At 35.4% G+C, this 72,089-nt stretch overlaps 1 protein-coding gene, 1 long non-coding RNA gene and 2 pseudogenes across 3 annotated transcripts; 2 read left to right on the top strand and 2 right to left on the bottom strand.

Moving 5' to 3' along the window:
- Positions 1-1,014, bottom strand: part of LOC149138732 (actin-3 pseudogene) — a 1,195-nt pseudogene extending 181 nt beyond the window's left edge.
- Positions 1,015-2,678: 1,664 nt separating this feature from the next.
- On the bottom strand, positions 2,679-30,507 carry LOC149138733 (actin-3 pseudogene; annotated as a pseudogene).
- On the top strand, positions 18,219-18,847 carry LOC149138734 (uncharacterized). The gene is made up of 3 exons (XR_016264409.1): positions 18,219-18,315; positions 18,420-18,495; positions 18,596-18,847. It is a non-coding gene; the product is annotated as an uncharacterized LOC149138734 (long non-coding RNA).
- A 9,643-nt stretch (positions 30,508-40,150) lies between the features above and the next one.
- On the top strand, positions 40,151-42,440 carry LOC149138735 (uncharacterized). Of its 2 annotated transcripts, none has more exons than XR_016264278.1 (3): positions 40,151-40,456; positions 40,536-40,696; positions 40,815-42,440. XR_016264278.1 is itself a non-coding variant. In XM_089447711.1 (3 exons), the coding sequence occupies exon 3, from the start codon at positions 41,761-41,763 to the stop codon at positions 42,112-42,114; it is 354 nt and encodes a 117-aa protein (XP_089303837.1). In that variant the 5' UTR covers positions 40,177-40,456; positions 40,536-40,724; positions 40,815-41,760; the 3' UTR covers positions 42,115-42,440. The 2 variants fall into 2 exon arrangements, 1 of the variants encoding a protein (XP_089303837.1); XM_089447711.1 differs by having other exon boundaries at positions 40,177-40,456; positions 40,536-40,724.
- Positions 42,441-72,089: the final 29,649 nt, after the last annotated feature.

Here is a 72,089-nt window from a genome sequence, read left to right on the forward strand (position 1 = left end):
CCCCCACTCAAAACTATGTTTCCACACAAGTCTTTTTGGATATTCTCATCACATTTCATAATAGAGATGTAGGTAGTTTCATGTATCCCTGGAGCTTCTATTCCAATGTGAGCAAGCTGGAACAAAAACTCTGGACACCTAAATATTTTAGAACAAATCGTAATCACTTCCCCATCTGGAAGCTCATAATTATTTTCCAATGCAGTAGACGTCTTTTCCAGTTCCATATCCTTCTCATAATCCATTGCAACGTATCCCGATTTTCCCTTTATGTCTTGAACAATTTCTTGTTCTGCTATTGTGGTGAAAGAGTAGCCTTTCTCTGTTAGCATCTTGCATAGTGCATTAGTTATGTCTCTACCTGCAAGGTCTACTCTATTGATTGCATTCGAGAGGGCATTGCCTTCATAGATGGGAACAACATAAGTGACACCATCTCCAGAATCGAGAACAATACCTGAACAAAATTTGGGATTTGAAAATATAAATATATTGTTTAAAATATGTATGAAGCATAAGATCTTGTTGAGCTCATATCAATCTCGTAGCATTCACCAATACAACTATTTGTAAAGTTAGTTTGGGAAATTTTTATGTTTTTAAATGATTGAAATGTGAAGATTTCAAAGAAGTTTATTACAGAGCTACTTTAATATTCAAGGAATTAGGAGGAAATAGTATTAGAGGCTGCAAACCTGTAGTTCTTCCACTGGCATAAAGAGAAAGCACAACTTCAATAGAAATATACATAGCAAGTGTGTTAAAGCCTTCAAACATGATTTGAGTCATCCTCTTTCTTTTTTACTTGGGATTCATAAGATACTATGTAATCAAAATTGGATGATCCTTACGAGCAACATGGAGCTCGTTGCTAAACATGTGCTGCCAGATTTTCTCCCTGGCATCCCAGTTGTTAATGATTTCGTGCTCAAGTGGATAATTCAAAGTCAAAATATCGCTCTTGGACAGTGCTTCATCTCCAACATATGCATCCTTATGTCCCATACCAACCATGACACTGGTGTGCCTTAGAAGACCCACCGAACTAGGGGAAATTTCTCTAAGAGTATCATCCCCTACAAATTCGGCCTTCAAAAACCAAATCTTTACCAACTTAGTAACACCAAAATAGATTTTTTTTAATTTCTTAAGAGAAGTGGAAGATACTATCAATACAGAAAAATGAATCCATATCGCTTTCAAGTATGTTTCTTTGACAAAATTTAATATACATAAAATAATAAATCATATAATCATTCCTTTGATAGATTTTTCAATAACTAATGCACATAAAAGAATACATCATATAATTATACTAACTGATTCTTTAGTAAAATTGGATTCAACACCCTAGAAAAGTTGAGTAGATTGATAGTTTAAACTGCGCTGTTTAAACATCTAATTTTAAACATATATTTATTAGATTCCACATCAAATTGATTAAATAATATATATATATATATATATATATATATATATATATATATATATATATATATATATATATATATATATATATATATGGGAAAATAACAATAGGTATTTGAATGGGCTTTTTCTTCACATGAAGTATATTAACAAAAACTCATTCACCATCAATCCAACATCCTTACTAACAACCAAATAATATACTGAGAAGAAAACCAAAACTTAAAAAAATAAACTAAGAAAAACATAACAAGCATATTCACTTCTTCCATGTTATCATCATCATATTGTTGGTGACAAATATCCTTGCTTATATGCTTGGTTTATCAATCAAACTAAATTGAAATGGAAAATTGTCACATGTCAACCAAATCACATTATGTCTACGTAGTCTTTCAACAAAAGTGTACATATAATGATAAGAAACATGTGAACACTACCAACTTGGCTTTCTAAATCTAAGCCAAGGATTGGTAGTGAAATTAGATGTTTTGAAGACAAACCAAATTTGGAGAAGTAAAGGACCCTTGACTATGCAGAACTTTGAAATATACTATAAGGGGTTACTTGTAACTTGTATATCCTATGAGAAGAAGCACCACCTGGTGACTGAAAATTGCATATCATCAAGCTCTCAGAGAAAGGATTAAGCCAATTCTTACTCTCAATAAGATTTATAGGCTTTTCCTTAAGTTACAAGTTAATGGGGTGGAAGCTTATAAGACCTTATCAAGGGTAACTACTGGGAATGTGAATGTGTTCATAGATACTTATGAGGATGATATGCTTGGGGATGTTCAAGTTTATCTAGTGAAAGAGGCAGTTGCATTCTCAGTTGGGCCTTACATAAGACATTTTAGGACATTTCTTTTGGCAAAGTGAATTTTACCTTTCCAAAAGTCAGGGAAGACCTTTCAGGAGTTTACCAAAAAGGAGTTTTCTTCTTTTAAGGAATTTCAAAGAGATGAGGTATAGTGAAAATTATGGATTTAGGAAGAATAACTACAAGTTAGACAGTAAAGGAATTATGTGCTTTGTGATCAACCCATCAGGTATGTCTCTTGAATAGTCAAAAAATTGTGATCAGCCTATCAACTATATTTCTTGAAACATTACCTGGAAGGTATATATAAGGACAATAACATACTTCATTATAAGCATGAAGCATGCTAATGAAAACCATGAGAAATTAAATAAAGCCCATTTGCTTGAGTTTCATGATGGAAGATTCCAATCATTTAAACCCTAGGTTATATTTTAAGTGTTGAATTAGGCAAGATGGTGAGAGAAGCCAAAGTGGAGCCTCCAATCCAGACACTATATTTTCTCTATGGAGGAGCAACCACCTTGATTTTATGCCATTTGAAACAAGAGCTGAGATCTCTTTGTTCATCCGATGAACAATGCATGGAAACATAGTGGACCCCCCACTCAAAACTATGTTTCCACACAATTCCTTTTGGATATTCTCATCACATTTCATAATAGAGCTGTAAGTAGTTTCATGTATCCCTGGAGCTTCTATTCCAATGTGGGAAGGCTAGAACAAAACCTCTAGACACCTAAATATTTCAGTGATCTAGAGGATCAATTTAGTGCACAAAATTAAAAGTGTGTGAAAGAGATCAAAACCTAAACAAATGGATAGAACTTGGCGATATAAATCCAACGCAATGTGTTTCACTCAAAATCGATATCATATGCTCCTGATATCACGTTCTGACTAAATTGGCAAACAACTAAAATTTTTGGAATTTGGGTTGTAGGAACACCTAGTCAGCAGTCTGTACACTGACTGGGCATATGACTAGGGATGACTATGTTTTTGTGGGGCTATGGTTGATTGGAACTTGTCTCATTTTGATTGGTTGTGAATGGTGTTTTGTTATTGGCTCATGGGTTCGTTTATATGGACCAATTAGAGAGAGCCACTTGGGCCAATCAGTGGCTGCCACATAACCTCTAGATAATGCATCAAAATTTTGGGTGAGGGCCGAAGCACCCCACTGGAATCAAACCTATGACCTACCACCAAGAAAACATAGGCCTTAACCAATGCGCCAAGCTTGTTCCTTAATAACATATGTCGTTGATTTTTATTTAAAGTGTAACAAAGGTGAGTTTGGGGGAAGGGCAAGGCTAAGCCTTAGCCCTTGGCCACACCCCACACCAGACCATGGCAGAGGGGGTCTGGGGCTAGGGCTTAGCCCGAACCATAGTCACAACACCCAGCACAAGAACCTGTTGGAGCCAAGCTCACGATCGGAGGTAGAGTTACATGGGGGCCAACCCCAAGGGACCAACCTGTTGATTTTGGGTAGCATCAGATGTGAGCTAGCCATGAAATTTGGTGGAGAGGCTAAGTCACATGAGATCTCCAAGACCCAAAAATCGTTTGGATAAATTCCACCTGAATGAAGAGTTATTAAAATAATTAATATTTTTAATGAGTTCCTAAGTCTAAACTTAGGAAAATAAAAATATTAATGTGTATATGGGTGAGAAATTTCTAAGTGACGAGGATCAAGCCAGTTCTAATCATAGTCGTTAATTAGGGACTTAATCTCGGCCGTTGAATCGTCAACATGAAAAGTATAAGAGGAGGCTTGAGGGTCAGTTGGAGGTACACCAAGAGAGATTAGTCAGTTTGATTTTCTAGGGCGAGGTTTGCTGAGGAAATTGAGCAAGTGATCAATTACAGTGAGGGGCAGTTCAGCAGGAGCCCAAAGAATACATAGCAGAGAGGGATTACAATGTTGGGAGAGACAATGCAGGCCCTAGAAGGGCTGACGCAGAGGCTAACAGAGGGTCGTAGAGGCTGACGAAGAGGCCGACAGAGGGTCATAGAGGCTGACGTAGAAGTCATAGAGGGCTTCAGAGGCAGGGTTGAGGAGACTCAGAGCAAATCAGCAGATTCTGAGCCGGGATAGGGTGACGCAGCTCTTGGAGGAGTGACGCAGTTCCTTAGCAGTGCTCGGAGTAGCTTTCACTGTCCAGCATAGGGAACAGTTGGACTCAATGTGGGGTTTGATCATTTGGTTGTTGATTTGCCGGAATATCTGTCTCTAGATAGAGGTACTACTGTCGAGGATATTCTTTGTTGGGTGAGCCATTTCTAGCACCCTAGTTGTATTCATGAAATTTGATTAATAATACAAACCCTCTATATGTTGCACCGGTTTTCCTGAATTGGATTTTCCTGGGGCGATTGTCCAAAAATAATGGTGTCCCTTGTGTTATTATTTTTGTTTATTTCAGTGCATGATCTGTATATCTGTGAAGGCTGCAATAATGTTTACTTCGATGTTCATGCAATTAAATAACTTGTTAATGTAAATAATAAGTAGGAGATAATAAACCAACAATAGCAGTAGGGGTTTCTGATGTGTTAGATTCACGAATTTTCACATGGTATTGGAGTGATTGCAGATCATAGGCGACTGAAGACACTAGCCAAGAAATCTGGAGAATTTGCAGCAGAAAAGAAATTGTCCTGGGTGATAGCATTTTTCCAGAGCCAAAGACGCAAAAGGAGGAGTAACGCAGTGTAGAGAAGGTGATGCAGAGGCTCACACAGTGCCTACATCAGCACTCGAAGTTAGGTGAAGGTGACGCTGTAGCTGGTAGGAGCCCACGCAGTAGATGGGTTAGTTTTCCAGGCCATCACAAAGGTAGAGGGAGGCAGATCAGACTTACGTAGTTCCAATTCATCTTTCTGAGCCAGGAAGGATTGACGCAATGGCCAGAAGGAGTTAAACTAGCTCTCACTGTGGTTGCGCAGAGCTAGAAGGACTCAGATTCTTCAATTCTCAGGGCTAAGGGAGCTGAGTAGATTTCGATTTGAGGAGATGGTGGGATGTTGTTTCTATCAGTGTAAAACAATTTCAAGGAGACTGTACCAAGGTAGAGGGAAACGCTACCTCGATAGATTTCTAGCCAAGAAATCTAGATCTGGGTTGCAGTGGCAAAGGAGGATTGGAGAGGAGTGATTTGACAGTTGGCTAGAGGATTTCCGAGATGGAAATCAAGACTCAGAGGGAGTCTAGAGAGGAGGAGCAAAGATGGTAGTGAACGGAAAGAGGGATCAGGACAGATTTGACGGGGCTTCCAATTTTTTCATCTGAAAGGCCATGATCCTGGCAATCCTGGATAAACATCGCATCAAGGACTATGCCTTAAGAACAGTAGTTATCCCACTTGATCCTAATGCAAATGAGAAGTATGAGGAGGCCTGTGCGAAGGCAAAAAGCATGATCCTAGGTGGGGTCAAGGATCATGTAATACAACATATTGTTGAGAAGAACACAACAAGGGAGATGTGGCAGACGCTGACCACCTTATACCAGGGCTCTTCCGTGCAGCAGAATATGGTATTGGAGAATCAGATGAGGTCATATCAGATGCATAAAGGAGAGGATATAGATCCATTCCTTCTTAGGTTGCAACGAATTCACGACCAACTTACTTCTATGGGGTCTACACCGGATCCAGAGTTCATGGTCAGGACTGCCCTGAATGTAGTCTCCAAGGAGTGGGAGACATTTGTCCAAAGAATTTTGGGCAGAGCAACTCTACCTAGTTGGGAGGAGATGTGGGCAGCTCTTCAATAGGAAGAGCTCAAGAGATTGACCAAGGCGGGGAGTAGCTGTAAGGGAATTTGAATCAAGAAGGAGGAGGAGGAGGATGCAGCTTTCACATCAACGGGACAACAAGGAGTACAGAAGAGGAAGAAGAAAGACATCTCCAAGGTCAAGTGCTTCAACTGTGGGGAGCTAGGACATTATGCCTCTCAGTGCCCCAGGAAGAAAGCTAAGGGAGAAGCTTTCGATTCAAAGGCTACTCCAGCAAAGGTGGAGAAGGATGTCGAGGCTGATGACGATTGTGCCATGAGTGCTCATGTACCTCTAGAGAAGAGGTGGGGAGACATAGAGTTGTAGTCGAGAGGACTACATGCAGGGGCAGGATCCTTGAGGTACCCAAAGTCTTGGATCACATCCGGCTACGGGAGCCCTTAAAGACTGTAGCATGATGATAGGTGGCAGGTGGAGCAAGGTGTGATGGAGCGACAAAGCAATGCTAGAGTGCAGAAGTCTGTAGCAGTGTAGTGGAGGTTGCAGTAGTGTGAGAGGCACATAAGAGGTTGCAACAGCGCAATGGCAACAGAGGGAGAACAGGATAGCAACAAAGGTAGATTCAACATCATGAGGCTTCCAGACTGACCAGGATGTTAGTGTTTGGGTGAAGTCAATTACTTAATTATCAGTAACTGAGTTGTAGTGCAACAGTTAGTAGTGGCACTACTATGGGTAGCATGAGGCAACATTTTGAGAGGGAGCTTTAGTACAGATGTAGCAGTGGTAATGGTAGTGTCATGGGAAGCAGTATAGGAAGCAACAGTGCAATAGATGTGGGGCAGCAGGCCAAGCATCAACATAGAGGACCGATGCGAAGGATCAGTGTGATGCTTCTATGGCGAGGCATTACTAGAGCACATTCCTCTCTAAGAGGGAGTGTTTATTTTCGATAGCATCGAATGTGCTCTAGCCATGAAATTTGGTGGAGAGGTTAAGGCACATGAGATCTCTAAGACCCAAAAATCGTTTGGAGAAATTCCACCCGGATGAAGAGTTATTAAAATAACTAATATTTTTAATGAGTTCCTAAGTCTAAACTTACGAAAATAAAAATATTAATGTGTATTAATAAAATATGGGTGAGAAAGTTCTAAGTGGCGATGCTCAAGCCAGTTCTAATCTTAGCCATTGATTAGGGACTTAATCTCGATCGTTGAACCATCAACAGGAAAAGTATAAGAGGAGGCTTGAGGGTCAGTTGGAGGTACACCAAGATAGATCAGTTAGTTTGATTTTATGGGGTGAGGTTTGTTGAGGAAATTGAGCAGGTGATCAGTTGCAGTGAGGGGATGTTCAGCAGGAGGCCGAAGAATACATAGTAGAGAGGTAGTACAATGCTGGGAGAGATAGCGCAAGCCCTATAAGGGCTGACGCATAGGTTGATAGAGGGATGTAGAGGCTGACATAGAAGCCATAGAGGCTGACGTAGAAGCCGTAAAGGTTGACACAAAAGTTGTAGAGGGCTTTAGAGGAAACACTGGAGAAATTTTGTGGGGAAGACTGGGAGCATACCAACATATTCTGAGCCAAGAAAGGGTGGTGCAGCTCCTAGAGGAGTGACACATTTCCTGAGCAGTGCTTGGAGTAGCTTTCGTTGTCCAGCATAGGGAACAACCGGAGTCGTTGTGGGGTTTGATCATCTAGTTGCTGATTTACCAAAATATCTGTCTCTGGATAGAGGTACTACTACCGAGGATATTCTCTGTTGGGTGAGCCATTTTTGACACCCTAGTTGTATTCACAAAATCTGCTTAATAATACAAACCCTTTATATGTTGCACGAGTTTTCCTGAATTGGGTTTTTCCAGGGACGATTGTCCAAAAATAATGGTGTCCCTTGTGTTATTTTTTATGTTTATTTCAGTGCATGATTTGTATATTTGTGAAGGTTGCAATAGTGTTTACTTTGATGTTTATGAAATTAAATAACTTGTTAATCTAAAGAAAATGTAGGAGATAGTAAACCAGTAATTGTAGTAGGGATTTCTGATGTCTTAGATTCAGGAATTTTCACATAGCCCCAGGTCACGTGACCCATCACAGAACCAAGAGCGCAGCTTGGAAGGGGGCTAGCCCGTAAGTGCCTATAGCGGGGGCCATCCCCGGGCCATATGGCCACCACAAGACCTTATGCCAACAAATGGAGCACACTGAAATTTAAAGCCTTTAACACAAATGTTAAGCACCAAACACAGGTTTTATGGGGCCAAAATTCCACATCTACCAGAAAATGAGCTCGCCCAAATGACCACATGCCATTCGTTAGGGGCCTGACCGGCAGGGACGGGCAGTTAGCACTGACCCCTGGGCATGTGACCCCCATGTGACCCTAGTTTTTCAGAACTGAGCATTAGAGGACAGTTTAACAGTCCTACAATTTTTCCTATCGGGTGAGATTGTATGCTAGATGTGCAGGCCAATTCTGGGTTTGGGGTGCTCAAGCCGGGTTTGGGCCGAATTGGAGGATGATTAACTATTGAATTGGGTGAAAACTTGTAACAGGCATAACTTTCTCAATTTTTGGCCAAATGAGGTGCAGAAAGAACCCAAATGGGGATTTTTGATAGTTATGGATCTATTGGAGACATCATTTCTACTGTTTGAGAATTGTAAATCCATGTAAACACACTTTTGAGCACTTAATGAAAGAGGCCCTGCATTGGAAGATGGACTAGGAGATGTAGCGTGGGAGAAGGGTGAACTCCTTTATCATGTTTTCTGTTATGTGTTTTAGATATGGTTATTTCTCTATGTTTGGCTATTAAACTTGTTTAAAAATCACTTGTTAATGTGTTTAGTAACTTGATCCATTACCCAAAACACATATAAAAATTCACTTGTAATTTGTATATCACCTTCAATTTTCAATTACAAATCATTTTGGTATCATAGCATCAGGTTATTGTGAAGGTTTGATTTGTTTGCAAGTGTTTTTTCTGATGCTTACAAGGTTGAAGCTTAAAAGAGGAGAAGGAGAACTTGTGGAGCCAAGATCTCAAATTGTTTCAAGGAGAATAAACACACCTCAAGTTTCAATAGTCATGGCACATGAAGAAGGTCCTGAAGGGACGTTTGAAGATGAAATAACTTTTAGAAAAGCATTCTTTGAGATGTCTAAATTGGAAAAGGTTCTTTATGAAGAGAGAAATGCAAGTTTGTATGGATAGAGCTCAAAACCTCCAAAAGGAGATGGAATAAAAGGAGACAAGCCTCCAAAAGGGAATGGAGGGAATGGTGACAAACCACAACCTTCACCTCCTTCATCCTCAACCTCATCTTCATCCTCATTTTCTATTTCTTCTACCCTTTCACAAACACCTCCAAATTCTCCAAAGGGACATGGTAAAACTCCTTTGCTTAAGCTTGATATTAAGTTTGAATTGCCTATGTACAATGGAGAGGTATATGCTGAGAAATTAGATAATTGGATTCATCATATTGAAGTGTATTGCAAGATACAAAGAATCAAAGATGATGAGACCAAAATTCAACTTGCTTCTCTTAGATTGGAAGGTGCAACACTTATTTGGTGGGAAGCCAAAACTCAAGAGGACATGAAGAAACATGGTAAGGTTTTATCCTTTTGGAATGATTTTGTTGTTGCAATAAGAAGGCAATTTTATCCATTAGCATACATGCAAAAAACTATCATGGATTGGCAAAACTTTAGGCAAGCTAAAGGGAAAATTGTGCAATCTTATACTCAAGAATTTAGGAAAAAAGCTTTGATTTTGGGTATAGATTTGTCCTCTCAAGATACTTTTCTCAAATACATTGGAGGATTGCATAGTTACTTGAATCATACCAATCTCATGTTTAACCCTACAAAACTAGATGAAGATTGTGTACAAACAACTCATTTAGAGGCAAGAGGGAAAAATGTTTCTGAATAAACTAATGAGAAGTCATTCAAGTATGGAGAAAAGGGTAAAGGGAAATTTAAAGGCAAGGATAAGAAAATTGTTGTAGTCAAGAAAGAAGTAGAAAAGATCACATGTAAACACTATTCTAAAGAAGGCCATGATGAAGACCATTGTTGGAAACTTCATCCTGAGATGAGACCCAAAATTTTTAATAACAAGGAGAAAGAAAAGACTCCTGCAACTACACAAGAAGACCTAGGATCTGATTTCGGAGATGAAACACAAATCATAGCCATGGGATTGAAAGGTAAGGATTCAATTGCAAGCACTAGGTCTTCTAGCAAACCCATTAAAACTCAAAATGAAAGAGAAATAATAGAGTTGTTCCATATTAGAATCATCACAAAACATAACAAGGTAGATACTTTGTTTGATAGTGGTTCACAAGAAAACCTCATTTCAGAAGACATTGTCAAGAAATTAAATTTAGAAACCATTCCTCATCCTAAACCGTATCCTTTAGGTTGGGTATGTGAGAATGCAAAATTGCAGGTGACAAGGAAATGCATACTTAGATTTGCAATCACTGCAAACTTTCTTGATGAGGTTGAACTTGATGTAGTTCTGCTTGACATTTGTGGGATTGTTTTGGGAAGTCCATATCTTTATGATAGGAGATCTGTTTTTCATCACCATGAGAACAAATATCATTTGTTCAAGAATGGGATTGAGTACATTGTTAGAGTGCATAAAAGAAAATAATTTTATCTCTTGTAAATGTTGGACAAATGAAGAGGATTGTTAATGCTAGTTAGGATTTTGCATTATTAATGTTCAAGCACAAAGATGTTAAGGAACCTAAAGCCTTTCAAGGATATGAATCAAGTTTGAAATATGATTTCATTGAGGTTTGTAATTCACATGATAATATGTTTCAGGAGTCTAACAAGTTGCCTCCTAAAAGAGGTAAACAAAATGAAGTTCATTTGCAGCAAGATACATCATTGTTGAACATTGGTATCAACAAGAAGCCAGTGTTAAAGAATGCAAGGGTCAAAAAGAAAATGCAAAAACTATTTGACAAAGAGTACACTGGTTCTAAATTATCTTCTTGTGGGTTTCATAATGTATTGGCTTTGAAGAGGGATAATGCATGGCGAAGGTGATCACATTTGGTGAAGAGTCAAACCAAAAGCAAGGCTAGACATGCTAAGCATCATTATGACTACAATGTTAAAGGTGAAGTGAATTTGAAATTCAATAAGTTTCCTTTGATTGAATACCAAGGAGGGAATGTTCAGATTCCTTCAAGGGCAGTTTTCTTTTCTGAAAATCTTGGGAAATTGCAACAAGATGTCATCTTTAACAACAAGACAAGGACTCCAAAATCAGGGAAAGTGATGTACTTTCATGAAAAGCTCAAAGCAACAAATCCAAGAAAAGTTAAGTGGATTAAGACTGGAAGGGTGAGGGAACTGTACCCTCATCTAATTGTTGACTAAAAATGAGCTTTTGGAGGTACAAAATATTCCAATCAGGATGAGTGATCCAGGGGATCGATTTAGTGCTCAAAATTCAAAGTGTGTGACAGAGCTCGAAACCTAAATGATTAGATAGATCTCAGCGATCTGAATCCAACATTATTCATTTCACTCAAAACTGATAGCGATGCTCCCGATATCATGTTCTGACTGAATTGGCAAACCACTAAAATTTTTGGAATTTGGGTTGCAGGTACACCCAGTCAGCAGTCCGTACGCTGACTAGGCATGAATTTATTTTGTGTACCTATGGATGATTGACACTTGTATCATTATGATTGGTTGTGAATGGTGTGTTGTTATAGGCTCATGGGTTCGTTTATATGGACCAATTAGAGAGATCCACATGGGCCAATCAGTGGGAGCCACGTGGCCTCTAGATAATGCATCAAAATTTTGGGTGAGGGCCAAAGCAGCCCACCGAAATAGAACCTACGACCTACCACCAAGGAAACACAGGCTTTAACCAATGCACCAAGCCTGTTCCTTAATAACATATGTTGGCGATTTTTATTTAAAGTGTAACAAAGTCGAGTTTGGGGGAAGGGTTAGGTTAAGCCTTAGCCCTTGGCCACACCCCACACCCATGGGACCATGGAGGAGGGGGCCTAGGGCTAGGCCTTAGCCCGGCCCATAGTCACGACATCCAGCACAAGAACATGTCAGAGCCAAGCCCATGACCAGAGGCAGAGTTACATGGGGGCCAATCGTAAGGAACTAGCCCCAGGTCACGTGACCCATCACAAAACCAAGAGCGCAGCTTGGAAGGGGGCCAAACCGTAAGCACCTGTAGCGAGGGAAAACCTTGGGCCATATGGCCACCACAAGACCTTACACCGACATATGGAGCATGTTTAAATTTAAATCCCTTAACGTGGATGTTAAGCACTAGGCCAAGATTTTATGGGACCAATATGACCACATCCACCAGCAAAGGAGCTTGCCCGAAACTTGGCACCCAATGTGAAATTTTAGGTGCTAAACATGGTTCTATGCACATCCAAATGACCATGCGACAGTCGTTGGGGGACCGACTAGCAGGGGTGGACGATTAGCTCCGACCCCTAATCATGTGGCCCCCATGTGATCCTAATTTTTCAGAACTGGGTGTTAGAGAATAGTTTAACTGTCCTACAATTTCGCCCGTCGGGCAGGATTGTAGGCCATATTTGCACACCCGTTTCGGGTTTGGGGTGCCCAAGACAGGTTTGGGCCAAATTGGAGGATGATTAGCCATGGAATTGGGTAAAAACTTGTAACAGGCATAACTTTCTCAATTTTTGGCCAAATGAGGTGTAGAAAGAACCCATATGGGGGTTTTTGATAGTATTGGATCCATTGGAGACACCAGTTCTATTGTTTAAGCATTATAAAGCCATGTAAACACACTTTTGAGCACTTAATGAAAGAGGCCCTACATTGGAAGTTGGACTAGGAGATGTAGCCCAAGAGAGGGGTGAATTTCTTTATCATGTTTTGTGTTATGTGTTTCAGATATGGTTATTTGTCTATGTTTGGCTGTTAAACTTATTTAAAAATAACTTATTAATATGGAAGCTCATAATTATTCAAAGCGAATTGTAATCACTTGCCCATTTGGAAGCTCATAATTATTTTCTAATGTAGTAGAGGCCTTTTCCAGTTCCATATCCTTCTCATAATCCATTAGAACATATCACAATTTTTCCTTTATGTCTCGAACAATTTCTCGTTCTGTTGTTGTAGTGAAAGAGTACCCCCTCTTTGTTAGCATCTCGAATAATGCATTAGTTATGTCTGTACCTACAAGGTATATTCTATCAATTACAAAGGAGAGGGCATTGTCTTCATAGATGGGAACAACACAAGTGACACCATCTAAAGAATCGAGAACAATACCTGAACAGAATTGGGGATTTGAAAATATAAAATTACTGTTTAAAATGTGTATCAAGCATAATATCTTGTTGAGCTCATATCAATCTCATAGCATTCACCAATACAACTATTTGAAAAAATTGCGAAGGAGAAAGTGAGACCAGCAGCGAGGTAGAAAAACTATTGTTGTGGCAAGGATTTACCTGTCAAGGTAAGCAATATGATGATTTAAGCAAACATATTAGATGATGATACTCATAGTGCATGAAACAATAAATGAAAGTAGCACTTGAAACAATAAATGAAAGAGATTTGATTCATTAATAGTTGTATTGCTCGTAGCACATGCAACATTGAGCGGATTGATCCTGCGCATCGATGGCAAGGTCGCAAATGTACCGGAGTTGATTGTTGATGGAAATAAGGCAGTTGGTAAATGTAAACGGAGAGAGTGACGGACTACAGAGTGTTTCCTCGTAGGCATGGATGAGCCCTTGCTGCCTGCAATTGATGACGCGAAGTCGAAATCGTTCGGGAGGAATGGAAGTTCTGCGTGTAAAGGGGTTAGGGTTTAATAACCCTTCATTCCAAACTACCTTCACATTATCGAAGAACTAAACATTTTCCAATCGTCTGACATATAATCTAACGGCTCACGGTGATGACAAGTGGACAAGAGGGAAGTTATTCTAAGAGGGGAACACCTTAAGACATAATAATAGAAAAAAGAGAAAAAAATGATAAATAAAAAGAAATAAAGCTAAAAACAAAAAAATAGTAATTAATAGAAATTAAAATCAATAAACAAACAGTGCATAATAAAACATCAACCAATTACCTTACAAATAAATAAATGTAAATAAGATATATATATATATATATATATATATATATATATATATATATATATATATATATATATATATATATATATATATATATATATATATATATATAATATAATATAATATTATAATAAGTTATCATAAATTGAAAATATGGAAAAAAGGAAAAGAAATAATAAGTCATGAAAATGAAAATAATAGAAAAAATAAAATAAATAAATAAAACTTAAAACCAAAAAATTAGTAACTAATAGAAATGGAAGTTACTAAACAACCCATAATAAGACGTCAACCAATTACCTTACAAATAAATAAATGTAAATAATAATAATATTGTTTATATTCACACACACACATATATATATTAAAATATGTTTTTAATATAATAATAAGTTATCGTAAATTGAAAATATGGAAAAAAAAAGAAATTATAAGTTATGAAAATGAAAACAATAGAAAAAATAAAATAAATAAATAAAACTTATAAACAAAAAATTAATAACTAAAGTTACTAAACAACCCATAATAAAACGTCAACTAATCACCATACAAAGAAACTATGGAAAAAAAAAACTATAAATCTTGAAAATGAAAATAATAGAAAAAATAAATTAAAATAAAAATTAAAAAGTTAAATAAAAAATAAATAAAACTTAAAAGCAAAAAATTAATAACTAATAGAAATAGAAATTATTAAAAACAACCCATAATAAGATGTCAAACAATCACCATACAAATAAATAAATTTAATAATCATAAAAAATAACAAAAATTGAAATCTCAATATTAAATTATAAATAAGCTACAAAATTTTTAGTCAAAACAAACTAGATAAAAAAACAAAACAAAATACATAATATCATAGTAACTATAATAACAAAAATAAAATAAATATAATATAAAAAATATATAAATATGCTAAAATCAATTCATTTTGTAAATATGTTCAATAATTCAGTGAACTTCGAACTTAAAGCTTCAAGTGGTGACTTAGGATTTAGGCTCTCAAATGTGGTTTTCCATACTTGGGCATCAAATTTCCATTAACTACCAAGTTGGAATATGGACCATGAGAAGAGTAATAACAATTTAGGGACTCTACTCAATTATTTAGGGACTCTACTCAATTATTAGATATGGTGGAGGTTGCAACAAATTGCATATTTTTATATTGTGATTACTATCTGAAATTATATTTTTTATTTAATTATCCATTTCCAAGTAGAGGTTGCAATAAATTGCATAGTTTTATATTGAGATTACGATCTGAAACTATATTTTTTATTTAATTGTCCTTTTTATTTAGTTGTCCATTTCCAAGTGGGCTGAATTGTGGTCTTTACTTAATTGTCAAATCGAATTATAATAAATTATCATGTTTTTGTATTGAATATCCCAGAAATTACTATATTGATTTATTTGGAGTAAATTACATATTTTTATATTAATTATGATATTTACTTAATTATCAAGGCGATTAAAGAAAAAATAGAATAATATGTAAAAAATGTATTAATATGTTGATTTAAATTTTCCTAACATTATAATTTTTTATAATAGATGAAATATTTTTTTTTTTAAATAATTTAGCAATATAATTTTTAATGTGATTATGATTTTTTATTATCTAAAAATATATGAGGTACTGGAATTTTGTAAATTAAAAATTTTAATTTATGATTTTAAAAAAAAAATCTTTGATTTTGGCCAAAATTAACCAAAATAAAGTTCTCGGAAAATGAAAATTTTGTTTATTATTGTTTAACTTACATTTTTGAATATATAAATGGATTTGGTGTTTTGAAAATTTTGGAGACACTTAGATTGTGTAAATTATATAGGTTAAATTTGTAATTCCAATAATTCTCTACTTAATTTTAAGTAAAATGACCAAATAATATGCCAAAAAAGATCAAAATATCTAAATCTTAGAGAGATGTTTTCCAACACAATTTTGAGGATATAAATTTTTGGAAATCCAAGTTACAATGATTTCAACATTTCAAGTGCTCTAGGGGTTCTTGATGGTGCTGAATCAATTTCCACCATTTAAAAAACCATTCAAACACTCCCAACAACAACACCAAATTCCAATGAGAAAATTATCTGGGCAAAATTGTACACTGCCTAGACAAGTCCTAATACGTAAATGACTTGTTGAATTTTAGACAAAATTGACTAAAAAACATTGTACACTGCGTAGACAAGTCCTAATACGTAAATGACTTGTTGAATTTTAGACAAAATTGACTAAAAAAAACACGTATAAAAGACTATAAAATTCAAGTTTAAATTGTTTAATTTGTAAAATTCGAATGTATTTGAGGTTTTTAAGGCGTTAAATCCATTTACAAATCCAAAAATATATTTTAAATAACAAAAAATTACATTTTTTCTTAAAATCTGATAAATTATTTCACCTATAAATTAAACTATACCTATATAAAAAATATTCTTTATAATTTTCAATTATATTTTTCCAAAAAACCCTTATTTAATATATATTAAATATAAATTGGCTTACGAAGGAAAAACACATAAATGAAGTAAAAAGCATTTATAAAACACTTGGTCGATACTGAGAAAGCAAAGTTAGAAATTTTAAATATTGGGTTTAAGTATGATGTGAAAAAGGGATCGATGCATTATATTGTTTCATAAAAATGTCTATTATAAAAAATATAGATGAAGAAAAATATATTTGATGTGTAGGTGAAGAGTAGAGAACTATTTCCAAGGTGATTCTCAATTAATCATTTCTTATGATACTCTATTAATTTAAGAATTTTTTAAATAAAATATTTTAAAATTGTAAAGATGAGAAAATTAATTTTTAAATTATATTAAATAAAATATTATTAATAAAATATTTATATTAAAATTAAGTTTATTAATTAAGATAGTATTGTAATGTAAATTTAGTGTTAAGTTAAATTATATGAGATTTGAATTTGAAATTTGATGGGATTAAGCTTCACATAAATTAATTGGTTTGTATTTTAATTATCAATTAAAAAAAACTATTTACATTAGTGGATTAAAACTCATTCCCATATTCTTCTTTATATTAAATGATACAAAAGAGTGATTTTATTTTTTGTAAGAATTGAAGAAATTGTAGCCACCTAGCTTATGGTTTCAAGTTCTAAAGAGCTTGACCCACTGCCTCCTCCACATAATCTTAATATTGATGTTTTCAACGCACTATTTGTTCATGATCCAAGGTTCCAACACTCCAAGTCAACCCGATTTGTGAAGAAATCAAAGGATGTCCTAAAAATTGCAGTCTATGTCAATCAGTCCCACGCAATGGCTCTTAGGCTAGCAGAGAGAGGTTGATCGAACAGTTTATGGGTTTATGGCCCTTGTGGTGCTCTATTAATCTTTGAGTGTATAAAAACTAGAGACCCATAATTGAAGAACAACTTTTTGTTTCCTTCTGTGGGAGGGGATTTTTCTCTTTCGTCTTTGAAAAGAAAGCATATCAAGATCTAATTTTTTGAAGTGGGCCATATATCATGGGGGCTTAGTGTCACGATCTCCTTTTTATCCAAGAAATACAGTAAATAAAAAAAAAAAATTATATATACATTTACGGTTGGAAACTCTCTATCATCAACCCCTAACCTACGGTACCCACCTATTAACCCTAAACACATGTAGACCAAACGCATAAAATGATTGTCATAAGGTTTTGGTTAATATAACTATCGGTTATATATATATCACTCCATATTTACTTAACCTTTATTGTATCGACATTTGATAAGTTATATGACAAGACATAAGTGTTGATTGCTGGTTATCCGTTTGAACGTTTGCTGCCAAATGGCAGAGCGAGTACGCCAGCTCACCAACCTCCGTAGCCATATGGCCCATCTTCACGTGCTGGCCATGTGATCTGAGAGAGTTTGACCTGCTCCGGGGTTCACGCTAGGCCTCCCGCCTAATCCAACGATGGTGATTACTTACCTTCATCGGACGGTCCAGCCTCACTTAGGGTTTGACCCTGCATATATAAGTCTTATTGGATTCGTTTTTGGTTCATTTGCTCATCTCTCAGTAGCCGAGCTCCTTCGACGGTTTGGACTGCAAGTCCTCTGGTTCATTGCACTCTTCTGGTTCATCGCTCCTCTGCCTTACTCAGGTTTGGCCGCGCCTCTTACATTACTTCTCACAGCTGGTTTCATAACTTATTGTTTTTCGCTTCTGCTGTTTATGCTCTAATCATTTCCAGGGTTGGCTTGACAGTTTTGGAGGGTTCCGGTGCTGACCATAGCTTACCTTCACCGAACGCCGGAGGGATTAGCTGCTATGCCACTTCCAGGTAAGTCGGAATTCGTTATCATTCTTGTTGACTGTGTTTGATTGCATTACGAGGGTTTGATTTACAGCTGAGACGGCCTGTACTCTACCTGTTGTCTCAGGTTAAATACCGGGTCCAAACCCTTGTGCGATTTATGTTTGGCGGCCTCACTTTGGCGGCCTGTCCAGCTGAACCCTAGATTATGGCCTCGGTGCCTTAGTTATCTATTCTATATTTGAACTTGGCTAAGGACTCTATCTTGTTTAACATTACCTGATTTAGGAAAAGCTCTTTTGAGTTTTCGGCGGTTATGTAAGGTCTGCATAGTTAAATAAACTGCTGTAATATTTGTCATCTGCGGATTATCGCTGTTTTGGTTCGGCCTGGATTTCCTTATGGTCAATGGTATACTATCAGCGTTTCATAATGATTTCTTTTCTTCCTTTCCTGTATATTAAATGCCGTCACCGGTTAATGGATATTTAAACCTTCGTTCTGATATATACAAAGTTTAATATACAGAGTTTTGTAGCTACTGCTTCTGTTTACGTTTGGTATCATACATAGTTACGGCAATGGTTATGCATTAGGGTTACTCCGTTTACCTTTGATATTTGGTGCATTTCTCCGTCGCTACTTCTAATTCTGGATAGCATCTATGGATATAACATTTCCAATGCCATAGAGTTTCTAAGATTAAATTTGATATTCAGTATATTTGCTGCCGTTTTCTATTATTCATTAGCATTACAGTTATGACATTCTATTGCTTTAGGGTTTCAATGCTATGAAATCGAAAAGTTTCTTCAACAATTGGTTCCCACAGCACGGCTCTCGTTCTTATATACTATTTGTACAGCGACAAGGGTAGACTTGCATTCGTTTCGTGAATGTAGTGTCTATCCTCCTGCGCACAGGCTTGACCCTAATGCAGCCAGCAGGTTTACGGCGGTCACTCGCCTGTAACAATACTTATTATCTAGTTCAAAGCTTATTCTTATTTCTGTACTGTGTTTCATTGCTTGATTTGTAGCCTATGAATGATATCGTTCCAACCCCTGAAGTTAGGGTTTGATGTACATCATTATTTATGTTAAAGAAAAACACTTCGCTTTCCGTCACTGTTGCCTTTCAATGTTTACTATACAGACGTTACTCGGAAAGATAATGTAAGTTCTGAGTTTTCAATTTCATGTGTTATTCCATATTTGCACAGTACCCGTTAAGACTGTATAAAACATGCACCAACCCCTTACACATTACCTCGTCTTTCAACTTACACTGTTTATTCTGTTGAGTGAATGCATGCAGAGTAAGTTTATATCTTCAGACTGACCTTTATAATGAATTCTTTATCAGTTTTCAGAGTCAATCTACGGTTAAATAGCCAGCTCGGCTTCTCTTATCTTCTCAGGTCTTTACACTGTAGAATCGAGTACTATTATGGACTCGGTTTATCTCAGGAATCAGTCTCTCCTACTATTACTGGGTACTGATGCTTCCTATCTTTCAGCAGTTCCTAGTTGTTACTGGCTGTACACAAATTAGCTGTGTAAGCTTAGGTGAATACATTCTACCCATGTGACACAGTCACACCCCCATTCCATTTTTCTCTGGTAGAACCGTAATCTTATTCTAGTTATCTTACCACAACAACTTTTTAAAAAAAATGATACAACCGGGTACTTTTCAATACCTGAGCTTTCCTTAACTAATTTAGAAGAAGCGTACCTGGTATTCTGTCACTGAAGTTCTTACTTTCAGAAGTCACCTGTAGAGTTTTAGCTCTTAACCTCCCAACCTTGAGATCCACTGCACTGGATTCTCCCCCCGAGCCGTCTTGCAGGCCTGCAGCCCTCAACAAGACTCATGCACCACGGTGCTGGGTTATCTGATCACAACCAGACTTAACCCCCTTCTTTCACTCTGCTTCTCTCTTTTGGAATCTCTCCTCTGCCTGTTCCTCAACAGCCCAGAGGTTTTTCCTCCCCAAGCCTTTTCCTTGGGTGAGAGGCAGTTGTCTTTCTTTTTCAGTTTCATAACTGATTAATTTCTTTTAATAGAAAATCCTCCTTTTGGAGGCTGCCAGCATTTCATTCAACACATGTGCAAAATAGTTCATTATATTTACTTTCAAAAATAATAATGTCTTTTAATAAAACAAGTTGTCACCCATATTGTTTTTACCACAGCAATTACCGGGAATTACAAGTTACCGAGGTTATTACACTTAGGGTTTATATCTAGATTGATGGAGTCCATATTTCAACCCAGAAAATGGTGTTCCATATGTTGTTCCTCTTTGGGTTAAATTTCCAAGTTTTCCTCTTCATTGTTGGAACGAAGACACCTTTAGGAACATTGGTAATGCTATGGGTTGCTATATCAATTGGGAAAAACCATGAGAAGGTTTTCAACCTTGTGTTAGGATTTGCATAGAAGTGGATCTTGATAAGGAATTCCTTACAACAATAAATCTCTAGCTAGATAATTGAACTCATTATCCGGAAGTGGATTATGATCAATTACCATTTAAATGTAAGAATTATCATGAATATGGAAATTTTGATTGAAGATGCCCAAAAGTAGAAGAAATCCAAAAAAATAATGAGGAAGGAGAACAATCACAGTAACCAAAAAGAAAAAAGGGTGCCCCCCACCAAAATACAACCACAAGAACATAAGAAGGAAATGCATTGGGACCTAAAGGCCATCCCTCTCCAAATAAATTGGATGCCAAATGTGAATAATTTTCCTCTAGTAAGAAAAAAAGTTTAGCAAGGAACAAATTTGATACCCACAATTAGCAAAATGAAGAAGGGGAAATCCTTGATCCACTGCACTAAGAGATATAGTTGGTCAACCCCCAACATGTGACTTTTGAGGGGCTAAATGACATGCCTCCCCTCGAAGATTTTCCGACTCATGAAAAGTAAGGGTAGGTCGAGTGGTTAAGATGTGATATTAACTCCCTCTCCACCCAAGTTCAATGCCCTGAAAATGACATGTTAATCATGTTATGACGAGGCTAGAGGAATAGGCAGCCACAGGTAGTTACTTCGTTCATAGTTAATATGAGATGTCTCGGTTCTTGATATATATTCCTGGTATATTCATCTTATAGGAAAATTGTATATACCCTTGGTGGTATAGTGGCAACCATAAGGTTTGATCCTGGGCCTAGCCCAAATCACTCCAACGAGTTAATGATCCACCATGGTTTAAAAAAGAGAGAGAATTTAGTCACGGAGGAAGAGGTATTTCAATCCCCTAGAAACACGAAGAACCATTAAGGATATTCGATTTATGGACCTATAGATGAAAAATCATAGGGAGAAAAGGTAAGATGTGAAAAACCACATAGGAAAGTAGGTTGCCAGACTAATAGATATGTTAGAAGTGCACATGCAAAGAAGGATAAATACATAGGATCTCAAGGGTCATTAGAAATGGTCTTTCAGACAGTGCCTAAGTAAACCTAAGACAAGGACTCGAGGGTAGAAAAATAAGTCACACCTGCAAAAAAAGAGAAGAAGAAGGAAGATGATTTTGCACTTGTAAAAAATGTTCAAGATGATAATGCATCTCCTTGTCCACCCTTTTCAAAAGTGTTAAAAAAAAACTCATGCCCCCCCTCCTTTGAGAAGAGGTAGGAAAGATCTTATAGAAAGAAACTCCAAATCTAGGAAATTACCTGAAGTGTCTTTTAATCATTTTTATTATGCTATGCTTTGTATCAATGTATGTAAAGGACATAGAGATCTAGTTTCACCTCGTCTCGATCAATATGTGTCGTAAATTTTGTCAAATTTTGTTAACCTTTCAATGTGTTTACCCATATAGGCATAATGGTTTAAATATCAAAGAAATCATAGTTTTTAATCCACTTGACATTCCAAGGACTTTTGTATGTGATAGTTGCAATAGCTCATCTTTTGATGTAATTGTTGTGTCCACCACACAAATTTTTATAAATATAATATTCTTGATATGTTTAAAAAATATATATTTTTAAATTGGCATTGGTACAAATTAAGTGGGCAATGGTACAATAGCTCAAAGGCTACTATTCGGTGACAGGTGAACGGCATTAAACAAAGCCTCATAACAACTGAGGGTGCCCCCTCTGGTTCAAGGGCCAGATTGAACCTAAAGGCTGGTTGAGTTGGTTTCCTAGCATAGTTTTTGCAGCCAAGGACTGCCTACGGGAAACAGGTACAAAATTTGGCGTCGTTGCCAGGGAGGAAAGTAGATATCGTTTTCTGGGGAATGATAAAGTTTAGATCTATTTCTTGCTAGTGAACAAGGAATAGGCATTTGTATTGGTTGCATTATTTTCACCTGGCGACTCCACTTTGTCGGATGGTGATTCCACTGGATTACCGATCCCACTCTGCTTTTGAAATTTCAACTGCCTTTACTGCTATGCGAGGTCTGTTGATACTCGCAGTAAGAAGTATATGTATCTCCCTCTCAGCCTTAATCAGAAATCTATAATATCAGCAAAGGATGCAACTTTTAAAGGATACATGATGTGACTTAAGGTTTTCTATTGGAATTTATGTTCATATTGTATATATTCTTCAGATTTTCAGCGGTTGGCAACATGGTTTGTCAATAAATCCACTCCCCACTTGGTTACATTGGAAAGCAGATTTCACCTAGCAGTGTAAGCTTTTCCAGTTCAGTTAGATGGAAGTGTGGGGATTGGATAGATATTCAGAATTTCAGTATGCAGTGGATCAGTGTGCTCATTGTTTAGTGAATGGTTTGATTTGAAGAGTATATGATAGATCAGCTTATATTTTCAGTCTTTAGAATTTTTCAGTTTTAAGATTTGAAAGAGTATCCGGATTCATACTGGCATATGGTTGCATTTCACATTTACAGGTTGCAGCCTGCACTAGCAGGCTATTCAAATGAAAGGGTTGATCCATGAGAGTTGGATATGGCAGATAATGGTTGATGATCAGGTTTACAGTATGACTCCATGCCCAACGCTAAAGGCAACTGATCTACTTGTTCTCTGCATCCCACAAGGGGAAGCAGTCCCCATTGGATCCGATGTTGTAACATGATTAATTTTGTTAATTTAAATTTGCTGATATAATAGGTTTTAGTAGTTTATAAATAATAAATGGATTTTCAAGAGTAAATGTGCCCTCAAAATGTAAATTTAAGTCTCATTAGCCGGTTGATTTAGTTAATCATGCATTTAAACATGATTAAATGATGTAATAAAGTAACTTCAAACATGGTTTACAAACGGCTAAGAACGAATTTTCAAAAACTGAAAGAGGTTTCAGTTTCTAACATCCTCATGTAAAAAAACCTCTCTCGGATTTGTAACAGGTATTATGTTTTGGGATATACAAATGCATCTCTAAAGATATGTTTTCCAGAAATTTCCAGTTTTAGTCACCATTTTGCAGAGGATATTGTGACTAAACAAAGACGAATATTTGAAAATTGGAAGAGGTTTTTGTTCATAATAATCCACCATACAAAAAAATGTCTCACTTTTTGTACAGGCATCAGGGGTTGGGATATACAATCTCATCATGTTTAGCCTATTTTTCTAACTCTGCAATGTCCTGTTTAAGCTACCTTTTTACAAAAATGATTGTGGATAATAAGAGATGAATATTGGGAAAATGGAGGAGTATTTTGTTCCTAAGATACTAAAATAGAAAAACCTCTCTCAGTTTTCACACAGCTAGCACGGATTGAGATATTCGAAGGGATGAATGGACCCTATTTTTCATAAATTTGGGAGGAAAAAGCTCAAAGACAGTTAGTGACTTGGAGGCCACCTCATCAAATATGAGCTGCAATCAGATTCTAATTTCTCTTATTTATCAACAGAAATCCTCAAGGATGGTACAAGAACTCTTCAAATAGTTTTAGTTACATTTATTTGTGTTCTCCTTTTGTAATACAATTTTCAGATATTTGTAATAGCTCTTGATATTTTTTATCAAGATATTTTGTGAGGAAATTGTATAAATACTTCATCAATTGAAGTAATATGGGTTGGATTTTGATGCCAAGGCTCTTAAACTATGTAATAGCTTCTCTTGTAGAATTCTAATGAAAGCCTTCCGGCTCCAATTATGACATAATTTTGTGTTTCTCGTATGTCTTTCTTGTGTTTTCATAACTTGTTTCTACATATGTTCAAAGAAATTGTAGGAAGGTCTAGGTAAGGTAGATTAAGTCTTAATCTCTCTGTAATTCCCTGCAAAATCATAACCTTTAGAAAGAGATTAGCTTATTGGACTATTTGTCCAAGGTAACTCCTCTTTGACTGGTTTTTGCTTTATGTTTTTTGATAGCCATTAAAAGAGATTAGCTTATTAGACTATATGTCTGAAATAGCTCCTCTTTGAATCGGTTTCACTTTTTGCTTTTGTTACCTTTGAATATGTTTTTGTTGGGCTATAGAAATCTTCTACACACATCAAAATTTCCCTAGTTGTTAAGTAGTCAGTCTGACTGCTCAATTATTAGGAATCTCTTTACATTCTTCTACCATAATTCTTCAAAAAGCTAATTCATTCTGTCAGGCTGGAAGCTGACACTTTCAGAATGGACCCTGTGATAGAGGCTTTTGATCATGATTAGGGATTATCATTGATCGCCAACCATACCCATTAAAACCATAAATCTAGCCATTGTGCTTCAAAGGTTGTTGTTCGGTGACAGGTGAACGACGTTAAACAAAGCCTCATAACCACTGAGGGAGCCCCCTCTAGTTCAAGGGCCAGCTTGAACTTAAAGGCTAGTTGAGTTGGTTTCTTGGCGTAGTTTTTGCAACCAAGGACTGCCTACGGGAAACAGGTACAACATTTGGCACCGTTGCCGGGGAGCAAAGTAGATATCTTTCTCCGGGGAACGATAAAGTTTAGATCTATTTCTTGCAGGTAAACAAGGAATATGCATTTGTATTGGTTGCATTATTTTCACCTGGCGACTCCACTTTGTCGAATGGCGATTCCACTGGATTACCGATCCCACTATGGTTTTGAAATTCCAGCTACCTTTACTACTATGCGAGATTTGTTGATACTTGCAGTAAGTAGTACATGTATCTCCCTCTCAGCCTTAATTAGAAATCTATAATTTCAGTAGAGGATGCAGCTTTTAAAGGATACATGTGAGTATAGGTTTTCTATTGGAATTTATGTTCATATTGTATATATTCTTCAGATTTTCAGCTGTTGGCAATGTGATTTGTCAATAAATCCACTCCGCACTTGGTTACATTGGAAAGCAGATTTCACCTAACAGTGTAAGCTTTTCTAGTTCAGTTAGATGGAATTGTGGGGATTGGATAGATATTCAGAATTTCAATATGCAGTAGATCAGTGTGCTCATTGTTTAATGAATGGTGTGATTTGAAGAGTATATGATAGATCAACTTATATTTTCAGTCTTTAGAATTTTTCAGTTTTCATATTTGAAAGAGTATCCAGATTAGTATTGGCATGTGGTTGCATTTCACATTTACAGGTTGCAGTTTGCACTAACAGGCTATTCAAATTAAAGGGTTGATCCAGGAGAGTTGGTTATGGCAAATAATGGCTGATGATTAGGATTATAGTATGACTCCATGCCCAACGCTAAAGGCAACTGATCTACTTGTTCTCTGCATCCCACAAGGGGAAGCAGTCCCCATTGGAGCCAATGTTGTAACATGATTAATTTTGATAATTTAAATTTGTTGATATAATAGGTTTTAGTAGTTTATAAATAATAAATGGATTTGCAAGAGTAAATGCGCCCTAAAAATGTAAATTAAAGCCTCATTAGCTAGTTGATTTAGTTAATCATGCATTTAAACATGATTAAATGATGTAATAAAGTAACTTCAAACATGGTTTACAAACGGCTGAGAACGATTTCTCAAAAACTGAAAGAGTTTTTTGTTTCTAACATCCTCATGTACAAAAACCTTTCTCATATTTGTAACAGGTATTATTGTTTGGGATATACAAATGCATCTTTGAAGGCATGTTTTCCAGAAATTTCCAGTTTTAGTCACTTTTTTACAGAGGATATTGTGACTAAACAAAGACGAATATTTGAAAATTGGAAGAGGTTTTTGTTCATAATATTCCACCATATAGAAACCTATCTCACTTTTTGTACAAGCATCAGGGGTTGGGATATACAATCTCATCATATTTAGCTTATTTTTCTAACTCTGCAATGTCTTGTTTAAGCTGCCTTTTTGCAGAAACAATTGTGGATAATAAGAGATGAATATTGGGAAAATGGAGGAGGTTTTTGTTCCTAAGATACTAAAATACAAAAACCTCTCTCAGTTTTCACACAGCTATCACGGATTGAGATATTCGAAGGGATGAATGGACCCTATTTTTCATAAATTCGGGAGGAAAAAGCTCAAAGACAGTTAGTGACTTGGAGGCCACCTCATCAAATATGAGCTGCAATCAAATTTGAATTTCTCTTCTTTATCAACAGAAATCCTCAAGGATAGTACAAGAACTCTTCAAATAGTTTTAGTTACATTTATTTGTGTTCTATTTTTGTAATATAGTTTTCAGATATTTGTAATAGCTCTTGATATTTTTTATCAAGATATTTTGTGAGGAAATTTTATAAATACTTCATCAATTGAAGTAATATGGGTTGGATTTTGATGCCAAGGCTCTTAAACTATGTAATAGCTTCTCTTGTATAATTATAATGAAAACCTTCTAGCTCCAGTTATGACAGAATTTTGTGTTTCTCTTATGTCTTTCTTGTGTTTTCATAACTTGTTTCTACATATGTACAAAGCAATTGTAGGAAGGTCTAGGTAAGGTAGATTAAGTCTTAATCTCTCTGTAATTCCCTGCAAAATCATAACCTTTAGAAAGAGATTAGCTTATTAGATTGTTTGTCCAAGATAACTCCTCTTTGACTGGTTTTTGCTTTATGTTTTCTGATAGGCATTAAAATAGATTAGCTTATTAGACTATCTATCTGAAATAGTTCCTCTTTGAATCAGTTTCACTTGGGCCTTTTGTTACCTTTGAATATGTTTTTGTTGGGCTGTAGAAATCTTCTACACGCATCAAAATTTCCCTAGTTGTTAAGTAGTCAGTCTGACTGCTCAATTATTAGGAATCTCTTTACATTCTTCTACCATAATTCTTCAAAAAGCTAATTCATTCTGTCAGGCTGGAAGTTGACACTTTCATAATGGACCCTGTGAGAGAGACCTTTAATCATGATTAGGTATTATCATTGATCGCCAACCATACCCATTAAAACCATAAATCTGGCCATTGTGCTTCAAAGGTTGTTGTTCAGTGACAGGTGAACAGCATTAAACAAAGCCTCATAACAACTGAGGGAGCCCCCTTTGGTTCAAGGGCCAGATTGAACCTAAAGGCTGGTTGAGTTAGTTTCCTGGCGTAGTTTTTGCAGCCAAGGACTGCCTATGGGAAACAGGTACAACACTAGCGGATCAATTTAGTGCTCAAAATTCAAAGTGTGTGATAGAGCTCGAAACCTAAATGATTGGATAGATCTCGGTGATATGAATCCGACATTATTCGTTTCACTCAAAACTGATATCGTATGCTCCCGATATCGCGTTCTGACCGAATTGGCAAACAACTAAAATTTTTGGAATTTGGGTTGCAGGTACACCCAATCAGCAGTCTGTACGCTGATTGGGCATGACTTTATTTTTGTGGACCTATGGATGATTGACACTTGTATCATTGTGATTGGTTGTGAATGGTGTGTTGTTATAGGCTCATGGTTTCGTTTATATGGACCAATTAGAGAGAGCCACATGGGCCAATCAGTGGGAGCCACGTAGCCTCTAGATAATGCATCAAAATTTTGGGTGAGGGCCGAAGCACCCCACCGAAATAGAACCTACAACCTACCACCAAGAAAACACAGGCCTTAACCAATGCACCAAGCCTGTTCCTTAATAACATATGTCGGCGATTTTTATTTAAAGTGTAACAAAGGCGAGTTTGGGGGAAGGGTCAAGTTAAGCCTTAGACCTTGGCCACACCCCACACCCATGGGACCGTGGAGGAGGGGGCCTAGGGCTAGGACTTAGCCTGGCCCATAGTCACGACATCCAGCACAAGAACACATCAGAGCCAAGCCCACGACCAGAGGCAGAGTTACATGGGGGCCAACCCTAAGGGAACACCCCCGGGTCATGTGACCCATCAAAAAACCAAGAGCACGACTTGGAAGGGGGGCAAACAGTAAGCACCTGTAGCGAGGGAAAACCTTGAGCCATATGGCCACCACAAGACCTTACACAAAGAGATGGAGCATGTTTAAATTTAAAGCCCTTAACATGGATGTTAAGCACTAGGCCAAGATTTTATGGGACCGATATGACCACGTCCGCCAGCAAAGGAGCTCACTCGAAATTTGGAACCCAACGTGAAATTTTAGGTGCTAAACATGGTTCTATCCACATACAAATGACCACACGACAATCGTTGGGGCCCTGACCAATAAGGGTGGGCGGTTAGCCCCGACCCCTGGTCATGTGGCCCCCATGTGACCCTAATTTTTCGGAATTGGGTTTTAGAGGACAGTTTAACTGTCCTACAATTTCGCCCGTTGGGCAGGATTGTAGACCAAATTTGCACGCCAGTTTCGGGTTTGGGGCGCTCAAGCCAGGTTTGGGCCAAATTGGAGGATGATTAGCCATGGAATTGGGTAAAAACTTGTAACAAACATAACTTTCTCAATTTTTGGCCAAATGAGGTGCATAAAGAATCCATATGGGGGTTTTTTATAGTTCTGGATCCATTGGAGACATCAGTTCTATTGTTTGAGCATTTTAAAGCCATGTAAACACACTTTTGAGCACTTAATGAAAGAGGCCCTACATTGGAAGCTGGACTAGGAAATGTAGCCCAAGAGAGGGGTGAATTCCTTTATCATGTTTTGTGTTATGTGTTTTAGATATGGTTATTTGTCTCTGTTTGGCTGTTAAACTTATTTAAAAATAACTTGTTAGTATAGTTAGTAACTTGATCCATTACCCAAAACACATATAAAATTTCACTTGCAATTTGTATATCACCTTCAGTTTTCAATTACAAAACATTCAAAGTGAATTGTAATCACTTGCCCATCTGGAAGCTCATAATTATTTTCTAATGCAGTAGAGGCCTTTGCTAGTTCCATGTCCTTCTCATAATCCATTGCAACATATCACAATTTTTCCTTTATGTCTCGAACAATTTCTCATTTTGTTGTTGTAGTGAAAGAGTACCCCCTCTTTGTTAGCATCTTGAATAATGCATTAGTTATGTCTGTACCTGCAAGGTATATTCTATCAATTACAAAGGAGATGGCATTGTCTTCATAGATGGGAAAAACATAAGTGACACCATCTCTAGAATCGAGAACAATACCTTAACAAAATTGGGGATTTGAAAATATAAAATTACTATTTAAAATATGTATCACGCATAATATCTTGTTGAGCTCATATCAATCTCATGGCATTCACCAATACAACTATTTGTATAAATTTAGTTTAGGATTTTTTTTTTAATGATTGAAATGTGAACATTTCAAAGAAGTTTATTATAGAGATACTTTAATATTCAAGGAATTAGGAAGAAATAATATTAGAGGTTCCAAACCTATAATTCTTCCACTTGCATAAAGATAAAGAACATATTTAATAGTACTATACATATCATATGTGCTAAAGCCTTCAAACATGATTTTAGTAATCCTAACTCCGTTTTCCTTGGAATTCAGAGGATACTTTGTAATCAAAACTAGATGATCCTCAGGAGCAACATGGAGCTCGTTGCTAAACATATGTTTCTCCATGTCATCCCAATTGTTAATGATTCCATGCTCGAGTGGATATTTCAAGCTCAAAATATCCCTCTTGGATAGTGCTCTGTCTCCAACATATGCATCCTTCTGTCCCATGCTAACCATGACACCAGTGTGCCTAGGAAGACCCACTAGACTAGGGAAAACTACTCTCAAAGTATCATCCCCTGCAAATCTAGCCTTCAAAAACCAAACCCTTACCAACTTAGTACTGCCAGAATTAATTTTTTTTAATTGTATAAGGAACAAAATATGGTGTGATCATCAGAAGTCACAATAACCCTCAAAATCATAGATGGTGCATTAGTTGTTGTAGATTGTATTGAGGGAGTTTGGGTCCACACTGAAACTATTCTACGCCAAGATCCTGGAGAAAGGATTAAATCCATTCTTACTCTCAATAAGAGGGTTTCAGAAGTTCTACATGGATTTCTTTCCAACGGTTCTGTTTATAAAAAGAGTTTCTTTTATTGACTGCAATTTGGAATTCAGAAAATCAGAAGAATCGCAGTCCAAGTATTATGATAGAGAGATCCATAATGTTTCTTCCTTAAACATTGGCCTACTGACAATGATTTCCTTTCGTTATTTGGTTCCATACTTCCTGCTCATAAAATTTTGCCTTTTGGGGTTGTTAAGGGTACCCTTGTGATGAATTGCAGAATTTCAGATGATGAAGTTAATTGAGCTTGGAATACAGTTGGAAGACATGGGAGGGGCACATGTGAATGGAAGGAATAGTCTCCTTGTCCTTAAAAGAGCTCTGAGCTACCACATAATGATGAATTTCAACAACGTTTTAGCATATTATCATCAATTTTTTAAAGCATAGAGTTAGTTGAAGGTTGAGAATGTTGAATAGAGCTCCCGCTCTTGCTGTGGCACACCAACACCTGCTACGAAAACCTTCTGTGTTCGGATGGTGCTCGGAACTCTTGAGTAGAAACTCAGGGTCAATTGCAACTGTTTCACACAAAATTGAAAGGAATTAATCAAAATGCATGGTAGAAAGGGATTTTATTTTGACCAAAGGAAGAAAAAACCACTTGTTACCTGTCGAATGGAGTATTGAAACCTAACATTTGCATTGTCACTAAGTGAAACCTGCATTGTCATGACTATTAGTTAGGGATTCTGAGAAACCACAACAAGAAGATGAGAGAAGTAATGGTTTCGCGGTTGACACCTAACCACAATAGAATCTTGTGGCAAATAGATACATTCGATACCCTGAATGGTTGAAATGAAGGTAGGTAGGGTGGAGGAAATCAAACCTAACTTAGGGTTTTGCTACAGGTGGCAGCACTTAATGAGAAAATTGGGAAGAAGAAAGTGAGACCAACAGCGAGGCAGAAAAACTATTGTTGTGGCAAGGATTTACCTGTCAAGGTAAGCAATATGATGATTTAAGCAAACATATTAGATGATGATACTCGTAGTGCATGAAATAATAAATGAAAGAGATTTGATTCATTAATAGTTGTATTGCTCGTAGCACATGGAACATTGAGCGGATTGACCCTGCGCACTGATGGCAAGGTCGCAAATGTACCAAAGTTGATTGTTGACGAAAATAAGGCAGTTGGTGCATGTAAACGGAGAGAGTGATGGACTGCAAAGTGTTTCCTCGTAGGCATGGGTGAGCCCTTTCTTCCTGCAATTGACGATGCGAAGTCGAAATCGTTCGGGAGGGATGGAAGTTCTGCGTGTAAGGGGGTTAGGGTTTAATAACCCTTCATTCCAAACTACCTTCACATTATCGAAGGACTAAACATCTTCCAATTGTCTAACATATAATCTAACGGCGCACGGTGATGACAGGTGGACAAGAGGGAAGTTATTCTAGGGGAGCACCTTATGACATAATAATAGAAAAAAGAGCGAAAAAAAAAGATAAATAAAAAGAAATAAAACTAAAAGCAAAAAATTAGTAATTAATAGAAATTGAAATCAATAAACAAACAATGCATAATAAAACATCAACCAATTACCTTACAAATAAATAAATGTAAATAATAATAATATTGTTTATATTAACATATAAACACTTATATATGTGTATATATATATATATATATATATATATATATATATATATATATATATATATATATATATATATATATTGATGATGATGATGATGATGATGATGATAGTGGTTAACGTCCACTGAGACCAAATTGGTCTATCAGACCTATAATTTTCTTAGTTTTTAATTGTTTGGCTCCTCATCTTTCTTGGAGAGATTGATGTTGTAGCTTTCTTTTTTTCTCTACGGTCTTCCAACTTCCTTTATCTTGCATCTCCTCCATCTCTTCTGGTTCTTGGGACATTGGTGTCTTAGCTTCGCGATCTATTGTGTTCGTCCTCTTGAAAATAGACGGAGAAGAAGTTTGGTCTAGGAGATATGCTTTGCTGTTAAATGAAGATTTATTTTGTGCGGTATTCGAATCCTCATAACTGTTGATGCTTGAGGGGTTGTCGAGTTCACTTTTTTGCTGCTGAGCGGGGCTTTCTCCCTGCTTGTCTTGAGAGTTGTTTCTTTCTTGCTCGATTTCTTGTGATTCAGAGTTTTATCTAGAGTATTCTTCTTTGATAACAGTGTAGTGTTCTTTTTGTGCTCCTTCCCACCATGTAGATCTGTGGTGGTTTTTTCTAGCAGAATTTTTCTAGGAGGCTTTTGGGAAATTTTTGGCTAGATGGCCCATCTCAAAGCAGGATCGACATCTGAAGAGGACACTTTCATAATCGAGTTTCTGGTTCCACACATAGTCTTTACTTGTTAGGTTTATTTCAGCTGGGAATCCGACGCTGAAGTCCATTTCCACACAGATGCGTGCATAGGTGGTTCTGGCATATTCCTCTGTTTCTGGGCACCTGCAGTAAAATTTTCCAATTGCATTTCCAATGGATTTCAGTGAGGAGAGATTCCAGAGATGCAAGGGTAGGCTCGACAATCTCACCTAAACTGGTGCTCAGGTTATGACTGTTGTTGAAGGATCGAATGATGGGTTCCATGGCTTCATGAATAGGCTTAAGTTTTCCCAAAACCAAGGGCCAGAATCTAGAATACATTGTCTGCTTTCAGGATTTTCAAAATCTACTATAAAGAAACCCCTAGCACAGGGGTAGATATTAATTTCATCAGAAATGACAGGCTTCCATACCTCCGAGATCCAATTGTGGAGAGCTGTCAGCCACGGCCAAAAACCATTGAACCGACAGATTAGGGCACTTTCGGAAAACTTCAAAGCCTCATCGAGTGAGGCCTGGACCACCTGGACAGTGGGAGCTGGGGCTTCACTGACGATATGGGCAGGAGCTTGCCCTCTAGAAGCGGATGGAACTGAGCCAGCAGCTATTTTCGCGAAGCTGGGAGCCATATTTGCCAGTAGAAAGCCGAGACCCAGCCGCAGAGAAATAAGGTAGAAGATTAGAGCCAGATCTAGCCGCAGAAGATTATATCTAGAACCTAGCCGCAAAGAAATAAGGTAGAAGATTAGATCTATATCTAGATCTAGTCGCAAAAGATTAGATCTAGGACCCAGTAACAGAGTCTCAGTAAGCCTTTTAATCTGCAAGAAACCCTAGTAGGAAAAATCCTGCTTTTACTACCGAGAATCAAATCCTGCTCCAGATAGAAATAAATCACCGACTTTCACTTCATGAACCACTCGATCCGGAGATGCCCACATAAAATAACAAAGAATCAAAAAACAAGATCTCTACATTCGAATTTCGCGACCGTCCTGCTTAAACCATGGCACCTCTTGCCATTAACGATTATGTTAGGTTGCAAGCATTCAAGCTCAGTCAACAAGAAACCTTACGAAGAGCACCACATAGAAGCGATTGCAAAGATGCTTCGTTAAGGAATGGCGTACGTATGGAGAGTGCCGCAGATCACAATCTATGAAAAGATGCCTGGAGCCGCAGATCCGCTCATGCAGAGACCTGGAGCTGCAGAAAGACCTAGAGCCGCAACCGTAGAAAGACCTGGAGCCGCAGAAAATCGTATGGAGAGTAAATAATCTCTACTCGGCTTTTACAGAGGTGCAAATAAATGTTTACATATATCTTCTCGGCAGCCGCAGAAAGACGTGGATATCTCTCTCTCTCTCTCTCTCTCTCTCTCTATATATATATATATATATATATATATATATATATATATATTTATATCTGTGTGTGTGTTTTTAATATAATAATAAGTTATCATAAATTGAAAATATGGAAAAAATTAAAAATTATAAGTTATGAAAATGAAAATAATAGAAAAATAAATAAATAAACTTAAAAACAAAAAATTAGTAACTAATAGAAATGAAAGTTACTAAACAACCCATAATAAGACGTCAAACAATTACCTTACAAATAAATAAATGTAAATAATTATAATATTGTTTATATTCACACACACACATATATATATTAAAATATGTTTTAATATAATAATAAGTGATCATAAATTGAAAATATGGAAAAAAAAAAAAAAAAAAAAAAAATTATAAGTCATGAAAATGAAAACAATAGAAAAAATAAAATAAATAAAACTTAAAAACAAAAAATTAGTAACTAAAGTTACTAAACAACCCATAATAAGACGTCAACGAATCACCATACAAAGAAACTATGGAGAAAAAAAAAACTATAAATCTTGAAAATAAAAATAATAGAAAAAATAAATAAAATAAAAATAAGAAAGTTAAATAAAAAATAACTAAAACTTAAAAGCAAAAAATTAGTAACTAATAGAAATAAAAGTTACTAAACAACCCATGATAAAACGTCAAACAATCACCATACAAATAAATAAATTTAAATAATCATAAAAAATAACAAAAATTGAAATCTCAATATTAAATTATAAATAAACTATACATTTTTTCTTAGTAAAAACAAATTAACGAATAATAAAAACAAAACTAAATACCTAATATCATAGTAACTATAATATATATATATATGAAATAAAAATATATATAAATATGTTAAAATCAATTCATTTTTGTAAAAATTCGCGTAAAACAATATGTCCAATAATTCAGTGAACTTCGAGCTTAAAGCTTCACGTGGTGACTTAGGTTTTAGGCTCTCAAATGTGGTTTTCCATACTTGGGCATCAAATTTCCATTAACTACCAAGTTGGATTATGGACCATGAGAAGAGCAATAACAATTTAGGGACTCTACTCAATTATTAGATATGGTAGAGGTTGCAACAAATTGCATAGTTTTATATTTATGATTACGATCTGAAATTATATTTTTTATTTAATTATCCATTTCCAAGCAGAGGTTGCAATAAATTGCATAATTTTATATTGAGATTACGATCTGAAACTATGTTTTTTATTTAATTGTCCATTTCCAAGTTGGCTGAATTGTGGTCTTTACTTAATTGTCAAATTGAATTATAATAAATTATCATGTTTTTGTATTGAATATCCCAGAGATTACTATATTAATTTATTTGGAGTAAATTACATATTTTTATATTAATTATGATATTTACCTAATTATCAAGGTGATTAAAGAAAAAATAAATAATATGTATAAAAATGGATTAAAGAAAAAATAAATAATATGTATAAAAATGTATTAATGTGTTGATTTAAATTTTCATAAGATTATAATTTTTTATAATAGATGAAATAATTTTTTTAAAATAATTTAGTCATATAATTTTTAATGTGATTGTGATTTTTATTATCTAAAAATATATGAGGCACTGGAATTTTGTAAACTAAAAATTTAAATTTATGATTCTTAAAAAAAAATATTTGATTTTGGTCAAAATTAACCAAAAGAAAGTTCTCGGAAAATGAAAATTTTGTTTATTATTGTTTAACTTACAATTTTTTAATATATAAATGGATTTGGTGTTTTAAAATTTTGGAGACACTCGGATTGTGTAAATTATATAGGTTAAATTTGTATTTCCAATAAATCCCTAGTTAATTTTAAGTAAAATGACCAAATAATATGCCAAAAAAGACCAAAATATCATTCAAACACTCCCAACAATAACACCAAATTCCAGTGAGAAAATTATCTGGGAAAAATTGTACACTGCCTAGACAAGTCCTAATACGTAAATGAGTTGTTGAATTTTAGACAAAATTGCCTAAAAAACACGTATAAAAGACTATAAAATTCAAGTTTAAATTGTTTAATTTGTAAAATTCAAGTGTATTTGAGATTTTTAAGGCGTTAAATCCATTTACAAATCCAAAAAAATATTTTAAATAACAAAAAATTACATTTTTACTTGAAATCCGATAAATTATTTCATCTATAAATTAAACTATACCTATATAAAAAATATTCTTTATAATTTTCAATTATATTTGTCATAGAAACTCTTATTTAATATATATTAAATATAAATTGGCTTACGAAGGAAAAACACATAAATGAAGTAAAAAGCATTTATAAAACACTTGGTCGATACCGAGAAAGCAAAGTTTGAAATTTTAAATATTGGGTTTAAGTATGATGTGAAAAAGGGATCGATGCATTATATTGTTTCATAAAAATGTCTATTATAAAAAATATAGATGAAGAAAAATATATTTGATGTGTAGGTGAAGAGTAGAGAACTATTCCCAGGTGATTTTCAATGAATTATTTCTTATGATACTCCATTAATTTAAGAATTTTTTAAATAAAATATTTTAAAATGGTAAAGATGAGAAAATTAATTTTTAAATTATATTAAATAAAATATTTATATTAAAATTAATTTTATTAATTAAGATAGTATTATAATGTAAATTTAGTATTAAATTAAATTATATGAGATTTGAATTTGAAATTTAATGGGATTAAGCTTTACATAAATTAATTGGTTTGTATTTTAATTATCAATTAAAAAAATATTTACATTAGTGGATTAAAGCTCATTCCCATATTATTCTTTATATTAAATGATACAAAAGAGTGGTTTTTTTTTGTAAGAATTGAAGAAACTGTAGCCACCTAGCCACTGCCTCTTCCACGTAATCTTAATATTGACATTTTCAACGCACTATTTGTCCATGATCCAAGGTTCCAACACTCCAAGTCAGCCCAATATGTGAAGAAATCGAAGGATGTCCTGAAAATTGCAGTCTATGCCAATCAGTCCCACGCAATGGCTCTTAGGCTAGCAGAGAGAGGTTGATCGAACAGTTTATGGGTTTATGGCCCTTGTCATGCTCTATTAATCTTCGAGTGTATAAAAACTAGAGACCCATAATTGAAGAACAACTTTTTGTTTCCTTCTGTGGGAGGGGTTTTTTCTGTTTCGTCTTTGAAAAGAAAGCATATCGAGATCTAATTTTTTGAAGTGGACCATATATCATGGGGGCTTAGGGTTTATATCTAGATTGATGGAGTCTATATTTCAACCCAGAAAATGGTGTTCCATATGTTGTTCCTCTTTGGGTTAAATTTCCAAGTTTTCCTCTTCATTGTTGGAACGAAGACACCTTTAGGAACATTGGTAATGCTATGGGTTGCTATATCAATTGGGAAAAACCATGAGAAGGTTTTCAACCTTGTGTTAGGATTTGCATAGAAGTGGATCTTGATAAGGAACTCCTTACAACAATAAATCTCCAACTAGATAATTGAACTCATTATCCGGAAGTGGATTATGATCAATTACCATTTAAATGTAAGGATTATCATGAATATGGAAATTTTGATTGAAGATGCCCAAAAGCAGAAGAAATCCAAAAAATTAATGAGGAAGGAGAACAATCACAGTAACCAAAAAGAAAAAGGGGTCCCCCCTACAAAAATACAACCACAAGAACATAAGAAGAAAATGGATTGGGACCTAAAGGCCATCCGTCTCCAAATAAATTGGATGCCAAATGTGAAGAATTGTCCTCTAGTAAGAAAAACAGTTTAGCAAGGAACAAATTTGATACCCTCAATCAACAAAATGAAGAAGGGGAAATCCTTGATCCACTGCACTAAGAGATATAGTTGGTCAACCCCCAACGCGTGACTTTTGAGGGGCTAAATGACATGCCTCCCTTCGAAGATTTTCCGACTCATGAAAAGTAAGGGTAGGTCGAGTGATTAAGATGTGATATTAACTCCCTCTCCACCCAAGTTGAATACCCTGAAAATGACATGTTAAGTATGTTATGATGAGGCTAGCGGAATAGGCAGCCCTGGGTAGTTACTTCGTTCATAGTTAACACGAGATGTATCGTTTCTTGCTAAGTCATATATTCCTGGTATATTCATCTTATAGGAAAATTGTATATACTCTTGGTGGTATAGTGGCAACCATAAGGTTTGATCCTGGGCCTAGCCCAAATCACTCCAACGAGTTAATGATCCACCATGGTTTAAAAAAAAGAGAGAATTTAGTCACGGAGGAAGAGGATGCATAAGAAGAGGAAGAGGTATTTCAATCCCCTAGAAACACCAGGAACCATTAAGGATATTCGATTTATGAACCTGTAGACGAAAAATCATAGGGAGAAAAGGTAATATGTGAAAAACCACATAGGAAAGTAGGTTGCCAGACTAATAGATATGTTAAAAGTGCACATGCAAAGAAGGATAAAGAGATGGGCTCTCAAAGGTCATTAGAAATGGTCTTTCAGATAGTGCCTAAGTAAACCTAAGACAAGGACTCGAGGGTAGAAAAAGAAGTCACACCTACAAAAAAAGAGAAGAAGGAAGATGATTTTGCACTTGTAAAAAATGTTGAAGGTGATAATGCATCTCCTTGTCCACCATTTTCAAAAGTGTTAAAAAAAACTCATGTCAACCCCTCCTTTGAGAAGAGGTAGGAAAGATCGCATAGAGAGAAACTCAAAATCTAGGAAATCTCAAGGGTTATTCGAATTACCTGAAGTGTCTTTTAATCATTTTTTTTATGCTATGCTTTGTATCAATGTATGTAAAGGGCCTAGAGATCTAGTTTCACCTCCTCTCAATCAATATATGTCATAAATTTTGTCAAATTTTGTAAGCCTTTCAATGTGTTTACCCATATAGGCATAATGGTTTAAATATCAAATAAATCATAGTTTTAATCCACTTGACATTCCAAGGACTTTTGTATGTGATAGTTGCAATAGCTCATCTTTTGATATAATTGTTGTGTCCACAACACATATTTTTATAAATATAATATTCTTGTTATGTTTAAAAAATATATATTTTTAAATTGACAATGGTACAAATTAAGTGGGCCTAGTAGTTAATAACAAGTATTTCCTTCTAAAATAGTACATACTCAGATTCAAAAGCGACAGAATATGTGCATCTCTATAAACTTTAATAATCAAATCCCTCTACACAAATAAATTCTTCAAATAAGAAAGTCTTATATTTTAATTTAACTATTATCAATAATTTTCTAATTAAATATATTAAAAAAATGAACCACCAAACTTCACACTATCGTGATTTTAAATTAAATTATTATTATTATATATTATTTCTTGATAAATTATTCTTTGAAAAGAAAGAAAGAAAATAAAAATAAAAGAAACATGTGGAAAAGATAACTTTGAATTCCCATTCTATTTAAAAATAAATAAATAATGACGTGTGTCTTAATCTTTGGGTTCGTATTCCGGTTTAAATTTCGAACTTGTCCAGTGTTCAAATTTCGTTCACGGAGGGTGGTCAGACCTGTGACGTAAGTTTGGTCGAGAAATGGTTGGCTTGGCGAGCAAGATTCGCAGAGGCGAGCGACTGTTCAAGCATCTAGGTTCCAGTCATCTAACCCTTTCGAAAACCTAAAACCACTTTTACTGTATAAAAGAAGGGAGGGTCCGATACCTTTCTTAACCCAATGGCTCTCCAGGTCTGGCAGGGAAAGATTACTTTATTTCCATTGGAGTTGACATAAAGCAAAAGCCAAACCGGCCAGCGGCTGTCAGATCATATTGCGAGTATTATTTCAAAATGTGTACAAATTTCTGACAGGACAGGATCAGTACGTGTTCATCTTTTGTTTTATTGAGAAAATCAATATACCCTGCAAACAAACCCCTGAGCTACTGAGTACCCTGAGCTCTTTTCCGGATTCCCTGTGAATGGGCACATGGATGGCAAGCCAAGCAGAGAAACTTGAAAGAAAAGATAAATTTCTTTGCAGTCGCTTAAGATAGGTGAGAATCATGGCGTATTACTGAGAATTTTCTAAGCCTAAAGGAAGGCCTTTTTGATCTGTTTGCAATTGTTTTGTAGGGATCCGGCGGAGTCATCTGTCTCAATCGACCTCAGCGCAGTTGGCATCCGCTGTGTGAAGATTCCAAACTAAAGTTTACCTTTAGTGCCGACCCATTTTCTTGACTCTTCCTTTGGAATGTTGCTTTCTGTGGCATCTTAATGTAGGCACCCAGGACAGGGTAGGGTTTCAATCAGGGTTTTTATTTGGTATGAATGCTTATCAACCCTCTGATTAAAGTTTCCGTGCAGTTTATTTTGCCTGGAATTCTCAGTTTTATGGTTTGATTTCATTTGCAGATGATCAGAAGATAATGCATTGAAGCAGAATGGACCAGCAATGATTGTTTCGTTAAGATAAGCCGATCTCCTGTTCACTTAAAGGCCTGGCATTGTTTAGGTCTTTAACAAGCTATCGGTAAACTGGTGGGAGTTTAAGCTCGATCTTATTTTCAGGCCATTCTGTATAAGTTTTGCTTAAGAAAGCAGTTGAAAGAATTCAATTAGATAAAAGTCCGATCTGATTTTCAGGGCATTCTGTGTAAACTTTACATAAGAAAGCAGTTGCAAGAATACAATTAGCTAAAAGTCCAATCTGATTTTCAGGGCATTCTGTATAAGCTTTACTTGAGAAAGCAGGATGTAGTAGCAAGAATCAACATCATGCTGTGGCAAAAAGATTTGGTAGGTTTAGTTAAAAATCTGCAGTTTCAGCTTTGGTTTCATTTTGTTTCACCCAAGCTTCACGCTGGACAACAGATTTTCTAAGTTCAGGCTTCTAGTTAGAGAAGAAAATGAGATTAAGGTAGGTGAAAGTGAAGAGTAGTTGTATTTTCACTTCTATTGTGGTTTCGTTTTGACTTGTCAAAGTTCAGCCAGAGGTTCAAAGTTCTAGGTACAGAGAATAATGTTGAAAGTGAGGCCTGACAAAAAAAGTGAGTTAACCTCTACTTGCAAGGTAACTTTGGTAGAACAGTGAAGCCCTGGAATAGTCAAGCCTCGCTGGAGAATTATACAGTGCAAACAGTGAGTGTTGCTTCTTAACAGTTGGTGGATGTGGATGTTCACCATTTTGGACTATTAAGAAAGATCTTGAAAGAAAAAGGTTTAGACTTCAACAGAACTCAATCAAATTCACCTGATTTACTGGATTTGCTTTTGCTGTTGCAAGATCTAAGAAAGAGGTCTAAGATCTGATATAAGACAACTAGTAGCCAAAGCTCAGAACCAATCTTTCCTGTCCATCATGTCAATGCCATTAGTACAGCAGCCCCCTGCAGGCATTTACTCACAGCAGGCTGCTACACACAGTTCTGCACCGAGTGGTTCCATTGGAATGGTGATTGTGGTATTGGCAGTGATAACGATACTGGGAGTTGTGGCCGGGGTGGTGGGTCGCCTCTGCGCAGGCCGGAGATTCAGCGGTGACAGCGAATATGATTTCGAAGGCTGGGTGGAACGCAAGTGTTCGACTTGTATCGATGGGCAACCTGATGGCCCTGGCGGTGGCGGGCACATTCATATCCCCATGGGTAGACCGGTTGAGAATGGAGAAAACAAGCCTCCTGAAGGAGATCAGCCCCAGCCCCCTCCTGCATAACCCTGTAGCCAAAAATGAATGGATGGTATTCTACTTTTCTCATGAAACATTTTTTTTACAGAGGCATTTTTGTGGCCGAGAGAATCGAGCTTATCGGATTTCTTGTACTTCCATTAATGGTAGAAGGAATGATTTGATTTCCTCGGCACTTCGGTTAACTACTGACTGTGCACGCTGCATTTTCCGATCGGCTTCAACACTTGCTGTTCGTAAGAATGTTTCAGGGATTTTATTTTCTCACTCTTTGCTTTAACCCGAAAGATCGGATAGCCATGTTTGAATCTTGATGTTAAAATCTTGCAATATATTTAATTTTGTGCTGGCAATGTCAATGGCAATACCTGTATTGTGTATTCTTCTTCTAAGCTCTTGTAGTTTCTGAGATCTGTTTAAAAGTTGTGTGTAACAAGAGCTATTTGTACTTATCTTTTGAGCTGCTGATCATGGTATGTTTAGATTATTACACCAACAGCAATTTATTGGTCAAACATGTTATGTGAATCAGGTTTCTGAAATAAACTAAAGAGCTATTAGACCCAGCTGTTCTATGCGTGCTTTCTCTACAGGGAAAAATGATAAATGAAAAAAACATAAGAAAAACACGTTCACACATGCAGTAGTAGTTCTTCTGATGTTATCAGTACACTTTAGATCAAAGAAACTGTAACATGCAGACTCTTTCAGTTCCGATGAGAAAAGATTGATCTTTCTTGTTCAAAGTTATAAAAATACTAATATCTGCATCATGTATTTTTCTCAATGAATGGCCACCACGGTCACCCTTTTGATGAAATTACTATTTGGATAATTGAACGTGTAGTGTTCGAAGTTGCTCTGGAGTCTGTAGTAATGAAACGAAAGGAAGTGCAGGAAAAACTTTACTTATGTATCTTTTATTGAACTGTTCAGAATCATGATTGGGCATGCTGAACTGTTCCCAATGACAATCAGGGAAATAAATGTTTCATCCATTTATGAATTCAAGCTGAACTGTTCCCAATGACAATCAGGGAAATAAATGGTTCGTCCATTTATGAATTCAATCTGATGATTGATTGATTATGAATAATATGTATTAAAAAAATTGTGCCAAGGTGAAAAGCCAAAACTTAGAAACTTAAATTACACACTTGATACAAATTTAAATGCTATTAAAATGCAACATAGATTTGGAAATTGCATTGATGTTTATAATTTAGATTTTGGTCCATCCATTTTCTCACTTTCATCTATTTTAGTGTTACTACCCTGTTTCTTTTGATATTTTCACTTTCATTACCCTGTAACATATACTATCTTATTTATTTTGAGCTATCCATATTTTTACTTTCATTACCCTATAACATATACTACTTTATTTATTTTGATTTATCCATATTCTCACTTTCATCTATTTTATCTTATTTATTTTGAGCTATCCATATTTTTACTTTCATTACCCTATAACATATACTACTTTATTTATTTTGATTTATCCATATTCTCACTTTCATCTATTTTAGTGTGTTATGATTTATCCATATTCTCATTTTCATCTATTTTAGTGTGTTACTACCTTATTTATCAGGTATTTCAAGGCATTTTAAAATTATTTTATAATATGCTTTAGCAAACATTTTTTAATAAATGTCTTGAATATCATTGAGATGTGAAATGAAAAAACATTCCTTAACTTAAAAGGACATAAATTATATCTTTTAATAATAAGACTTGAAAACTATATATTATCATAAACATGTGAGCTATATCAACAACAAAAATATGACCATTCACTACTTTAAAAGATTAAAAAAATACATTGTTACAAAGATTTCTAGAATTCGTTTATAATTTATTGAAAAACTTCTAAGCAATTTGTAAACTTCTAAGCAATTTGTATACCTATCAGAAAAGATGGAAATGATCCTAGTACTCCTTTTAACATCAATGGTTTTTAGTGTATATCATCAAAAAAGTGGTTGTAATATACAAATTTTAAATGCTATTAAAATGCAACATAAATTTCGAAATTGCATTGATGTTTATAATTCAGATTAAGTGGTTGTAATATACAAATTTTAAATGCTATGAAAATGCAACATAAATTTCGAAACTGCATTGATGTTTATAATTCAAATTTTGGTCCATCAGCGTTTTCATTTTCATCTATTTAGTGTTACTACCCTGTTTATTTTGATCTATCCATATTCTCACTTTTCATCTATTTAGTGTTACTACCCTGTTTATTTTGATCTATCCATATTCTCACTTTTCATCTATTTAGTGTTACTACCCTGTTTATTTTGATCTATCCATATTCTCACTTTCAGTGCCCTATAACATATACTACCCTATTTATTTCTATTTATTTTGATTTATCCATATTCTCACTTTCATCTATCTTAGTGGGTTACTACCCTATTTACCATATATTTCAAGGCATTTAAAAATTATTTTATAATGTGGGTTCGCAAACATACATTTTTTTATAAATGCTTTGAATATCGTTGAAATGTGAAAAGAAAAAATGTTCCTCGACTTAAAAGAACATAAATTATATTTTTCAATAATAAGACTTGAAAACTATCTATTATCATAAACATGTGAGCTATATACAATAACAAATATACGACCATTCACTATAAAATATTAAAAAAATACATCATTACAAAGATTTTTAGAATTTGTTCATAATTTATGGAAAAACCTCTAGGCAAAGTTCTTGAGAGAGATAATTTGTATACCCATAGGAAAACATAGAAATGATCCTACTACTTTTAACATCAATGTATTTTAATGTATATCATAAAAAAGTGGTTGTAAAGTAAATTTCTAAGCGATATTTCCTTTCATGACGATTAAAGAAGCAATAGAGAATCCCAAAAATTTGTAATTGTGTATCATAATATTCTTGATCCAACACACTAAGAGTTAATTTCAGAACCATCAATTCATAGAAATTGTTAGTTTACCCCCTATTCCTACTTTAAATGATAAATTGTAATTTAAAAAGATATTAAATTCTTCCTTAACTTTTTTTTTGGGAAAGGCACCATCAAAATAAAGAAAATTAATGTATATTAATAAATAAACTTTAATCAATTATAATTTTTAAATCAATAATTTTTATATATAACTTTATTCATCTCATAATAAAATGTTTCAATTTACTGGTTGCAGGTTCTCTTTCACCTGAAAGTACAAATAGAACTGAAATAGTCATGGAGCCTAATCATAACTTCAATCAACAAGGAAAAAATGTATGTTCTCTTCCAAAGCATTGTCCTGGCTCGATCTTTACTAATAAAATCTCTAATTATAATAGGTGATTTTAGTAACTCCATCCACAATTTTGCTCTAGGAACCTTTCCTTTAGACCGCGCTTCACCATTTTTAGACAAGAACTTTTGAGATCACTCTCTAGAATTGCTCGCATTCAAGTCAAACATGTTTCAAGAGACCTTAACCAAGCAACAAACAAATTTTCAAATCAATCCTTATCACTCCCTCTTGGAACTTTGAGGGTTAATAGAACGAAGGAAGCAATTCTACCTTAAAAATATGATGATGAATTTCAATTTAAAAAAATTGTGTCTCAAGTGCAGCAACTCTAAGTGATAAAACAAGGAGACACTCAAGGTAGCAAGCACAAAATATCTTCTATAAGCTTGGCCCAATCTAAACTAAGGGTCAACAGATCCTTGGAGGAAGCAATTCTACCTTAAAAATACATAATGAATTTCAATTTAAAAAGATTTAGTCTTAAGTGCAACAACTCCGGGTAGTGTAACATGTATACACTCAAGGCGACCAACATAAAATCTCTTCTACAAACTTGGCCCAATTTGAAGTGCCGAAAATCTCTTCTATAAACTCGGTCCAATGTGAAGTGTAAAATCTTAATTGGGTAGTTGATGAAAATTTGATCATTATATATTACTAAAAGTCAACCCTTATTATATTTTGATGCTAGATAAATGATATTGTGTTAATGCAATTTCTATAAATTGTATTCATATGACGTTTATTGAAACTTAGTATTAGGATCTAGGCAGGAAACTGATCTTGGTCATATTAGTATAGTGTTAAAACCTTTTGCAATATTTTCTTTCAAAAACTTATGAATGCATCTCATCTATTCTTTGATTTATCGTTTCTAAAATGATCTACCCTATTATTGTTAAAAAATATAAAGTAAATATTCCAAATTGTATAACATCTAACAACATTTTCATTTACTAATTTTATTAACTTTCTGAGTTATGATGTTTTTTTTTATAAATATTTTCTTATTATTATACGAGAATTTGTTATAAATTTATTTTTATCATTTATTTTTTATGAAGACCCACCTTTGTTGATTGTTTTTGTTTTTATTAACGATTCTAATTATGAGACTTACTTAATATCTAAGTTAATGAACATAATTAGAGATTCAATATCTCTATTAGCATGATTAGAGCTTCAATATCTCTATGTTGATGGTGTTGGATCCACCAACATTGAAGGGTCTCCCCGATATGAAGTCCCAATTAGAACTCACACTATTTGGAGTAGGAGCCCCATCTGGAATACGATCCGATTGCTGAAATAGTGGGTTTTAGTGGTATGCCTTGGTTGCGATAATGCATAGGATGATGTATTCGTGACTTTGGTGAAACAAGTGTATAACTCTATGAAGATTCAAGTGCAATGCATGAAAGGTTCTAACATGACAAAGGGAAAGTGAGTGAGCTCCTTAGAAGCCTGTAATAGTACACAACTTGAAAGGAACACACGAGCATAAAAGGAATCATGAGTTAGCCTGCAAAACAATTCACAAGATAACCATGATTGAAATATACAACAACACACATTCAACAAGATTCATACTAATGCAAACAAAATAGTTCATAAGCATTAGCGTAAATGAAATAACATATATTGCAAACATAATAAGAGTAGTCCTACTATATTCACAACATATGCATGAAAACATGTCGGTTCTGAGCTTTTATTAAAGTGAAAGTCCCAAACATACATATACAATTGCCAAACCTCCAAAGTCTTAATAGTGGAACATGCACTGCTCCTCCAAAGAAAGATACTCCCTCTATGCTAAGGAGAAGCCAAGGCTCTCAACAAAACTACCAAGTGTTTGATCTTAAGCCAAAAGCCCTGTACATGACTTATGAGAGTATATTTATAACAAATGAGATGACTAATAGTCTCCCCTTTGTGACTCTTGGACTTCCCTCATGACTCTTTGACTTCCTTCAACCATCACCTTTGGACTTCATTACAAAATGACTTTTCACATTCCACGATTGACCCTTGGTATTTCACTTATAATTAATTACAAAAGAATATTATAGTATGCTCATACCCATATAAGAAAAAATCGGGTAGAGTCAACTAGACAATCTAATAAGGCAAAACAAGTCAAGCTTGAGTTTGGGGAAACTCCAGCTCAACCACTTCAACTTGTAGTTTCTCGGCTACATAGTGGTACCAAGCTTTGTATTGTACAATGACTTCCCCAAACTGTGTGATGGGATCAGGCTGGAAGCGAACTCTAGCCTCCATTACATCTGGGTAGACTGCCTTGGAACCAGTCTAAGTTTCCTTCTTCAGCAAGAGAAACATGGTATTGATCTGGAAAAGGCCACCAATGTACTTTGTATATTATGTCTGTTTACCTCTAGATCTTCCTTGGTGGTGATCTATCTGAGTTGGTCCAAGTATTCTTCAACCTCCTGCCTGACTTTATTCCTACCTTTGGCTTCAATGAGTGAGCCAACTGAAGGGATCTTGTGTGACTTCACCATGAAATCCACACTGTGGTACAGTCGTGCATACGAGGACTAAATGTTGGTGATGAATGAGATGAGATGTTTATTACTCTGGATAAGCATTCGAACCCATGATTTCTCTGACTCGGCCTATTTCCTTGTTTTCTTCAACAACTCAGGAGGTGCACCTTTGTGCTACATTTCTCACTCATGCACGGTAGTGATGGTTGTATGAAAAACCTTGATAGCTTTAGCATTATCTTTGCACTTCTGTTGCATGTCGTGCAAGCGGACAACTTCTTTGTGCATGGTGACAAGCTCCTCATAGAGGCTTCTCATGGTCTCTCCCAATGTTGATACTTCACCAAGTATGGTTGCCTTAAGTTCTTCTAGATACACCTGTGCGGGAGCTACTTTCTGGACCTTTGCTTGGAGTTGTTCCATTTGTTGCCTTGTTGCCTATAAGTTCTTTTCCATTTTCCTGTAAGGTTAAGGCAGAAGATGACTTGTGTTAAAAAGGAATCAAAAGGAGATCAAAACAAGACATCGAAAACACTGCATGGAATGATAAGTCTTTAACATAACATGGATACTTGACGACAATGAATGATAGACTCCTGTAGATGGAAGGGAGGCTCCAAAATCAAAGCATGTGCACAATTTTGGAGGGTGGTTGTGGCACATATAACACTCTATTAGATAAAATGATATGATTAGAATCTCTAGACATGACAAATTTTTATATTAGATAGAATTTGTAAAATGTAGAGCTAAACTAAGTATTTAATTAAATGAAGATGTGATTTATAATATCAAATTAAATATTTAACTAAATGGAGATGCAATTTGTAACAATAATAATGTTTCTTAGTCCCATTGCGGGTGTAAAATTTTGACAATTCATTTAATGATTCCCACACTAGGCCTCCTAATGTAGTCTAGGTACATGTATGGCTCCACTTGGTTTTCTCCACAATTATGTTGGTTTGTGGCAAAGATAATGTTGTTTCCTCCAGTAATAGAGTATAATTTCTCTTGGGGTAATCTATGTAGCCAATTAGTCATGGCAGCAGGTGATAATTTTCAAGCCTTCAAATAGGACTATTTTGTGATATGCTCTCTTATATCAGCATGGCATCTTCACTCCCTCTTATTTTGGTTTCCTTTCTTTTCTTAGCATGCATCCTTCTCTATGTAAAGGCCTCTCTAGAAGATAGGTGGGTGGGATCCATTTCCCTCAACCTTCTTCTCCTATGTGGCTGGCACCCTCTATTTTTTGTTTTGTCTCCCCACTCCCACCAAAGTATTCCTATGTTCTTGCTTCTATCAAGCTCATGGTTGTTGTCTTCACCCAAGTGGACTCTTGCTCTCACCTATGCATCCCCAACATTTCTCTCTATTTCCTAGGTCTCTTAGGCTCAGGTATTCAACATCTCCTTATGAGAATCAACATCTCCTTGGGTCACAGAGGTTTTCATGTCCACAAGCATCCTCTTAGAACACAAGCCCAAATGAATGTTAGAAGGTCTACAACTACTTTCTAGGAGAATACTCCGGCTTAAATCTGCAAGGAAGTAATAATGTTGAGCAGGGAGCTTAAGTGGAGAGGTGATTTCTCTCCAATGTTGAGATAGTGAAAAGTGTGGGACATTGGATCTACGCATTGGATCTGCGATACAGGGAATACGTGCAATAAGAAAGCAAGATATATCCAAACTATAAATTTGTATTAGCAAATTAAAATATTTATGGAGAAAGTGTTAGTGTAATGCTATGAAACTCAACAAGAAATTATTCTCAACATCGACGATGTGGAGCTCCATGAAGAATTGAACATCAAACTCTCCATGTTAGCCAAGAAAATAGGTGTCCTCTAATTATGAGGAGGGCACATAGGCTCCTAACTTCATTGAGGTGGACTCTCCTAATTAAATGCCTAGATTGTTAATTTTTGTTTATCTTTCAATGAGCAGCAAAGTTTCCACCCATAATAATTATAATTATAGGTTTTATAGTCAATTTTGAGACTTCGTCATATATTTAAGTTTATATAATTGTATTATCATTTTTGAACCAGTTTTATGATAAAAAATAATATATTTATAGTACTCATTTATAGCTACTTAGGCCTAGAGTGTGCTCTAAAATTGCTTTCGCTTGTCTAAGAACTCATCTTCCTATGAATTAAATAAAAAGGTTAATGACCCAAGACTTAGAGGCATATGACAGGAGTGAAATCCCACCCCCATATAGACACTAGCAGGTAATTATGAGTGGCATGGTTTTTCTTGAATAATAGTGATGAATCAACCCGCATTAGCGAAATTTCAGAGCTAAATCACTCAAGAATGTGTGTTCAAATGAGCTCATATCATCTTTTACTTATACTATCCAGAGGGGTGCTAACAAACATGTCCATTGGGGCAGGGGTCGACTTGGCATCTAGAGGGTTTTTGACCCAAAATAATAATAATAAAAAATCATTTTTCTTTTCAAGAGTTCCAAATAGGACTTTGGCCCTTTGACTCAAAAAAATCTAGAAGTGTGAAGAACATGTTTATCTAACAAATAATCATAATAATAATAATTCTTTTAAGCATGAAACCCATGCTTGAATTTTGTTTTTGTTTTTCTCTTCTTTTTTTTCTTCTTTTTTATTTTTACATAAAGTACATAGAGGTCCAACTATGAAGACCGAAACTAGTTACATCTTTCAACGCTCCCTCTTGACTAAGGAGGTATTCATAATTGTACAAGCCTCATAAGGATGATCTCACATTGAAATGTTCTAATAAGAGCATCACAATAAACATATACAATGCTAGATATCTAGATACCATCTAGGCTAACTCCCAAGGTATTAACCCATCTAGGTAGCATCTAGGCTACCTACCAAATACCATCCCAATAGGGATCCAGGTGTCATCTAGGCTACCTGCCAAGACACAAACCCTAACAAGGTTCTAGGTATCATCTAGGGTACCTGCCAAGATACCAACTTAACAAGGATCCATGTTTCATCCAGGCTACCTGCCAAGACATCAACTCAAAAAAGGATCTAGATGTCATCTAGGCTACTTGCCAAAACACCAACTGAAACAAGGATCTAGATGTCATCTTGGCTACCTGCCAAAACACCAACTCAAACAAGGATTCATATGTCATCTAGGTTACCTGCCAAGAAATCTATACAAGAAGGATCCAAGTTTCATCTAGGCTACCTCCCAAGACACCAAAAATGATCTAGGTACCATCTAGGCTATTTTCCAAGGTACAAACCCTAACAGGGATCTAGGTATCATCATATAGGCTAATTTGTAGAAAGTACTACATCTCATCATCATGATCTAATCGACACCTCAACTTTATGGTATATAGATTAATATAGATTCATCATCGTCAGGGTCAAACTTCAAGGAACTTATACTAGTCATAGATGCTTACTCAATTCTTAGGTCCCCATTTTATCCTCATGGCCTTCACTATAAGTACGACTGTTAGTCCTGGCCTAGTGCAGGACACATGAAGTAGATAATCATGTCTATCATCATTCCCTCACAACCAGGGAGGATATACATGCTCCTTCACACACAAAGGGAATATATCCAAGATCCATCTCAACTAGGTAGACATGTTTGAAATCAACTACTTTGTTCTTCCAATGGAGATCATAGTTTCCTCCTTTTGCATCATCATGTCATGGAGCCATTTTTTAACACTTGTGACCATTAGAGAAATTTAGAGGTTTAAAATGGGTCTCAAAACAAAAATGTACAACCAAAAAGAACCAATAAGATTCAAGATAATAATGTCAACCATGAGGAATGATTCACTATTTTTGGAGTAAAAAGGTTAAAAGATTAAAAAAAAAAAAACTATTTTTTCAGCTTGTATTTTCAACTTGTCTCCCTACAGTTATATTCAAATTTCAAGCAAGAGCACTCATTGGATACATAATTTAATTCCTCATCCAAGGAGTACCCATGTTGCATACTTTCGATGGACCCTGCTACACGAGAACTGATAAATACATGAAAAACATGATTGCAATTGTGTTTTTTCATGTATTTCTCATTTTTCGTGTAGCAGGGTCTATAAAAAATATGTAACATGGGTACTCATTGGATGAGGAATTAAATTTTGCATCCAATGAGTGCTCCTGCTCGAAATTTGAGTAAAACCATAGGGAGATAAGTTGATAATACACATTTAAAAAGTAGCTTTTTCTTTTTGCCCTCTAAAATTTGTTAATGTAATCTAATTTTATTATTTCCACTATTATTTTATAATAGTCCTTAGGAGACCTATTTTAGACCTCAAAATTTCTCCAATGAGGCTTTAGGCCATCAATCTTGCACATCACTTTCATCTTGTCATCATCAAAGAAGGCATCATATTGATTCTTTTCAAACTTCAAGTTGATCATAGCTTTTTTATGAAAGTGATCTTCATGTTGTACAAACTTGATCTTCAAGTTATCTTCTCAAGCTATTACCTTTCAATCCCAATATGAGTACATCTTGACTTCATAATTTCCAAGTATCAAATGTTGAGCTTGCCTCAACATTCTTCATATATTCCATCCATATAGTTGAACTTACTTTAACTGTCACCATGTATTCCTCCAATATCTTTGCAGGTAGCAAAAACCATATGATAACGAAATAACCAATAATAATTATTAATATGAGACTTACCTCATCATGATGGCTTTCTTCGTCACAGCATTAACATCCTTATGATCCATCTCCCCACAAATCTTCCTTTATGCATCAGAGTGCCCAATGATCAAGCTTGATTACCAAGCTTGTAGTATCTTCCTTCATGATTCCTGTCAAAGATAAGATTCATTTTCTAAGAAAAGGAAGAAGTTCCATCCTTCCATCATGTTCATTATTTTCAAGAAATCATTGACAAGCATAAGATTTATTTTGCATTGGCCTCCTTCTTGTCTTGCTTCTTTTATTATGTACCTGCAATGTTCATCAACAAGTACAACAGAGCATAACATACAAATACAATAGCATGATGCCAGTGCTATCAATCTAGGGTCTCTATAGTGTCTTGGAGGGTGAATTCCTAAGGTTCTTAAATATAAACCCTAAATTCCATAGACTTTATCCTGGATAAGGATTTTACTTTTACATTGTGAGAATTATCCAACTTAGTCCTTACAATTTACCCTAGATTATTCTTGCAAATCCTAGATGCTATTTCCAAAAAGCTAAAGATTCCTTTAAAGGAACCCCAAAATAAAGTTAGGGTTTTTGTTCCTAGGGATTTCAAGTTCAAGTTCCAATTAGGGTTCAACAACCTTAAAAAATATAAAGTTTACAAAGCCTAGATTCTTATTATTTAAAATACGCTGCAAAACCATAATGTCCTTTTAACCCTTTTTCAAAGGGCATTATCATATTATAAACATATGAAATACATATGACAATTGTATGTACCTCATAGGCACACATAGGTCATCATATTTTGTGTACTGACAATTATTGTAATCGTAGTCATATACCACTTGTATGGTCATCCGGTTATCTCTCGGTCACTATAATTAGAATTCGTGTCCCCTTGAAACCACTGTATAGAGCGATAAAGCCAACTTTAGGGTGTAATGATCATATTGACTAACGTTCCTTTATCCTTATGATGTCATCAAAGCGATGCCACAGATTTCGTTGTGCGAAAACCATAATGCTAGTCATAATACTGTGCTACTTATAATTCATTTACAAACTCAGATTAATATATCAAGCCACCAATGGATGGCTTCTATAGATTTGAACTGTCGGCATGATACCACAGTCATACTTCAATCGAGCCACTGTAACTCGCATATACGATCCGTAGTTACATCGAATACGAGTTATAGATGCGAGACATTAAATAATAAATGGATGAGGGCCACAATTAGTGAGCCATAATATTTTAATAGATGCAAACCATCTGAATCTTTTATGATGCCATAAGACGTTGTATGCAATCAGGCGATGCCAAACTATATGTGTATTCAAAAGCCAAAGTGTGAGCCACGTAACACATAGATGAGAACGACACATAATGCGAGGCATGTGCCAGAACGAGGTTACGAGTTTATTCGAACCTTTGCTCCACAACTATATTATAGCTCTTTTTTTTGTGATATGAACTTGAATCACGAACTCCATTGTTCTTCAACGTAGACTTTGTCACTGTAAATATTTTTGTATCAAAATGTTTTCACATAGTTCTTTCCTTTTCATTGGATCAAATCTACATGGTACAAAAAAATATAATTGTCCAACTATAGCGATCCATTTCAGAAAATTATGCAGTCCATAGAGTAATGCGAGCCTCAAAATATATATGTGAACCATTGTTATCCAAAATACACGTGCTTTCCAAGCCACTTATTAAACACGAGTGTCATGATTTTTAAATCGAGCCACAAATTTCTTATTTACCACGGGATTGAAACTATCACAGAGTGATGTAAGCCTTTAACCATAAGATCGAGTTGAAGTGTGATTTTACAGTCTCTTATAATAGATGTGATGCATAAGTGTCAGGCTAACTGTAGAGATATATGCGAGCAATTGAAGTCATGAGTGAACAGAGAGTCGATAGTGCAGATCGAACCTGGTTTCCACAAAGACGTTTTCAAACCGTACGATCTTTTTATGAGCGAATCACAAACAATGTATATATATATATATAGATCTTCTTGGAGAGGAGAGCGAGTTATTTTATGAGCATGTCCATAGAATATATTATCGTTCTGATCCATCTTCAGGTTTCTTGTTCAACCATAGCTCTGATACTATGTTGGAAATCCGGAGGATTTTACTTATTAAAATATTTCCATTACATTATAATTATTTGTGAGTATGTTATTATAATTATTATTATATTTTTTTTCTTAGTTAAGCAATTACTATAAAATATGATCACAGAAGACAATAGAACAGAAGATATAGGCTCTTAGCCACAGAAAAACCCTTTTCTTAGGGGAAAACCCAAGTCAAAATATTCCATTATGTTCAACAAAATCATCATCAAGAGACCAACAACAAGAAATGTACCAAGGCAAAATTTCCACATGTTCTAGCTCAAACACTTCTTCTTCCATCTCAGACTTCTGCAAAATATCAAGGCTAAATCACTCAAGAATGTGTGCCCAAATGAGACTTTTGCAAAATCTCAAGGCTAATCACTCAAGAATGTGTTCCCAAATGAGACTTCTACAAAATCTCTAAGGCTAGATCACTCAATAATGTGTGCTCAAATGAGTTCATATCATCTTTTATTTATACCATCCATAGGGGTGCGAACAAACATGTCCATTGGGGTCGAGGATGACTTGTCATGTAGGCCGACTTGGCATCTAGAGGGATTTTGACCCAAAATAATAAAAATTCTTTTTCATTTTTCTTTTTAAGAGGTCCAAATAGGTCTTTGACCTTTTGGCTCAACAAAACCTAAAAGCATGAAGAACATGCTTATCTAATAAATAATAATAATAAAAATTCTTTTGAGGATGAAACCCATGCTTAAAAAATAAATTTTCTTTTTATCTTGATTTTTCTTCTTTTTTCGTTTTACATAAAGTACATAGAGGTACAATTGTGAAGATCGAAACTAGTTACATCTTCCAGTACATTAAGCCCACAAAAGGCAGAGGGTGCTATACTAATCACAACCTCCTAATAAATAGCGCCTTCATACCATAAACTCGAAGTGCAATTTCCAATCTCCAAGATTTGAGCAACTAGACCATAGAGAGACTTTTCCCAGAGGCAACGCGGGTAGAACTCCAAAAAGAGTCTAGGAGTGCCATCAGATCTGCACCATAGAAATTAAATGAGAGAGTCCACCTAGAAAGAAACATCTACTAGCAAGACTGAGTTGCACAATGAAAACATTAGTACCCAGGGCGAGTAGAGAATCCACTAAAAAACCATCAAGTTCCAAATTGAGATCCCAAGAGACCCAACAACAACAGTGTAACAAAAGTGGCAAAATAATGACAAAAACATATGTCCTTAGAAATTAATCTTGATCCGGTGAAATGATAGTAAAATCTTGAACGCTATCCACCGATGGGTCAATATGATCACTAGGATCACTAGGAGGGTCAATGAGATCACCAAATATAGAATCTGAGAAAAAAACTTTCCACCCGAGCCAATCTAAAATCCACATTATCAAGACAAAATTGTTGATTACACAACATGCACTTATTATCCTCCAGTCCATAAAATAAATTATAACTTTCAACTTGTTTATCTTTGAAAAGTAAGTGAAGCAAAGTATCCATTTGTTGATGCAAAGCAAGAGAGTACAAGAAATTTAATATCTTCTTATGAAATATACCTAGGTCTAGAACCCTTTTTAGATCCAAACCTATCCTCTAAAGCTCAGAATCATAATGGTAGGGGAGTTCCTTGGTCTCTTTTTCCTCCAAAGAAGAATGTCTGTCCTCACTTCAAGAGGAATCACATCAAAAAGCATTCCAACAGAATCAAAATAAAAAGGTTGAGTTCGCTTGAAGTCAACATTACCCATACCACCCCTCCTACTCATCATTCTTTGACAAGGAGGCATGATCCCTGAAACAGGGGAGTAGACTAAACAAGTACACAAACCATGACCAACAAAACAAGAGGATGGCCAAATGACAAACCCTTGCTCCCTTGACCACAGAACTAGAAAATGATCCCTCCAGCGCCACAATAGAGGGCCAAAATTGAGCAAATAACCCAATTTCGGACAACTCAAAGACATAAACCTCCAAAACTCCCAAAGCCAAACTAGAATGTGATAAAACTAGTACCAATCTCACAATTGAAATATTTTCCTCCCCCACAACACAAAGCATCTAACCCAAATTGAGGTCGAAACAAAATGATAGGAGTAGCCATAAGATAAACATCAAGGGTTCCCAGAAGAGAAACCATGTAACACCCAACAAAGCCGACATTGTGCCAAGCAAGAAAATGCCCTCATGAAATGTATTAACTGTTGGAAATAATACTGAGAGGGGGGGGTGAATCAGTATTATCACATCAATAATACTTTTTCATTTCCATATTCAGATTCATATATGCTACTTCCACAACTTCTTATGATTCAGTTAGTTGATCCTTAATGAGTGCATTAGAACATTATCAACCATATTAACAGTAAACAGGTGCAGTAAAATAGAACAGATCATCACACATAAGCCACACACATGAACACCATGACATAAGGTGGAAACCCAATGTGGGAGAAAACCACCTGCTGCAAGTCATCTCAATCTTCTTCTTAATAAGAAAATCCTTTTACAATATTTATGTACTAGTGCAGTCTTATACCAGTACGCAGGCTTCTACCTGCAGAGAGCTACAACCCTCTCTCGTTCTCCAGTCTTTCCTGGAAGGGAGCTACAACCCCTATAGTTCTTGTACTAGCCGATCCATTTACTAGTACGCAGGCTGCTACCTGCTACAATGCTCCAAGGTTTTCAACTGCTACTGGAAGGGAGCTGCCACCCCCTTAGCTCTTGTACTAGCTAAGATACTAGTATGTAGGCGCCGGCCTACAATATTCTCTCCTCCAGGTACCACGTTTCATACATTTTCAGACTGGATACTCCTGAAGCACAACACATAATCTGAAAGGCCACGTTTCATCCAATTTTCATACTAGACCCATTAATATCATTGAAGCACATAATCAATCAATCTTCTGAATCACCCAAACACCAGATCAATACATATACAAGGATAATATATGTGTTAGCACCCAGATCTAGTCCACATAAATATGAGTCATTATGATCCTGATCCAATATTAGTTCTCATCCATCAATACTGAAGCTAAACCCAATCAACCAAACAGGATATGCAGAATACTGACACCTTTAAACTGTCATCAGAACCCATCAATAACCAGAACCACTTGTGACTTCAAATATCATAGCTCAAATTGTATATGCTACTACAATGAACCAAACCTGCATATATACGCGCTTACACCAAAGCCAACCCATGTACAGATCTATAAATATTCAAACATGACTTGCAGCGATTTCAAACTTAAGTTATACCCAGTTCAGATCATTTTCAATATACAGATCTAGAATAAGCATAATCAAATATATAGAGATAGTTCATTTCAAACCATTTGATCCCGATCTATCCTTAGATCTTGTTCTCCATCAACCGGTGAGATCCCTCTTTAGCTCAGATCCAGATCTTCACCATAACCCAATCACAGTTTTCCAGATCTAGCACTTTATCAGATATTCAATAATTCAGATGATGCTTTGCCAAATGATCTCCTTCCTCTTTTATAGCCTTAGTCCTTTCTCAATACCACGGTCCAAAACCATAGGATCAAAAACCTGTTGGACTAATACCATGAACCAACCATGAAAGTGCGTGAGATCAACACTTTTGGGTGCAATACCACGGACCAAAACCATAGGATCAAAAACTGTCGGACTAATACCATGAACCAACCATGAAAGTGCGTGAGATCAACACTTTTGGATGCAATACCACGAACCAAAGCCATAGGATCAAAAACTGTCGGACTAATACCATGAACCAACCATGAAAGTGTGTGAACTTTTCTCTTGCATGAAAGTGCGTAAACTTTTCTCTACATGAAATAAACTTTTCTCTGCATAAAAGTGCGTGAACATTTCTCTACATGAAATAAACTCTTCTCTGCATAAAAGTGCGTGAACTTTTCTCTACATGAAATAAACTTTTCTCTGCATAAAAGTGCGTGAACTTTTCTCTACATGGAATAAACTTTTCTCTGCATAAAAGTGCGTGAACTTTTCTCTACATGGAATAAACTTTTCTCTGCATAAAAGTGCGTGAACTTTTCTCTACATGAAGGAAACTTTGTTGCACTATAATTTATCAAATAAATTTGCTGCACTATAATTTATCATTCGTGTGATTTGCCATCAAGGACAACACTTGTCTCATAATGCCAACAATCTCCTCCTTTGGACTTGTCATACTGAGAATTGTCATCTGATATCTCTTCCGTAGATTCATCTAGATATATATAAGTGAGTTGATCTTCTATGAGTTGTTTGCCATCAAGTACAACACATGCATCATAATGCCAACAATCTCCCCCTTTGGACTTGATGGCAACAATACCAAATCACTCTCCCCCTTTGACATCAAGGGCAAAGGGCGAACCAAGATATTCTCTTTCCTAGAAGGGCATTCCGCTGTTCATACTCCTCCTGAGTACCTGCTGAAATCTCTGAATGAGCTCCCCCTTTGTATATGCCAAGGTGTACCAATCTGTCCATGCTACATGTTGAAAGCTCTGCTCTTGCTGAATTGTGTTGTTCATGCTCCCCCTGTATGTAAGCAAGGTCTGCAAAAAGGTGTTCTACAAGAACATGACTCTATACATCATACGTGACCTTCCTAGCACCAAATACTCATACATACATCCATCTCCCAACCAAGTGGGGATATACCAGAAAATGACAACCAAGTACATTACATCATTCATCCCAGGCATAGTGGGGAAACCAACATAGGTCGTTACATGACCTTGATATGACTGAAATATTTCATCAAATGACTACAATAGATAGAGACACACTATTACATCATGAGTCTTGATATGACCTTTACATCGAATGATATACATGACATTTATAACAGAGACCAAACACCTAAATAAGATCATGATAAACATCAGCAACGAAACTGGATGATCTGCTTCATAGCATCTGTCACCAGCAACTTGTATTAGTGCATGAATCATCAAGGTATGTCCGTATCAACTCATCCTTTTGAACAGAATTCTGTATATACAGAATCATTCTATCATATGTGAGAAACACCATAGCCATCCAGATCTGCATGGACCAAGTATCATCAATTGGGAATATCAATCAACATATGTACGAAACAACCTATCATCATATAGGTAAGAACTCATCATCATCAAGTCTCCAACAATGCAACTTTGAATAATCATCCATGTATCCAGCCAACAATCCTCATCCATATATGTGCCAAGAACAATAGGAATCCTGCATCATAACTGTAATATATGATCTTTATGCATATGACGACAACAGCATATGAGTGACTTATCATCAACTAAAGAAGATGTGAATTCAAGCTATGTACTTCTCCTTATCCTTATGAAGATCACCATGTAAGCACCATTAGAGGATCAACCACAAATCTGATCTAATTATCAACTATGTAACCCCAAGAATCATCTGAACAACTCATAACCATATCATAGCACGATGAATCATTTATCCATATAAGCATCATCACCAAGGACTATTAACCATAATGCCAACAATGCATTAAAAGCATATGCTCCCCCTAAACCTGTGCCATCTTGTTTACTGTCAGATCTGATCATTCATATCAGCAAGAAGTATCAATACATCATCATTATCAAGTTAGAAACAAAACACTTCTAATCATCAAGTCATTTCCACTCATCATCAGCAAATTGTAACCATTATCAAACAGCGCAAATAATAAACCGAATCATGACTGATCCTTTTCCTGAACCTGTCCCTACTGCCTTTCCTCAAACAATCATATACGCGACTATGCCATAACCAACTCGCGTATATACGTGACTTCTCTTTAAGAAACTTGCGTATGAGATTTAGGACACTGAAGTTTTACACTTCCAACTCCCTCTAATTCTGTTATGTCTGTATGTTGTGCTGTGCCGCCTCTTTCTAACTGTACTTCTTTCTTCTTCCACATCTTCAAGTGTGATGATGATGTTTTCTCTTTTTGGTATGGTGCCCATACTTTGTTCCTGCATTCCTTAGCTATATGTCCAAGCTTGTTACATGTGTAACATCTTACATGTCTCATATTTCTTTTATAGAAATCAACAGCTCTATGACCAAACATATTGCAAGCAAAGCAATATCCATTAAAGTACCTTGTATGTGATGATATTTCTGCATGATGGTCTTGAACCCTTCTTCTTCTACATCTGGCTGCAACATGTCCAAGATTATGACATACATAACATTCAACATTATTCATAGGAGGCGTAAAAGATTTTCTTTGAAGAATTTCTTTCCTTGGTTGATGATGAGATTGACCTTTCATATCCTTATTAAGCATTTCAGATTTTGCAGTAGAGTCCCTTGTCTTACTTTGTGAACTAGATTCACCTTCAATAGATTCATGAAAACCAAGCCCAGTTTTGATAGCAGGAGACCTTTGACTATTAAGAATATCATCCAAGACTTTAGTACTATCTTGAAATCGTAACAGTTTATCCTTTTCTTCTAATTTATCTTTTAGAATATTTACCTCAACTTGATGTTGCTCTTCCTTTTCAAGATACTGCTTCTTCACGTTTTCTTGAGCATTTGTTTCTTCTTCCAACTGACGTCTTAGTTCAAGAACTTCATTTTCATGAGCTTGGAGTAGTTCTTTATTCTGCTTCTTTGATTCTTCAAGATCTTCTTTTAGCGAGCGGATCGTGGCTTCAAGACTTTCATAGTAACTGGATCTATCTCTGAGTTTCTTGATGGTTGTGCTTCTTTCATTGACTTCATCTCTTAGTGATGTTACTTCATCCTGCAACTTTTGATATTTGTCCTTGAATAACTTCCTTACCTTGTTTCCTTCCTCTAGTTGAGCTTTTAGTTTGGCAGCTTCTTCTTTGAAGACACATTCCCTTTTGTTCAATAGATCTTGTTGATCTCTAATTTTGTCTGTAAGCCTTTTAATTTCTGCCTCTATTTGATATCTTTCTTGCTCACCCATAAAAGCAAATTCAGTTGTTTCGCTATCACTTTCATCTTTTCCAAATGGATAGATAGCTGGAACATCAGAGGATAACAAATTCATACCTGATAGTTCATCTTCATTCTGAAATGATTCTGAATCTGAAGTGCTTCTTCCACATAATCCCCAATCGATTCTTCCACTGTCATAGTTCTTCTGAGATGTCTTCTTCTGCTTAGGCGCTTTCTTCTTAAGCTTCTTTCCCATTGTTCCACGGATCTCCTTCAAGCGATCAAGCTTCTACCAAAGGACCTGCTCTGATACCAATTGTTGGAAATAATACTGAGAGGGGGGGGTGAATCAGTATTATCACATCAATAATACTTTTTCATTTCCATATTCAGATTCATATATGCTACTTCCACAACTTCTTATGATTCAGTTAGTTGATCCTTAATGAGTGCATTAGAACATTATCAACCATATTAACAGTAAACAGGTGCAGTAAAATAGAACGGATCATCACACATAAGCCACACACATGAACACCATGACATAAGGTGGAAACCCAATGTGGGAGAAAACCACCTGCTGCAAGTCATCTCAATCTTCTTCTTAATAAGAAAATCCTTTTACAATATTTCTGTACTGGTGCAGTTTTATACCAGTACGCAGGCTTCTACCTGCAGAGAGCTACAACCCTCTCTCGTTCTCCAGTCTTTCCTGGAAGGGAGCTACAACCCCCATAGTTCTTGTACTAGCCGATCCATTTACTAGTACGCAGGCTGCTACCTGCTACAATGCTCCAAGGTTTTCAACTGCTACTGGAAGGGAGCTGCCACCCCCTTAGCTCTTGTACTAGCTAAGATACTAGTACGTAGGCGCCGGCCTACAATCTTCTCTCCTCCAGGTACCACGTTTCATACATTTTCAGACTAGATACTCCTGAAGCACAACACATAATCTAAAAGGCCACATTTCATCCAATTTTCATACTGGACCCATTAATATCATTGAAGCACATAATCAATCAATCTTCTGAATCACCCAAACACCAGATCAATACATATACAAGGATAATATATGTGTTAGCACCCAGATCTAGTCCACATAAATATGAGTCATTATGATCCTGATCCAATATTAGTTCTCATCCATCAATACTGAAGCTAAACCCAATCAACCAAACAGGATATGCAGAATATTGACACCTTTAAACTGTCATCAGAACCCATCAATAACTAGAACCACTTGTGACTTCAAATATCATAGCTCAAATTGTATACGCTACTACAATGAACCAAACCTGCATATATACGCGCTTACACCAAAGCCAACCCACGCACAGATCTATAAATATTCAAACATGACTTGCAGCGATTTCAAACTTAAGTTATACCCAGTTCAGATCATTTTCAATATACAGATCTAGAATAAGCATAATCAAATATATAGAGATAGTTCATTTCAAACCATTTGATCCCGATCTATCCTTAGATCTTGTTCTCCATCAACCGGTGAGATCCCTCTTTAGCTCAGATCCAGATCTGCACCATAACCCAATCAGAGTATTCCAGATCTAGCACTTTATCAGATATTCAATAATTCAGATGATGCTTTGCCAAATGATCTCCTTCCTCTTTTATAGCCTTAGTCCTTTCTCAATACCACGGTCCAAAACCATAGGATCAAAAAACTGTTGGACTAATACCATGAACCAACCATGAAAGTGCTTGAGATCAACACTTTTGGGTGCAATACCACGGACCAAAACCATAGGATCAAAAACTGTCGGACTAATACCATGAACCAACCATGAAAGTGCATGAGATCAACACTTTTGGATGCAATACCATGGACCAAAACCATAGGATCAAAAACTGTCGGACTAATACCATGAACCAACCATGAAAGTGTATGAACTTTTCTCTTGCATGAAAGTGCGTAAACTTTTCTCTACATGAAATAAACTTTTCTCTGCATAAAAGTGCATGAACATTTCTCTACATGAAATAAACTCTTCTCTGCATAAAAGTGAGTGAACTTTTCTCTACATGAAATAAACTTTTCTCTGCATAAAAGTGCGTGAACTTTTCTCTACATGGAATAAACTTTTCTCTACATAAAAGTGCGTGAACTTTTCTCTACATGGAATAAACTTTTCTCTGCATAAAAGTGCGTGAACTTTTCTCTACATGGAATAAACTTTTCTCTGCATAAAAGTGCGTGAAATTTTCTCTACATGAAGGAAACTTTGTTGCACTATAATTTATCAAATAAATTTGCTGCACTATAATTTATCATTTGTGTGATTTGCCATCAAGGACAACACTTGTCTCATAATGCCAACAATCTCCTCCTTTGGACTTGTCACACTGAGAATTGTCATCTGATATCTCTTCCGTAGATTCATCTAGATATATATAAGTGAGTTGATCTTCTATGAGTTGTTTGCCATCAAGTACAACACATGCATCATAATGCCAACATTAACACTATTAGACAAAACAAGATTGGGTACTCAAGAGAGAAAATAACAAAGGTACAACTTAATAGCAATCCAAGAAACAATGATATTAAACTCAAGGAGATACAAACATAGAACCTGGTTAACAATTTTGAGACAATTGGTGAAGTGGGAACCACAATACCTCAATATGCCTTAGCAACCTGCCCAATTCAGACACAATTGAGGACATGAAACTGAACTCTTGAAGAAACCCAGTCTCACCCACATGCAACAGATACACAAATAACAACGTTATCGACCAGGTCGAGGTAAAGGAGGGTGAGTATGCAACCTCACCTCCTTTCCCACAAGGTACATACCATCTCCACCTCAGAGAGACAAGCCTACATTTAAAACGACGAGACCTGCAATATACCTTGCAACACCCTCCACTAACTTTCTGCCACACAATAAAGAATTTGAGACATATGTATAGAAGGCACTCCTTACATAGAAACTCCATTAGCGCTTGTAATAACACCACCATCCGGGGACTAACTAACTTTATTTAAAATGAGAAATCCATCTTAAATACAAATCTAACATGAGTCACACAGATCCAATTTCTTCGCGTGCAAATTTTTTATGAGTTGACATCATTTAAATGTTTTGTATTTATTTTTAAGATTTTTTAAAATTTTGTTTTGACCAAGATAAAAAAAATTTCAACTTTAATGACCAACAAAATTACATATCATACTAAGCTGTATAATGAGCCTCTCAACTCAACATAATATTTATTTAATTTATTCTAAAAGCAAACATAATTCAATTTATTCATCATTAAAATGCTTTAAAATGCTTTAATAGAAAATTTCATGCCAACAAATAACAGAAAGTGACCCTGCCTGGAAAATTCCGTGCCCACGAATGAAAAGACCATGGCTATGAACTGTCCGCCGAAGTTACAAACTTTACATATCCAAGTAATAATGGGCAATAAAAGTCAAAACAACTATACCCTTTGATGGTATTTTTAACGACTATATATGTGTATAATAAACATCAATTCCAGACAGCGGTGATTTAGTTTGATGGATATGGCATTTTAATGGACATGCAGTCTGATATATATATATATAAAACACGTCATTTTAATGGACATGGAGTGATATATATATATATGAAAGTTATGTTTATTAATTATTTTGATTATTTAAAATGTATTTTTAAATGTTAGAATATATTTAAAATTTTGAAAATGGAATATTAGCCGAGCCTGCTTACGCATCCTTAACAGTCGAGCCCCTGACGGACCTTATGGTCGAGCACCTAAAGGTGATGGCGGCCTTAACAGTCGAGCCTGCTTACGCATCCTTATCAGTCGAGCCTGCTTACGCATCCTTTCAGACGATTTCTGAGGTCTACGCAGCCTTTGGAACCCCAGCTTGAGCGTGTCAAGTAGCCGTAAAACGCGCGCAAATGCCCTTTCAGACGAGATTCCACTCTCGATGCATGCCTCTGGAAAACTATATAAATTTAATAATTAAATTTATTATTTAAAAAATTAAAAATAAATAAATTATGAAAGTATTAAGGTATTTAGACTTCTGTGATCCATAATATTGTTAGATAATCTTCGGCATAATCACATAAGCAATCTTGTGTCGACGCGTTTCGAACCAACCAGTGTGGTTCATCATCAGGACAAGTTGAGGAACCAATCTGGCTTAGCGTGATTAAATAGCGTGTGCAGAGACTCCAACAGTTATAATGCTAACGGCTATTTTTTGACCGAATGATCTTGGTCAAACCCCTAACTTCATTAAATAATATTTCTCGGAATGGTAATCTAAAATAAATAGGTATAATATTAATATTATCCAATTATCAAATTTATATGGTCAATTAATCTATATTTAATTCTATAAAATACAAGTATAAATCTATATTTCATTAAGATGGTCATTATATTTCATACCATATATTAATTAATTAATACGTGAATAAGTATATTGGTTTTTTTTTTTTTTTTCTCCAAATGAAAAAATCTAGTAATTTTATTCATCTTGAAATAAGGAACAAAATTACATCATTCACATACTAAAAACATTCTTTAAAATAAGTTTCTTTTCACTCTAAAAAAATGTTTGCATCTCATAATATTTGATCCTTTTTGGGGTTTAGTAGATCTTGAGTTAAGATGGATCTAGGTTGGTTTAATTCCCCCCTTGAAATAGGTTATATTCCATATGAATACCATGGGTCAATATCATGGGTCCCCAATACCATAGGTCAATACTATTGGCATTTTTATTTTTATTGGATTATTTTTATTTATTTATTTATTTTATTTTGACAGAGTAAAATATTTATGTTACATTACATTAATCTTTTAATTTAATTTTTTTCCATTACATTACATTAATCTTTTAATTTAATTTTTTTCCATTACATTGCATTAATCTTTTAATTTAATTTTCTTTCTTTTTTTCGTTTTATGTAATTTGACTTAGTCAAAATATTAAACAATACATTACAACATGTCTACTATACCGGGCTAGAGAGCTCCTCTACATTCGAAATTAAGTGTGATAATGATCACTCCTCTACATTCGAAGTTAAGTGTGATAATGATCACTTAACTTCTCTTTCTTTCCTTTCTTTTTCTACACTTTCTGCCATCCCACGAGTTTGGATCAACTGAACCATTGCTAGTTTGCTTCTTCTTGTCTTCGGCGGGGATTCTTTGTATGAGTCTGAGCTCTAAAAAACATGAGTTCTCTTTGTACCCCCTATTATGCTTTTTGAAAGGCGCCTCATTTTTTTGATGTTTTGATGCCTAGATCTCTTGTGATTTGATGTCATTTTGTGTATGGGTTATGGTTCCATTTTGGATTTATCCTCTTCTACTTGGCTTGGAGGTTTTTCCATGGTTTCTTCTTCTTCTTCTTCGAGGTGGGGATTAGAGAGCTACCATTCTATTGATTTGTAGGCTTGCCCCTTTTTCTTTTTTGGGATCTTTTTTCCCTGTGGACATGTGTTCTACAAGTGCCATGTTTGGTAGGATATTCGACATCTAAATGTCATGTTTTCATAATCTAATTATTGGATCCATTGAATGTTTTTATGTTTCAGTTGAATGTAATAAGGTAGACCTTTGCTGCAGTCTATTTCTATACAAATTCTAGTGTAGGTAAATATACCTTTCTTTGCTCTTTGGAGGTCCATCTCTTTAAATTTTTCCAAGGTGTTCCCAATTTCCTCTAGAGCCTTGTGGTGCTAGAAAGGGAGGGGGAGATTTGGTAGTCTCACCCATACCAACATTGTTGAGACCACCATTTTTTGGCATCAAAATATGGGAACCAAGGGATGATGAAGGACTCAACTCTTCCCCAAAAGATCCATCATTTAGAACTTTCTCTAGGCCTTTAAAAAGACCCTTGGAAAATAAATAGATATCACAGTTGGGGGTCTATGATGAAAAGACCCACTGATGTAAATTATTAGATCTAGGCCAAAAACCATTGAACCTGCATATTATAGTCTTCGATTGGAGAGGAGAGTAGAAAAAATATAGTTTACCTCTTGTAGATTGACCTCCACGACAAGCACTTGTTTCATTCATTCCACAATATAGGGTCTTAAGTTGTACTAACATTGATCTGCTGGTTTGAAAGATTTTCCTTGTGCCACGGGTCTTAGAAGCTCCTCCTCACAGCCTCATGTTCAAGATTATGGTCAAGTTCCTTGAGATGCGATAGTCCTTCATTTGGGAAAAAACCTGAAGCATCTCCCCTTCAAAAAAAAACGCAGTGATTATTTGTAGGGAAACCCAACCTATTATCAATGCAATGCTTCAAATTTCACCGAGTCTGAGTCCCTAATCCCGAATAGGGAAAACTTCCCATTTATATTTTTAATGAAGATTTGGAAGATTTCCTCAGCCAACTCTCCATGTCTTTTGTCCAACTCAGAATTGAGGGAGCAGGTGAGATCACCGAGTCTGAGTCCCTAATCCCGAATAGGGAAAACTTCCCATTTATATTTTTAATGAAGATTTGGAAGATTTCCTCATCCAACTCTCCATGTCTAAGTGATCCAAACATTAATGCTTCGCGCGAACTCCATTCTCCCTCTCACACATCTATCAAAGAAATGCATTTTTAAAACACTCCATGCAAAAAAAAGTCACCATTTCAATAACTAAACAATAAATTTCCAATGGTTTATTTTTAAAGTTTAATGATGTGATTTTACCTTTCTACTACTTTATTATGGAATACCTTTTGGTTCCAAATGAGTGAAGTTATTGCAGAGTCTCTTCCCAGATGCTTGGTTCGAAATCACTTGAGTGATGCTTCCATTGCAGAGTCTTTTCATATATTATTCAAATTGAAAATTCTGTTAAGTTTATTTAATCAAATTACGGGATTCAGAAGTTTCAGTGCATATTATTAGGCGTTGGCAATAAACGTTGCACTTCAGCAAAACTTGTGGTTTCACTTTCTACTTTATTATGGAGTTCTTTTTGGTTCCAAAGCACTGAAATAATAACGCCTTCACTTTCTACTTTATTATGGAGTCCTTTTTGGTTCCAAAGCACTGAAATAATAACGCCACTGCATGCCATTATTTCTGATGGTTCACTTTCACAAAATTTAACTTCAGTTAATCAAGTTAGTCAAGTGCATATCAGGTGCTAGGTAATAAATGTTGTACAATTTAGCAAAAACTGAGCTAGCATACTTCCCATGCTCATTTAAGGAATCTATTGTTTCCAAAATAGAGTCCATTTCATCTGTGGGTTCATGATCCAGATTTCATGGCATATGCTGTAATTTGATGTTGATATGTCTTGGACAAATTAAATGTTGTAAGGGATCAGTTTCTACTTATTTAAAGCTTGGATATCTGCATTATACAATCACCAATCAAAGTATATATGTCATGGAAAAAATAAATGCTGCAAGGGATTAGTTTGTTCTTATTTTCTTTCTTATTTAAAGGTTGGCTATCTACTTTAAGGATCATTATGCAAACTTTAGTGGAATTGGTTAAGCTTTGATCTTGGTTGATCTTTGTTGGTAAACCTGGTTGCTTGTGAGCCTCGTTTGTAGCTTTCATTGTTGGGTATCTACTTTAAAAATTATTATTCAAACTTGAGTGGAATTGATTCAGGCCTTGTTCTTCGAACCTAGTTGATTGCGAGTCTTGATTTTAGCTTTGATGTGGTATATAAATTGTGTGATACACATTGTCCCATGGTCTATTCAATTGTTGTGTGATAGAAATCTTTCTGTCAAAAAGATGTGTGGTTTAATATTTGGACATGTTTGCTAGTTATAAATGGCTGGTTTCTGGTATCTAATTGATAAATTTTTAATTAAAATACATTTAGTACTTTATTTTAATTTGATTTTTTTTAAGTTTTAAATAAATTTGGAAAAAACTTAATTTATTAAAACTTAAAATATTCTAAATATATAACTTCACAGGATATTGGTTTGCTTCATCCTGCTGCGCATATACAAACTATCAATTTTATTTAGAAGTTGATTCCTTATTTTGTTTACCCAATCGTTTTTCATCAAACAATTTACATAATGCTTATCCATTTATTTAATTTTTTCACATGCTCGTCCCATTATTATTTTTTATTAAACCATTAACACAACAATTGAAAGTAAAATTATAATATCAATTGCAAGTAAAATTATAATATCGATTTAATTAAATGAAAAATTGATAATTTATTTTAGATTTCTATTTTAATATATAATTTATTTATTTATTTATTTTTTAATATTTATAAATTTTGTTAATTGGGTTTGGAGTTGTGAGGAATGATTACTATTTTTTTAATCAATGTCCATTTTAAAAAGTGGCATAATAAAAGTTGTAATGGTTTAGAGCTTTCGAGCAGTCCTTTAAACATGGAAACATATGTATTCTTTAGATAAAATATAATGAAATTTCTCATTTAAAAACATATTTATAATTTTTTTCCAAACATATTTTATTATAATAAATAAATAATAAGATGTTTTAGGTTTTTAGAATATTTATTTATTATTAAATAAATAAATATTAATCTAAAAAAATGGAAATTTTTAGGTTTTTTAATTTTTCTTTCATCACTAAAGTTAAGTTTAAGCTAGGGCTAGTATCATTGTTAGATGGAAAAAAAATTATGCCTAAAAGAAAGATGTTGTCACTGTGATTGTGTAAAATTAAGTTAACTGTAGGCACCCCTTAGACCATTGCAACTCCCATAATTAGCTCTCACCTGCAACACCCCAATCACCCATGTAATTTGAACCTAAGTAGATAAGGCTATACTTTTCATCTAGTGTTTTGAAACATAATTACAAAGCCACGATTAAAGTTTACACTAGGGAAATCAAAGTCCCTTGGGTGTTGTGTTCTCGTCCTTTTCTCAAATGAATTTTTAAACATATTTTATATTATATTTATATTTGGCTACCCTAATGGGGGCGTTAGTGAGGCATTGATGGGGGCATGGACTAATAGGATGGGGTTCCCCACCACCCCACACCCTTGTACGCCACAATGCAAAGGGGAGTTAATGAAGCCTCACCTCCCAAGGAGGGTGGAATAGGCTCTTGGGCATGTCATTGTTGCGAGATCAACTACGTGGGTTGAAGCCTCCACAATGTTCTTCCTACTCAATAACCCGATTGCTATGCTCTCGCTCCTTTATCATATTCTCATGTTACTTCCTTCAGTTGCCATGACCTTTGAACGCATCGTAGTGGCTCAGGTGTGGGCATCTTATCCATCCACTCTAGATTTCCCTCTGCCTTTGATGGATTTTTCAGAAGGTGAGGGACTTTTCCATAATTGAATAGATGTTCAACGCTCCTGGAATGATTTTCTAGTTATTTTATTTCATTAACGACTCTTACAACTCTCATCTCTGCTTTAGCCATGTCTTAGTTGCATCTTGCTACATCCCGTTGCAATGACATACCAACACGCGCATTGTCGCAAAGGTGGAGGGGGACGAGGAATGATGCACGAATCTAGGGCAAGGTTTCGGGTAGAGTCCTCAGTACACAATTTTCAAGAGCTCACCCCTCTCGAAATTCAAAGGGAAATTTAATTGGTGGAGGAGAAAATTCACCAAGAAAGGCAAGAAATTTTGGATTCTCATGTAATGATAGACATCACTTCTTGGGTACCAGATATGGCAAACTCACATGGAAGGAAGAATCACTACCTCCATACAATGAACCTCTACTAGCATGTGAAGTCGTTGTTCCACAAAGTTCTAGTTGGCAAAAAGAAGACTCAAGTGAATCTCATGCGCAGGCTGGATGAGTTAAAGAACCTCATTCTGGATGTAGAATGAAGGTTGGCAAGGTTGGATATGGGATCAACTCCCAACTCTCCAATTCCTCCTCCATACAAGGTTGAGGAACATTCCATCAATCTGGACATTTTCTTGTCCTCCTAAAGCTCAACTTCCCTTTCAATTATGCTTTTTAGTTTCTAGATTTCTATATTGTTGATTTTTTAGAGTGTTTAAAAACACAAAGATTAAAAATTGTATAAATATTTATAATCCAAATTTTAATCTAACCATATTCTCACTTTCATCTATTTTAGTGTGTTACTACCCTAGTTATTACTTCAAATTTATAAGGTAATATTAGCGATAACAATTTAAAGGGATTGATGTATATTAGTCTTTTAAATATAATAATAATTTATTAATATGTTAAAATTTCCTTTAAATTAAGTTCTATATTTTTGAACTTGTTTTTAAATATAACTTTTTTTTAATAAAATTAATATATTTAAAAAAAAACAAACTTTTATTATTGTATGTTTTAAGACATTTTAAAATTACTTTATGATATAATTGAGCAAACATATTTACAAATGTCTTAGATATCATTAAGTAAATATATAAAAAAATGTTCTTTGACTTAAAAAGACATAATTTACATCTTTTAGTAATAAGATCTGAAAACTATCTATTGTCACAAACATATGAGCTATATTAAACAAACAAAA

Source organism: Pinus tabuliformis, chromosome X, assembly GCF_031772625.1.
Source record: "Pinus tabuliformis cultivar Carrire ecotype Pingquan chromosome X, CPIR1, whole genome shotgun sequence".
NCBI lineage: Eukaryota > Viridiplantae > Streptophyta > Pinopsida > Pinales > Pinaceae > Pinus > Pinus tabuliformis.

Coding starts and splice junctions, on each gene's coding strand:
- LOC149138735 (XM_089447711.1), top strand. CDS start 41,761: ATGTCAATGCCATTAGTACAGCAGCCCCCTGCAGGCATTTACTCACAG.